The sequence below is a fragment of the Glycine soja genome, chromosome 10 (genome assembly GCF_004193775.1).
Source record: "Glycine soja cultivar W05 chromosome 10, ASM419377v2, whole genome shotgun sequence".
NCBI lineage: Eukaryota > Viridiplantae > Streptophyta > Magnoliopsida > Fabales > Fabaceae > Glycine > Glycine soja.
Window position 1 is genome coordinate 33,380,736 of NC_041011.1, and position 72,089 is coordinate 33,452,824.

Below are 72,089 nucleotides of genomic sequence, written 5' to 3' on the forward strand. Positions count from 1 at the left end.
GTAGCAAATTTGATTTTTGTCAAAACTTTAAACGACCATAACTTTTGCTCCGGGTATCAGAATGACTATTATTATATATTTGGGGTAGAAAAAAATTTCCCATGCCGTAGCAGCCAGCCAGTAGGACGGCTGAGGTCTCCTTCTTCCAAAAATTGCAATTCTGTCAAAAGTTTTTTATTTTCCAAGTATTATTCTCTTATTTTTCTTAACTTATCATTTTTAGCTTATATAGTTAGACTTCGAATTTTCATTTGAAATATTTTGTGCTATCTTCTCATCATTTTATAAGGTTGCTCACAAAATTTCAAGTCATTTGGATATCATTTAATGGTAGCTGTAGTTCAAACCTACATTGTTACTTGCAGAAGAAGGTAACTAGTTTTGCATGCTGAATGTAGTGTATGACTAGAGGGAATCCATCTGACTTACAACCCTTTGATCCTGAGATAGATAGGACATTTCATAGATTAGTTAGACAACATTTAGTACCTTTTGAGCATCCTGAGCATTTTGTTATTGGTGATTTTGAACATTATAGTTTTGAACATTCTGATTTTGCACATTCTGAGAACATGGCACAACCTCCACCTCGTGAGAGGACTCTAAGGGAAATGGCTGCACCTGATTTCACCTACGAAAGCTTGTGCATCCAATACCCTGATGAGGATGTCCCATATGTTCTTAAAACTGGACTGATCCATTTGCTTCCAAAGTTTCAGGGCCTTGCAGGTGAAGACCCACGCAAGCATTTGAAAGAATTCCATATTGTTTGCTCCACCATGAAACCACCAGATGTCCAGGAGGATCACATATTTCTGAAGGTCTTTCCTCATTCTTTAGAGGGAGTGGCAAAGAACTCGCTATATTACCTTGCTCCAAGGTCCATCACGAGCTGGGATGACCTCAAGAGAGTATTCTTAGAAAAAATTTTCCCTGCTTCTAGGACCACGACCATCAGAAAAGATATTTCAGGCATTAGACAACTCAGTGGAGAGAGCCTATACGAATACTAGGAGAGATTTAAAAAATTATGTGCTAGTTGCCCTCACCACCAGATTTCTGAGCAGCTTCTTCTCTAATATTTTTATGAAGGACTCAACAACATGGAGAGAAGTATGATAGATACTGCCAGTGGTGGAGCCCTTGGAGACATGACCCCTGCTGAAGCCAGAAATTTAATTGAGAAGATGGCTTTCAACTCCCAGCAATTTAGTGCCAGAAATGATGCTATTTTCATTAGAGGAGTGCATGAAGTAGCCACGAATTCATCTTCATCAGGTGAGACTAAGAAGCTTGAAGGTAAACAAGATGCCTTGGTTAACCTGGTAACCCAACTGGTCATGAATCAAAGTCTGCACCTGTCACCAGACTCTGTGGTTTATGCTCCTTTGCCGACCACCACACAGACCTTTGCCCTTCTATGCAACAATCTGAAGCAATTGAACAGCCTGAAGCTTATGCTACAAACATCTACAACAGACCTCCTCAACCTCAACAGCAAAATCAGCCACAACAGAACAGTTATGACCTCTCCAGCAATAGGTACAATCCCGGGTGGAGGAATCATCCCAACCTTAGATGGTCAAATCCTTCACAACAGCAGCAACAACAACCTTATTTTCAAAATGTTGCTAGCCCAAGTAGACCATACGTTCCTCCACCAATCCAGCAACAACAACAGCAACAACCCCAGAAACAGCAAACAGTTGAGGCCCCTCCGCAACCTTCCCTTGAAGAACTTGTGAGGCAAATGACTATGCAAAACATGCAGTTTCAACAAGAGACCAGAGCCTCCATTCAGAGCTTAACTAATTAGATAGGACAATTGGCTACACAGTTAAATCAACAACAGTCCCAGAATTCTGATAGATTACCTTCTCAATCTGTCCAGAATCCCAAAAATGTGAGTGTCATTACATTGAGGTCAGGAAAACAGTGTCAAGGACCTTAACCAGTAGCATCTTCCTCATCCGCTAATGAACCTGCCCAACCTCACTCTACTCCAGAAAAAGATGATGACAAAAATTTAAAGAGTAAGTTACCTAACAATTTCTATGTAGGTGAATCTAAAGAGAAGCAGCATATCCCTCTTCCATTCCCTCCAAGAGCAATTTCCAACAAAAAATGGAAGAGGCAGAGAAGGAGATCTTGGAAACATTTAGGAAAGTAGAGGTAAACATACCTCTGCTGGATGCAATAAAGCAAATTCCAAGATATGCTAAATTCTTGAAGGAGTTGTGCACTAATAAGCGGAAGCTTAAAGGAAGTGAAAGAATTAGTATGGGCAGAAATGTCTCCACATTGATTGGTAAATCTGTTCCCCAAATCCCTGAAAAATGTAAAGATCAAGGTACATTCAACATACCTTGTATTATTGGGAATAATAAGTTTGACAATGCCATGCTAGATTTAGGAGCTTTTGTTAGTGTTATGCCTCTGTCTATTTTTAATTCTCTATCTCTAGGTCCTTTGCAGTCAACTGATGTGGTAATTCATTTAGCTAATAGAAGTGTTGCCTATCCTGCTAGTTTCATAGAGGATGTCTTAGTTAAAGTTGGTGAGTTGATTTTCCCTGTTGATTTTTATATTTTAAATATGGAGGAGGGATTTTCTAAAGGATCAGTTCCCATCATTCTAGGCAGACCTTTTATGAAAACTGCTAGAACTAAGATAGATGTATATGTAGGCACACTATCTATGGAGTTTGGTGATATAACTGTTCATTTTAATATTCTTGATGCTATGAAAACACCCATCTGAAGATCTTTCTGTATTTCGTGTTGAAATAATAGACCATATTGTTGATGAATACATGACTGATCTTCATTCTAATCTGCATGCCTGTCACTCTTCATGCATTGAATCTAAATTTGCACTTGATCATATGTCTGAATTTGATGCTGAGAGTGAACCTGAATTTGATATTGATTACATGTCTGGTGATGTTTTACCTCGTGAGATTGATTTTATAGAGTCAGATAGAACTTACCATGTTTCAGGAAGTACACATACCTCTAACTTTCCAAAACATCAAAGCCAATTGCATCTACAGTAATCGATTACCAAATAAGTGTAATCGATTACACAAAACTTTTGAGTGAAACAATGTGACTCTTCACTTTTAAATTTGAATTTCAACGTTCAAGGACACTGGTAATCGATTACCAAAACATTGCAATCGATTACAGCCTTTTGAAAATATTGGAACGTTGTAAATTCCAGTGAAAAACTTTTTCAAACTCATTTTGCTACTGATAATCGATTACAACAATATGGTAATCGATTACCAGAGAGTAAAAACTCTTTGGTAAAGGTTTTGTCAAAAAACTCATGTGCTATTCAAAGTTTTGAAAAAACTTTTAATACTTATCTTGATTGAGTCTTTTCTTCATTCTTGAATCTTGAGTCTTGAATCTTGATCTTGATTCTTGAGATCTTGAATCTTGAATCTTGATTGTAGACTTTCTTCTTGAGTCTTGAATTCTTCTTGATTCTTGAAACTCTTGACTTGTTCTTGATTCACTTGAGTTGTTCTTTGATCTTTTGAGCTTTTTGGTCATCACCTTTGTCATCATCTTTTTGTTGTCATTATTGTTATCATTCAAAACACCTTTGAATCATTGTTGATTCATCATGAAGCTTTGCTTCCACAACTGCCCCACAAATGAATCATGGCCAGAGAAGAATGAGAAAGAAAAGCCATGAAGAAAGAAGATCCAAGAAGGCATCTATTGTTTGGGATGACAATGACTCATCCGATGGTTCGAAGAAGGAGATCAACCTTCTATCCAAGGACTATGAGAGCGATGAGAACATCTTCTCAAGAAGATTAAGCGAAAAGCAAAAGTCTGACTTCCATCTTTGAAGATCTAAGCACTTAAATCATGAAAAAGGTAATGCCAAAACCATTCTCTTTTAAATTAAGATGGTTGAAAATTTTCTTCTAATTAACTTGATATATGATGCTAACAAATTCTATTTGTTTGTCTTGATTGTTTTGCTATTGTGAATATTTGCTTATATGTTTGATTGAGTTATTTTTTCAAAGCATGAAGTTTTTTTTTTAAAAAACAAATATTTGATGATGTCTATGATTCTTACAATGATTTTTTTTCTTTTTATGATATGTGAATTACTTGCTTAAAAAGTCATTCATAAAGTTTTTCAAATTTATTATGTTATATATATTTATTTTCATATAAGAGTTTTTAGATGTAAAGTATTTTGACCCTCTTTCAAATCCTTTCACCCTAAGAATTCATTCACACTTTAATTCTGCTAAAATGCTCTCTGGTAATCGATTACCACAATGTGTAATCAGTTGCAGCAAGGCAGGCTAAGTGTAATCGATTACCAAAAAGATGTAATCGATTACAACGCGTCCTTAGTGCTTATAAATTCAATTTTAGAATTCACGAAACAGCAACTTTGTCTCTCTCGCGAAACCCTTATTCCCAAATTTTTCTTTTTGCATAACTTACTCATTTCTTATCCAAATCACGTCCCACAAGCCCAAAATTCATCTTTTTTCATCCTTTTTTCATTTCAACTGATTGGAATTTTGAATAAGTCTCTCACATGCATAAGGCATTGCGATTAAATGCTCTTTTGCCCTATCCTCACTTAGTTATTTGTTCCTTCAACATTTTAATATCCCTCTTGATTTTGAACCCTATGTTCCAATCAAGAGATCTTTCTTAATCGGTGCTGATGTGGTTGCCTCCTTTGGTTACCGCAAAAAGCGTGATGGCTCTTGGGTAAAAGGGTGCTCAACCAAATGATGATGAAGGACACTTACTGGTTGAAGGGACTCTTCTCTCTCCTTCAGAGTAATTTGGATAGGTTTGATGGACTTCAAACCTGTGTTGGTGAGAGGTTTGACTCTTTGGAAAGTCAAGTGACACACTGATTCGAGGAGATGAACTCGATTGCAAAGGTTGAAGAAGATGTCACCATTATTCGCGGACTGTTTGATTTACCTCCACCACCACCATAAATTTAGACATTATTATTATTATTATTAGTATTTTGATTTCTAGCAGTGTATTTGGCTATGTTTTGAAACACTTATTAGTATGTTACTTTCTAATTTAGTTGTTTTAATTTGGTTATCTTGGATGACTCTCTAAAGTATCTGAAATTATATTATAGTTTATGAATGAATTATTATACTCCTTGCTTAGTTTTTATGTATGCTTATTGTCTTCCTTGCTTGATGATTATGAGTGAATGTATTATTTTTATGTCTCTATACGCACTTTGGCTTTTTGTTGATGCCAAAGGGGGAGAGAAATTGGGATTAAATCAAGAACTCATATAATTAAATAACTTATTTTCAAGTAAAGCTTAAACTCAAAAACAAAGGGGGAGAATTATGTGAGTGATCGATTAAAAGATAGAGCTTATATGCATTTTTTGATTTCAGGTTTGTCATCATAAAAAAAGGGGAGATTGTAGAAGCAAGTTTCATGATGATAACCAAGCATTTTTTGATGATGCCAAAAGCCCAAGTGATTGATTCAAGACTTCAAGATCAAACATCAAGAATACAATCCAAGATTCAAGATTCAAGAGAAGAAATTCAAGAAAGCAACAAGTCAAGCCTTCATATAGGATAAGTATTAAAAGATTTTTTTTTCAAAAACCAAATAGCACAGTTTTGTTTTACAAAAGAAATTTTCTCTAATTTTCTAAGTTACCGGAGTGATTACTCTCTGGTAATCAATTACCAATTATCAGTAATCGATTACCAATGACCAGTTTGGTTTTCAAAATGTTTTCAAATGATTTTTTAACGTTCCTAAATGTTTTTCAAATAGTGTAATCGATTTACTAATGTAATCGATTACAAGTGAATCTGAACGTTGGAATTCATCCAATTGTGAAGAGTCACAACTTTTCATAAAATGCAATTGTGTAATCGATTACACCTTTTGTGGTAATCGATTACCAGTGAACAGTTTTGAAGATAAAGTTAAGAGTTATAAACTCTTGACATGGTTTTCTCTAAAGTCACAACTTTTCCAATGGTTTCTTTGACCAGACATGAAGAGTCTATAAAAGCATGACTTTGGCCACATTCATTCAAGACATATATGATATCCTTCCAAACAATCCTTTTTTCAAAACTTTCTCTAACCATTGCCCATTGCTTTTTCTTTGCCAAAAAGCTTTCTAAACTTTGTTTTTTCTGCAAGTGGAAATTTTGCAAGAAAAAAAGGGTGCTATCTTTTTCTACCTTCTCCCTCTTGCCAAAAGATTCAAAGACTAACGCCTGAGAATTCTTTTGATTCATTCCTTTTTCCTCTTGACAAAAGATTTCAAAGGACTAACCGCCTGAGAATTCTTTTGATTCTCCTTCCCCCTCTTTGACAAAAGATTCAAAGGACTAACCGCTTGAGAATTCTTTTGATTCTTCCCTTTCCCTTTAAACAAAGATTTCAAAGGACTAACCGCCAGAGATATCTTTTGTTTCCGCTTACAAAGATTCAAGGGACTAATTGATGTGCCATTATTTTCTCCTATTTCTTAACCCTTTTTGCACCATTTTAATTACTGATTAGTCTTAATTGTCAAATTAATTAGGCAGTTTTATTATTTGGGCCAATTCAGCTAATTTGATGCTTTTAATCTAATTTCAAAAATTAATGAAGCATTGGGCTTGAATCCAGAATTAGGCTAGGACATGAAGAGGGCAAACTATTTTATTCTACAAAATTAGATCTTATCTTATCTAGATATTATTTAGATTTGATCTCATCTAGATATTATTTCATCTAGATCTTATCTTATCTTATCTAGATTTTATTTTATTTTATTTTATAGGCTTAGATTTAAAATAGATTTGTAAGCTTTGGGGGCTGGAAAACTATATAACAGCACCAAGGTTCTAGTTTTAGGCCCTCTCTTCTCTCTCCCCTATTTTCATTTCCTAGTTTTAGGCTTTTTCTTTGAGACATTTTTTTTTTGTTTTGCAATTCAGTAGCAATAAAATTTCGTTCTCCCAATTTATAAGTTCGTTATCTATTGATTAATGGAAAGCTAAGTCCCCAGCGTTGCTTTCTCTTGAGGATCAAGCGCAGTTCTCTTTGGAGGTTCTATTATTACTGTTAAATTCTATTCAGTTTTTGCTCTTCACTAATTACTCTAAATTTTGTTGCTATTAATTCATGCATGCTTAGTGCTTGATTAATTGTCTTTGCGCTTAATTTATGTTCATGCTTAATGATCGTTTATGAGTAATTGGTGTATGTGTTGCTTAATTACATAATGAATGCCTTATGTTAAATTTCGCTTAGTAATTTAATTTAGGCTTGGAATAAGTGGTTGAACTGATAAAGGATAAACTCCCGTAACCTAGGATAAGAGACTTGCTTGTGAATCAAGGGGAAGCAACATGTTTTAATTCTGATATTTTTCTAATTCAATTTTACTCGCATTTAATTATACAAAAGCTAACAACCCCCCCCCCCCAAATTTTGTGTGTTTTGTTTTAGTTTTGCTGTTCAACGCTTCCCCTGTTTCAGTTTTGGTGTTTGCTGTGAATAGTGCTTTGCGACGGATTTAGCGACCACTTTTTTGTTTTGATAGCTAGAGTTGTTATTTTTGGCTGAATTTTTTGTGGTCACTTCTTTTGATCCATATTTTGTGGGAAAATAGATGGAGCCCTTAGTTTGGTCAGATTTGAAAGTTCCAAAAAAGTAGCAAATTTGATTTTTGTCAAAACTTTAAACGACCATAACTTTTGCTCCGGGTATCAGAATGACTATTATTATATATTTGGGGTAGAAAAAAATTTCCCATGCCGTAGCAGCCAGCCAGTAGGACGGCTGAGGTCTCCTTCTTCCAAAAATTGCAATTCTGTCAAAAGTTTTTTATTTTCCAAGTATTATTCTCTTATTTTTTCTTAACTTATCATTTTTAGCTTATATAGTTAGACTTCGAATTTTCATTTGAAATATTTTGTGCTATCTTCCTCATCATTTTATAAGGTTGCTTCACAAAATTTCAAGTCATTTGGATATCATTTAATGGTAGCTGTAGTTCAAACCTACATTGTTACTTGCAGAAGAAGGTAACTAGTTTGCATGCTGAATGTAGTGTATGACTAGAGGGAATCCATCTGACTTACACCTTTGATCCTGAGATAGATAGGACATTTCATAGATTAGTTAGACAACATTTAGTCCTTTTGAGCATCCTGAGCATTTTTTGTTATTGGTGATTTTTGAACAATTATAGTTTTTGCCATATTTATCACAACAACTACAAAGAATCTGTTATTTTCTTGTCATAATAGTGGAGATATTAACTTTTTCATTTGTTTTAGAGATTGAGACTTCATTTCTAAGAAGATCTAATTCTTTGTTTAATTTTGAAATTTCATTTTCTAAATTTGAAATTGTTTTCTTTGATGATGAAACTAATTTTGCAAGTTTAATTGATTCTTTATGCAAATAAGCAAATGCATCTTGCAACTCATCAAAAGAAATAGATAAGTTGTTTGAAGATGTTACCTCTTCATCACTTTCGTAACTTTTTGCCATAAGGCAAAGATTTATCTCTCATTTTCAGAATCATCAGAGGATTCCAAATCATTTTCATCCCATGTGATGTATGCTTTCTTAGTTTCTTCTCACTATGATTTTCTTTTCAGATTTTTCCATCTTTTTCTTGAAGATGGGACAATCAACCCTCAGATGTCCAGGTTGATTGCATTCAAAGCATTTTAGAGTAGAGGATGAATTTTCTGTCCTTCTCTTTGATTTAAAATTTGGTCGCCTCTGATTTCCTCTTACTTTAAGAAATTTGTTGAATCTTTTTACAAAGAGACTTAGATCATCATCATCATCTGCATCATTATCCTGATCACTTTCTTCTTGAATTGAAGATGATGCTTTAAGAGCAATTCCTTTCTTTTTCTTGTCATTTTCTTCATTTTGGTGCAATCTCAATAGTTCCATCTCGTGTTCCTGCAACTTACCAAATAAAGTGGCAAGAGACATGTTAGACAAATCTCTTGATTCAGAAATAGCCGTTACTTTGGGTTGCCATTCTCTACTTAAACATCTTAGCACCTTGTTTATAAGATCTTCATTTTGAAATTCTTTGCCTAAGGCTGCTAGATGATTTACTATATGTGTAAATCTCTTTTGCATACTCTGAATATTTTCATTTGCATTCATTCTAAATAATTCATACTCATGAGTTAGTGCATTTATCCTAGATCTTTTAACATCTGTAGTTCCTTCATGTGTTAATCGAAGAGTGTCCCACATTTCCTTAGCACTCTTACAATTTGAAACTCTAAAATATTCATCCATTCCTAGGGCAGATGTTATTATGTTTTTGGCTTTTAGGTTGTATTGTACTCGTTTTCTATCCTCTTCAGACCATCTATCTCTAGGTTTTTCTATGGTTATGCTTTCACTTGATGAACTACCATCTATTGAAACTCTTTCTACTGTGGTGGGTATATAAGGCCCTATTTCTATGGCTTCCCAGATACTTAGATCTATTGCCTCGATAAAAATTTGCATTCGGGTTTTCCAGTAGTGGTAACCCTCTCCATTAAAGATTGGAGGTCTATTGATAGAATTCCCTTCTGGAAATAAGGAATTTGCTGAGGCCATCTTTTTCTTGAAGCTTCTAAACTTTGTACAAGAATGAAGCTCTGATACCACTTGTTAGACAAGTGGCCTCAGATATCTTAAGAAGGGGGGGGGGGTTGAATTAAGATATTCCAAACTGTTTCCCCTAATTAAAAATCTATTTCACTTTTTACTCAAGTTATGAATTCCCTTAATGACAATCTTCTTAAATATTAATTCAAATGAAGCAACTTGAATATGAATATAAAGCAATAATAAATAAAGGAGATTAAGGGAAGAGAAAATGCAAACTCAGTTTTATACTGGTTCGGCCACACCCTTGTGCCTACGTCCAGTCCCCAAGCAACCCGCTTGAGAGTTCCACTATCTTGTAAATTCCTTTTACAAGTTCTAAACATACAAGGACAATCCTTCCTTTGTGTTTAGAGATCCTTTACTACAAGAGACTCACAGTCTCTTAATCCCTTAGAGAATGAGAAGAAGAAGAGGAACAAATCTCTCTAGAAAGAGATGGATTTTACAGATTGAGCACTCAATTAATTCCTTAATGAATTGCAATTGAATTGGCCAAGGAATTCTTAAGAGGATAAAATGAATTTGCTCTTTGAGAGGATAAACACTTTGTTGTTCTGAAAAAATCTCTGAGCAATTTCGTGTTTAAGTCACATATATATAGACCATTGGTGGTCATGAGTAAAGCCTTTGAAAAGTTGTGACTCTTGAAATTATTTTTCTGAAATTCCTGTCTGGTAATCGATTACAGTAATTGTGTAATCGATTACAGCTTTTAAAATTTGAATTAAAACGTTTACTAACTGCTGGTAATCGATTACCAAAATTGTGTAATCGATTACACAGTCTAAAATTTCGAATTCAAATTTTTATAGCTGTTATAAAACGTATTTGGCCACTGGTAATCGATTACATCCTCTGGTAATCGATTACCAGAGAGTAAAACCTTTGAAAAACACTTTTTATTTTAAATCACTTGGCCAAACCTTTGCTAATTCAATTAGGAATTCCCTTCCTAATATTCTAGTGATCATCTTGATGTTGTGCCTTGTAATCTTGAAGTATTGTCTTGAATTTTAATCTTGAAAAGCCCATTTGCATCAATTGCAACACATCATCATGATCATCATCAAAACATCAAAGCCAATTGCATCTACAGTAATCGATTACCAAATAAGTGTAATCGATTACACAAAACTTTTGAGTGAAACAATGTGACTCTTCACTTTTAAATTTGAATTTCAACGTTCAAGGACACTGGTAATCGATTACCAAAACATTGCAATCGATTACAGCCTTTTGAAAATATTTGGAACGTTGTAAATTCAGTTAGAAAACTTTTTCAAACTCATTTTGCTACTGATAATCGATTACAACAATATGGTAATCGATTACCAGAGAGTAAAAACTCTTTGGTAAAGGTTTTGTCAAAAAACTCATGTGCTATTCAAAGTTTTGAAAAAACTTTTTAATACTTATCTTGATTGAGTCTTTTCTTCATTCTTGAATCTTGAGTCTTGAATCTTGATCTTGATTCTTGAGATCTTGAATCTTGAATCTTGATTGTAGACTTTCTTCTTGAGTCTTGAATTCTTCTTGATTCTTGAACTCTTGACTTGTTCTTGATTCACTTGAGTTGTTCTTTGATCTTTTGAGCTTTTTGGTCATCACCTTTGTCATCATCTTTTGTTGTCATTATTGTTATCATCAAAACACCTTTGAATCATTGTTGATTCATCATGAAGCTTTGCTTCCACAACTGCCCCACAAATGAATCATGGCCAGAGAAGAATGAGAAGAAAAGCCATGAAGAAAGAAGATCCAAGAAGGCATCTATTGCTTGGGATGACAATGACTCATCCGATGGTTCGAAGAAGGAGATCAACCTTCTATCCAAGGACTATGAGAGCGATGAGAACATCTCTCAAGAAGATTAAGCGAAAAGCAAAAGTCTGACTTCCATCTTTGAAGATCTAAGCACTTAAATCATGAAAAAGGTAATGCCAAAACCATTCTCTTTTAAATTAAGTGGGTTGAAAATTTTCTTCTAAATTAACTTGATATATGATGACTAACAAAATTCTATTTGTTTGTCTTGATTGTTTGCTATTGTGAATATTTGCTTATATGTTTGATTGAGTTATTTTTTCAAAGCATGAAGTTTTTTTTTTAAAAAACAAATATTTGATGATGTCTATGATTCTTACATGATTTTTTTTCTTTTTATGATATGTGAATTACTTGCTTAAAAAGTCATTCATAAAGTTTTTCAAAAATTTATTATGTTATATATATTTATTTTCATATAAGAGTTTTTAGATGTAAAGTATTTTGACCCTCTTTCAAATCCTTTCACCCTAAGAATTCATTCAGCACTTAATTCTGCTAAAATGCTCTCTGGTAATCGATTACCACAATGTGTAATCAGTTGCAGCAAGGCAGGCTAAGTGTAATCGATTACCAAAAAGATGTAATCGATTACAACGCGTCCTTAGTGCTTATAAATTCAAATTTTAGAATTCACGAAACAGCAACTTTGTCTCTCTCGCGAAACCCTTATTCCCAAATTTTCTTTTTGCCATAACTTACTCATTTCTTATCCAAATCACGTCCCACAAAGCCCAAAATTCATCTTTTTTCATCCTTTTTCATTTCAACTGATTGGAATTTTGAATAAGTCTCTCACATGCATAAGGCATTGCGATTAAATGCTCTTTTGCCCTATCCTCACTTAGTTACTTTGTTCCTTCAACATTTTAATATCCCTCTTGATTTTGAACCCTATGTTCCAATCAAGAGATCTTTCTTAATCGGTGCTGATGTGGTTGCCTCCTTTGGTTACCGCAAAAAGCGTGATGGCTCTTGGGTAAAAAAGGGTGCTCAACCAAATGATGATGAAGGACACTTACTGGTTGAAGGGGACTCTTCTCTCCTTCAGAGTAATTTGGATAGGTTTGATGGACTTCAAACCTGTGTTGGTGAGAGGTTTGACTCTTTGGAAAGTCAAGTGAACACATGATTCGAGGAGATGAACTCAGATTGCAAAGGTTGAAGAAGATGTCACCATTATTCGCGACTGCTTTGATTTACCTCCACCACCACCATAAATTTAGACATTATTATTATTATTATTAGTATTTTGATTTCTAGCAGTGTATTTGGCTATGTTTTGAAACACTTATTAGTATGTTACTTTCTAATTTAGTTGTTTTAATTTGGTTATCTTGGATGACTCTCTAAAGTATCTGAAATTATATTATAGTTTATGAATGAATTATTATCATCCTTGCTTAGTTTATGTATGCATTATTGTCTTCCTTGCTTGAATGATTATGAGTGAATGTATTATTTTATGTCTCTATACGCACTTTGGCTTTTTGTTGATGCCAAAGGGGGAGAGAAATTGGGATTAAATCAAGAACTCATATAATTAAATAACTTATTTTCAAGTAAAGCTTAAACTCAAAAACAAAGGGGGAGAATTATGTGAGTGATCGATTAAAAGATAGAGCTTATATGCATTTCTTGATTTCAGGTTTGTCATCATAAAAAAAGGGGAGATTGTAGAAGCAAGTTTCATGATGATAAACCAAGCAATTTTGATGATGCCAAAAGCCCAAGTGATTGATTCAAGACTTCAAGATCAAACATCAAGAATACAATCCAAGATTCAAGATTCAAGAGAAGAAATCAAGAAGCAACAAGTCAAGCCTTCATATAGGATAAGTATTAAAAGATTTTTTTTCAAAAACCAAATAGCACAGTTTTGTTTTACAAAAGAATTTTCTCTAATTTTCTAAGTTACCGGAGTGATTACTCTCTGGTAATCAATTACCAATTATCAGTAATCGATTACCAATGACCAGTTTGGTTTTCAAAATGTTTTCAAATGATTTTTAACGTTCCTAAATGTTTTTCAAATAGTGTAATCGATTACTAATGTAATCGATTACAAGTGAATCTGAACGTTGGAATTCAAATCCAATTGTGAAGAGTCACAACTTTTCATAAAATGCATTGTGTAATCGATTACACCTTTGTGGTAATCGATTACCAGTGAACAGTTTTGAAGATAAAGTTAAGAGTTATAACTCTTGACATGGTTTTCTCTAAAGTCACAACTTTTCCAATGGTTTCTTTGACCAGACATGAAGAGTCTATAAAAGCATGACTTTGGCACACATTCAAAAGACATATATGATATCCTTCCAAACAATCCTTTTTCAAAATCTTTCTCTAACCATTGCCCATTGCTTTTTCTTTGCCAAAAAGCTTTCTAAACTTTGTTTTTTCTGCAAGTGGAAATTTTGCAGAAAAAAAAGGGTGCTATCTTTTTCTACCTTCTCCCTCTTGCCAAAAGATTCAAAGGACTAACCGCCTGAGAATTCTTTTGATTCATCCCTTTTTCCTCTTGACAAAAGATTTCAAAGGACTAACCGCCTGAGAATTCTTTTGATTCTCCCTTCCCCCTCTTGACAAAAGATTCAAAGGACTAACCGCTTGAGAATTCTTTTGATTCTTCCCTTTCCCTTTAAACAAAAGATTTCAAAGGACTAACCGCCAGAGATATCTTTTGTTTCCGCTTACAAAGATTCAAGGGACTAATTGATGTGCCATTATTTTCTCCTATTTCTTAACCCTTTTTGCACCATTTTAATTACTGATTAGTCTTAATTGTCAAATTAATTAGGCAGTTTTATTATTTGGGCCAATTCAGCTAATTTGATGCTTTTAATCTAATTTCAAAAATTAATGAAGCATTGGGCTTGAATCCAGAATTAGGCTAGGACATGAAGAGGGCAAACTATTTTATTCTACAAAATTAGATCTTATCTTATCTAGATATTATTTAGATTTGATCTCATCTAGATATTATTTCATCTAGATCTTATCTTATCTTATCTAGATTTTATTTTATTTTATTTATAGGCTTAGATTTAAAATAGATTTGTAAGCTTTGGGGGCTGGAAAACTATATAACAGCACCAAGGTTCTAGTTTAGGCCCTCTCTTCTCTCTCCCCTATTTTCATTTCCTAGTTTTAGGCTTTTTCTTTGAGACATTTTTTTTGTTTTGCAATTCCAGTAGCAATAAAATTTCGTTCTCCAATTTATAAGTTCGTTATCTATTGATTAATGGAAAGCTAAGTCCCCAGCGTTGCTTTCTCTTGAGGATCAAGCGCAGTTCTCTTTGAGGTTCTATTATTACTGTTAAATTCTATTCAGTTTTTGCTCTTCACTAATTACTCTAAATTTGTTGCTATTAATTCATGCATGCTTAGTGCTTGATTAATTGTCTTTGCGCTTAATTTATGTTCATGCTTAATGATCGTTTATGAGTAATTGGTGTATGTGTTGCTTAATTACATAATGAATGCCTTATGTTAAATTTCGCTTAGTAATTTAATTTAGGCTTGGAATAAGTGGTTGAACTGATAAAGGATAAACTCCCGTAACCTAGGATAAGAGACTTGCTTGTGAATCAAGGGGAAGCAACATGTTTTAATTCTGATATTTTTCTAATTCAATTTTACTCGCTATTTAATTTACAAAAGCTAACAACCCCCCCCCCCCCCAAATTTGTGTGTTTTGTTTTAGTTTTGCTGTTCAACGCTTCCCCTGTTTCAGTTTTGGTGTTTGCTGTGAATAGTGCTTTGCGACGGATTTAGCGACCACTTTTTTGTTTTGATAGCTAGAGTTGTTATTTTTGGCTGAATTTTTTTGTGGTCACTTCTTTTGATCCATATTTTGTGGGGAAAATAGATGGAGCCCTTAGTTTGGTCAGATTTGAAAGTTCCAAAAAAGTAGCAAATTTGATTTTTGTCAAAACTTTAAACGACCATAACTTTTGCTCCGGGTATCAGAATGACTATTATTATATATTTGGGGTAGAAAAAAATTTCCCATGCCGTAGCAGCCAGCCAGTAGGACGGCTGAGGTCTCCTTCTTCCAAAAATTGCAATTCTGTCAAAAGTTTTTTATTTTCCAAGTATTATTCTCTTATTTTTCTTAACTTATCATTTTTAGCTTATATAGTTAGACTTCGAATTTTCATTTGAAATATTTTGTGCTATCTTCTCATCATTTTATAAGGTTGCTCACAAAATTTCAAGTCATTTGGATATCATTTAATGGTAGCTGTAGTTCAAACCTACATTGTTACTTGCAGAAGAAGGTAACTAGTTTTGCATGCTGAATGTAGTGTATGACTAGAGGGAATCCATCTGACTTACAACCCTTTGATCCTGAGATAGATAGGACATTTCATAGATTAGTTAGACAACATTTAGTACCTTTTGAGCATCCTGAGCATTTTGTTATTGGTGATTTTGAACATTATAGTTTTGAACATTCTGATTTTGCACATTCTGAGAACATGGCACAACCTCCACCTCGTGAGAGGACTCTAAGGGAAATGGCTGCACCTGATTTCACCTACGAAAGCTTGTGCATCCAATACCCTGATGAGGATGTCCCATATGTTCTTAAAACTGGACTGATCCATTTGCTTCCAAAGTTTCAGGGCCTTGCAGGTGAAGACCCACGCAAGCATTTGAAAGAATTCCATATTGTTTGCTCCACCATGAAACCACCAGATGTCCAGGAGGATCACATATTTCTGAAGGTCTTTCCTCATTCTTTAGAGGGAGTGGCAAAGAACTCGCTATATTACCTTGCTCCAAGGTCCATCACGAGCTGGGATGACCTCAAGAGAGTATTCTTAGAAAAAATTTTCCCTGCTTCTAGGACCACGACCATCAGAAAAGATATTTCAGGCATTAGACAACTCAGTGGAGAGAGCCTATACGAATACTAGGAGAGATTTAAAAAATTATGTGCTAGTTGCCCTCACCACCAGATTTCTGAGCAGCTTCTTCTCTAATATTTTTATGAAGGACTCAACAACATGGAGAGAAGTATGATAGATACTGCCAGTGGTGGAGCCCTTGGAGACATGACCCCTGCTGAAGCCAGAAATTTAATTGAGAAGATGGCTTTCAACTCCCAGCAATTTAGTGCCAGAAATGATGCTATTTTCATTAGAGGAGTGCATGAAGTAGCCACGAATTCATCTTCATCAGGTGAGACTAAGAAGCTTGAAGGTAAACAAGATGCCTTGGTTAACCTGGTAACCCAACTGGTCATGAATCAAAAGTCTGCACCTGTCACCAGACTCTGTGGTTTATGCTCCTTTGCCGACCACCACACAGACCTTTGCCCTTCTATGCAACAATCTGAAGCAATTGAACAGCCTGAAGCTTATGCTACAAACATCTACAACAGACCTCCTCAACCTCAACAGCAAAATCAGCCACAACAGAACAGTTATGACCTCTCCAGCAATAGGTACAATCCCGGGTGGAGGAATCATCCCAACCTTAGATGGTCAAATCCTTCACAACAGCAGCAACAACAACCTTATTTTCAAAATGTTGCTAGCCCAAGTAGACCATACGTTCCTCCACCAATCCAGCAACAACAACAGCAACAACCCCAGAAACAGCAAACAGTTGAGGCCCCTCCGCAACCTTCCCTTGAAGAACTTGTGAGGCAAATGACTATGCAAAACATGCAGTTTCAACAAGAGACCAGAGCCTCCATTCAGAGCTTAACTAATTAGATAGGACAATTGGCTACACAGTTAAATCAACAACAGTCCCAGAATTCTGATAGATTACCTTCTCAATCTGTCCAGAATCCCAAAAATGTGAGTGTCATTACATTGAGGTCAGGAAAACAGTGTCAAGGACCTTAACCAGTAGCATCTTCCTCATCCGCTAATGAACCTGCCCAACCTCACTCTACTCCAGAAAAAGATGATGACAAAAATTTAAAGAGTAAGTTACCTAACAATTTCTATGTAGGTGAATCTAAAGAGAAGCAGCATATCCCTCTTCCATTCCCTCCAAGAGCAATTTCCAACAAAAAAATGGAAGAGGCAGAGAAGGAGATCTTGGAAACATTTAGGAAAGTAGAGGTAAACATACCTCTGCTGGATGCAATAAAGCAAATTCCAAGATATGCTAAATTCTTGAAGGAGTTGTGCACTAATAAGCGGAAGCTTAAAGGAAGTGAAAGAATTAGTATGGGCAGAAATGTCTCCACATTGATTGGTAAATCTGTTCCCCAAATCCCTGAAAAATGTAAAGATCAAGGTACATTCAACATACCTTGTATTATTGGGAATAATAAGTTTGACAATGCCATGCTAGATTTAGGAGCTTTTGTTAGTGTTATGCCTCTGTCTATTTTTAATTCTCTATCTCTAGGTCCTTTGCAGTCAACTGATGTGGTAATTCATTTAGCTAATAGAAGTGTTGCCTATCCTGCTAGTTTCATAGAGGATGTCTTAGTTAAAGTTGGTGAGTTGATTTTCCCTGTTGATTTTTATATTTTAAATATGGAGGAGGGATTTTCTAAAGGATCAGTTCCCATCATTCTAGGCAGACCTTTTATGAAAACTGCTAGAACTAAGATAGATGTATATGTAGGCACACTATCTATGGAGTTTGGTGATATAACTGTTCATTTTAATATTCTTGATGCTATGAAACACCCATCTGAAGATCTTTCTGTATTTCGTGTTGAAATAATAGACCATATTGTTGATGAATACATGACTGATCTTCATTCTAATCTGCATGCCTGTCACTCTTCATGCATTGAATCTAAATTTGCACTTGATCATATGTCTGAATTTGATGCTGAGAGTGAACCTGAATTTGATATTGATTACATGTCTGGTGATGTTTTACCTCGTGAGATTGATTTTATAGAGTCAGATAGAACTTACCATGTTTCAGGAAGTACACATACCTCTAACTTTCTTTATGAGGTACAGGTTGAGAAACCATCTCTTTCTACCACTATCCAGCTGCCCACATCAGAATTGAAGCCTTTGCCATCAAATTTAAAATATGCTTACTTGGATGATAGCAAAAGTTTTCCAGTAATTATATCTGCCTCCCTTGTTGATGAGCAAGAGGAGAAGCTGTTATCAGTTCTCAAGAAGCATAAGAAGGCTATAGGCTAGACCCTGGCAGACATTCCTGGTATTAGCCTATCCACATGTATGCATCGAATAAATTTAGAAGATGGGGCTAAACCAGTAAGACATCCACAAAGAAGACTCAACCCGGTGATTCTTGATGTAGTGAAGAAGGAGGTAACCAAGATTTTGCAAGCTGGAATCATTTATCCTATCTCTGACAGCCAATGGGTGAGTCCCGTCCAGGTAGTCCCGAAGAAAACCAACCTCACCGTGATAAAAAATGAGAAGGGGGAGCTAATTCCTACTCGGGTGCAGAACAGTTGGAGAGTCTGCATTGACTATAGGAGGCTAAACCAGGTTACCAAAAATGACCATTTTCCACTGCCATTCATTGACCAGATGCTTGAACGCCTGGCAAGTAAATCTCACTATTGTTTCCTTGATGGTTTTTCTGGTTATATGCAAATCACTATTGCTCTTGAGGATCAGGAAAAGACCACATTCACCTGCCCCTTTGACACTTTTGCCTATAGGAGGATGCCTTTCGGCCTATGCAATGCCCCTGGTACCTTCCAGTGGTGCATGATTAGTATTTTTAGTGATTTTTTAGAAAATTGCATTGAGGTGTTTATGGATGATTTCACTGTATATGGATCCTCTTTTGATGTTTGTTTGGATAGTCTGGAAAAAGTTTTGCATAGATGCATCGAAACTAACCTTGTTCTAAATTTTGAAAAATGTCATTTTATGGTTGAGCAAGGTATAGTTTTAGGCCACATTATTTCCAATAAGGGCATTGAAGTAGATCCTGCAAAAATTTCTGTTATTTAACAATTGCCTTACCCCTCTTACGTGCGAGAGGTGCGATCTTTTCTTGGTCATGCAGGATTCTACATGCAGGATCCAACTTGTTGCAAAAAGAGGTGGAGTTTGACTTTAATGATAAATGCAAAGAGGCTTTTCATTGCTTCAAAAGAGCACTGACTACCACCCTTATCATTCAGGCACCTGATTGGACAGCCCCATTTGAGCTAATGTGCGATGCATCCAATTACACATTGGGGGTTGTCCTTGCTCAAAAGATCTCCTTACTTCAGCTTCTTTTCCACCATGACTTAGGGAGTTTTTCTTTTCCTATCTCCTCCTTTACTTTTATTACATTTGTCCGATTCTATTTGATGGTTTAATTGCTTTTAATCTTTTAATTGTGCTACATTGAGGACAATGTGTTGTTTAAGTATGGGGGGAGTGTTCTTTGGTTTTGGTTTTGCTAGTTTTGTTAGTTTTGTTTGCGTTAAATTTTTTAGTTTTGTTAGTTTTGTTGGGTTTCTAGTTTAATATTTTAGGTCAATTCTGTTTGCATGTACAACTTTGCATATTTTTCTTTGAATTATAGGATATGTTCAAGAAATGGGTAATTGTTCTGAAAATAAAAGTCTCTTGACATTTTGTGATTTGAAATCCTTGTTTTTCCTCTACATGTCATGATAGTTTTGAAAGCTCAATTTGAAAGTGATAAGTTTACCTTTGTGAGAATTTGAGCCATCCATCATCATAATCTTTTGGTGTGTTTTTCCCTATTGATTGCTTGCACAATAGCCTTGGCTTGATTCTTGTTGATGCATCCTAATTCACATGCATATTTGGAAATGATTTAGGCAATTTTGTTCATATAAGCTTCTAGCCAAGTGGACTTACCTTGAATTAATTCCTTTGATAGCCCCTTTGAGCCTATGTTCCCCTTTCTTTGTTTTGAAGCTCATTACAAGCCTTAAGTGAAAAACCATGATATCACCTTACCCTTAAGGAATTTTGGAGCTTTGGAATTGTTTTGGGAATAAGTGTGGGGGGGAGGGGGGGTATGTTTCATTGGAAGATATGATTTTTGGCCATGCTTAATGTTCTATTTTGGCCATGCTTGATGTATATATATATTGCCTAGTTCTTTCTTTAATCTTCAATTTCGTACTGTTCAATCTAAAAAATATCAAAAAAAAATTTCAATTTCTACAAATTCTTCAATTTCGTAGTGTTCAATAAAAAAAAAAGAAGAAAAGAAGTGAAGTTGAATAAATGAGGTCTTGTTATGAGGACTTGATTTGGGAGCCTTGGTTGATTTTGTTGATATTAGAAGGTTTGAGTTTACTACTTGTGCTTAATTTCCACTTATTCCCCATTGCTCCTCTATTCCTTTGGGATTTAACTACTTATTCCATATTTTTCCCTACCTTGTCCTTGGCCCCATTACAACCTTAAAAGACCTTTTGATCCTCATGTGCTTGTGTTTATGGGTTGATTGTCAATTTTAGAATCTTGCCAAGTCTATGTGGTGTTTGTTTTCATGGGTGCTTCAAGAGTAAACAATAGCCTAGACACTTGAGAGATAGAGTGTATATCTTGTGAGGCTTTATCACTTTTCAATATTCAGCAGATTTACTACTTTGCCATGATTGGGTTGCTTGGATGATTTTCACGAATGTCTTGACTCTTTGGATCTCTTCATGTTAGATGTTACCCATTCCTTTCATTCCTTGATGTTCATTGAGAAATATGTAAATGTTTTTGTTTGTCTCTCTTTGATATCCTTGGATTTTGTTCTTTATTTCATTTTGCCCAGGAGTGCAAAAGGCTAAGTATGGGGGGGTTTTGATGTGCCATTATTTTCTCCTATTTCTTAACCCTTTTTACACCATTTTAATTACTGATTAGTCTTAATTGTCAAATTAATTAGGCAGTTTTATTATTTGGGCCCATTCAGCTAATTTGATGTTTTTAATCTAATTTCAGGAATTAATGAAGCATTGAGCTTGAATCCAGAATTGGGCTTGGACTTGAAGAGGGCAGACTATTTTATTCTACAAAATTAGATCTTATCTTATCTTATCTAGATATTATTTAGATTTGATCTCATCTAGATATTATTTCATCTAGATCTTATCTTATCTTATCTAGATTTTATTTTATTTTATTTTTGGGCTTGGATTTAAAATAGATTTGTAAGCTTTGGGGGCTGGAAAACTATATAACAGTACCAAGGTTCTAGTTTAGGCCCTCTCTTCTCTCTCTCTCTCTCTCTCTCTCTCTTCTCTCTCCCCTATTTTCGTTTCCTAGTTTTAGGCTTTTTCTTTGAGACATTTTTTTTTCGTTTTGCAATTCCAATAGCAATAACATTTCGTTCTTCAATTTATAAGTTCGTTATCTATTGATTAATGGAAGGCTAAGTTCCCAGCGTTGCTTTCTCTTAAGGATCAAGCACAGTTCTCTTTGAGGTTCTATTATTACTGTTAAATTTTGTTCAGTTTTTCCTCTTCACTAATTACTCTAAATTTGTTGCTATTAATTCATGCATGCTTAGTGCTTGATTAATTGTCTCTGCGCTTAATTTACGTTCATGCTTAATGATTGTTTATGAGTAATTGGTGTATGTGTTGCTTAATCACATAATGAATGCCTTATGTTAAATTTCGCTTAGTAATTTAATTTAGGGTTGGAATAAGTGGTTGAACTGATAAAGGATAAACTCTCGTAACCTAGGATAAGAGACTTGCTTGTGAATCAAGGGGAAGCAACGTGTTTTAATTCTGATATTTTTCTAATTCAATTTTACTCGCTATTTAATTTACAAAAGCAAACAATCCCCCCCCCCCCAATTTGTTACTATTTCCTACTATCTGTTATGAACGTTTGGTTTATCATTGCTCATTGGGAAACGACCTAGGATCACTTCCTAGTTACTACATTTTAATGTTTATTTGATTCAGGTAAGGCCTCAATCACTAACCGCCTAAGAATTCTTTTGATTCTCCCTTGCCCCTCTTGACAAAAGATTCAAAGGACTAATCGCCTGAGAATTCTTTTGATTTTTCCCTTTCCCTTTAAACAAATGATTTCAAAGGACTAACCGCCTGAGATATCTTTTGTTTCCCCTTACAAAGATTCAAGGGACTAACCACCTAAGAATTCTTTGTCTTAACACATTGGAGCGTGCATCCTTTGTGGTACAAGTAGAGCGTACATCTACTTGGGTTGTGATATTGAGAACAAGAGAGGGTACTTCTCTTGTGGATCAGTTCAGGTGTAGCGTATATCCACTTGGTTGTTCAAAGAGAACAAGGGAAGGTACATCCCTTGTGGATCTTTGCTTGTAAAGGATTTTACAAGGTTATTAGAAATCTCAAGAACCGGTGGTTGCTTGGGGACTAGATGTAGGTACGGGTTGTTTCTGAACCAGTATAAATCTTGTGTTTGTCTTTTTCTTCCCTACACTCTTTAATTTCCGTTGTGTACTTTTTATTTCCAGTTTTCTTTTGTCTAAATTATTGTTTTTTATTCTTTACTTTCTCATAACTTAGTAGTAAAGCCTAATTGAATCTAGTAACATTAAGAAGGATAAATTTTTAATTAGTCAAGACACGTTCATAATTAATTCAACCCCTCTTTCTTAATTATTTCGAGACCACTTGATCCAACAAGCACAAAGGAAAGTTGCATTGATCCCTCGGGGCAGGACCGAAACACGGACGACTCAAAGAAATATGGGTTTTATGTCAATCAAAATCCTCCCCGACTAGTTGCCCTTGGAAAAGTTTATGAGGGGTCGATGATCATCCACAATGTTCCTTTGACCAATGGTTAAGTGAAGATCGATGCTAAGGAAGTTCAAGATGCTGATGCTCACGTTCTTGTACCTACTCAAGAGGTTCAGTTAGTGGGGCAAGCACTTAAAACTTTCCTTGCTTGACTGACACATCTTGTAAAGTCTGTTTTAGAACAGGTATTTCATTTTTTTTGTTTTTAAGAATTATTAAAAAATGATTTGTTACAAATAAAGTTTTGATTGTCATTCACTTATGTTTATTAACTGTGTAGGATAAACAGGGAGCTGAGGGACCAATGAAACCTGTAGATAGGTTGGATCCTAATGTCGATCCCCTATACCTGATGGCATTGACTATCCCACAGCTTTTCCTCAAGCTGTTGTAGGTGTCGTGGGATGCTACCGTGTTTGGGGTGAAAAATGATAACTTCCCCTTCTACATAAAGCATGAAGTTTTGTCTGAAATAGCACATGGTGATCAATGTTTGAGCATCTCTGTTATACAATTGTGGATTCTAAAAACCGATGTTGGTTTGTACATATTTTACATTTTTTTGTTATTTCTTACTATACAACATCAATTTTTTAGAAAACCGATGTTGTGTAGTTTAGTTTAACATCTATTTTCTAAATCTGATGTTAACGTTAATACTTTAAACATCGATAGTTTTAACCTCAATTAGTAACTAATGTTGAAAGTCCTTAATAATCGATGTTAAAAGCTTATTTTCTAGTAGCGAGACGTTTACTTAAGAATATCAAGTAACACTCTCATTTTCATATAATTACAAAAAAAAAGTTTCTGAAATATATTTCTTTATCAAATCCAAAATTCTAATATTGGTTACAATATCTTCATTCAAGATCAAGAAATCTAGAAACTAGAATGGAATAACAAAGATAATGAACTGCATGTTACTATATCAACAACAATCGAGAAATACTAAATACAATATGTTGGCAAAAATTTTAAAACCTTCTTAACAAGAAGCATGAAGCCACCCTTCACTTACTCTTTTTCTAAGATATACAATATTTTTTATCTAACCTTTAGTATTTGATACACCACAAACTCTTTCATAGTGTGTTCTCTTTAATCTCTTTGAATCATGTTCTTTAGTCGCTTGCAGTTCATTTCGTACATCTGCCACTGCTTCATTAACCTATTAAAGAAGTGTAACACACACAACCAGTGTGAATAAGTTAGGACAAAATTCAAAAGGAAACAAATTTTAATTACTCTTAATAATGCAAACAAGTTAAGACAAAAAGACATAAAATAAAAATTCAAATCATAAAAAGGGAAACACATCAATCTAACTGGGTTATCACCTTCACTTCAGACTTGTCATTTTTAGCAAATAACTTCTTTGGAGCTTCCTGATCACTACTCTGCAAAGATAAAATAAGACCATACAAAAGACTAAAGAATCACCTTAAAAGCTTCAAATTACATTAAAAACATTAAACAAATTACTTGCCTACTAGTTAATGGTTATAATACTAATTCAATGTGAATATGGTTCACTAAAACCATATTAACAAGTTTACTTTTATTTGTTTAATCTAATTAAACAAACTTCAATGCCAATTGATGATATAAAAGAACACCATACCTTGAATAAGTTTAAGATATGTAGAGATAATTAAAATGGTAGTTATGTCCTCAAATACTACATCTAATGATTGTAATGGAGATCCCAAGTCATGACAAGAAATGATTATTATGGCCCGAGAATCAACAAAAATTTCAAATTTATAAATTATCTATCATAAGAAGTAGAAATTTGTAAATTATCAGCACCATATTTTTTAGTAAACTGGAAGGGATAGAATAAAAAAGCTCCATGTTCAATAAAAGCATCTAAAAACTTTAGAGCTTCTTCATCATCCTTTTCAAATGAGAACCGAGAAAAAATTTCACTCACATCTCTCCAAATCGAAGAACTTACTTGTAAGCTGCTAGTAGTTTTACTCAGGCTATCATTCTACATTGTCAAACAACAAAGAGTGAAAAAAATAGAGTTGCAACAAAATTTCTCTCTGCTTATGCAGTTCAGTCCTTTAGTCCTAAGGATATGTGAAACAGAAGAGTGGCATGTAATAAATTTTATAAAGTTGGTTTGTACATTTTGGAAGGTCAAGTGCTCCATCAGTTTTGGAGTTGAAAAGCCTAATATTGAATGACTACTAATAGGTGGTAATGACTACTAATGGGTGGTAATGACAATTAATTGGCGGTAATGACTACTAAATGCATTCTTGATGCTAGAATGCCTATATATAGAGCATGTGTTTGGTCCCTAAGCTTACATCTTTCATTTTCATTTGATACACCATCTATAGAGAGAGAGTGAGAGCTTGGAAGAACCAAAACAAAGCAGCTCTTTCATGGCAATGGCTAGAGGTATATTTTGATTTTCTTTTCCATATTTGTTAGTGACCTGTGTTTCGTTTTGTTGTTTGTTACATCATAGGTTTCATAGTTTGGTCATACATTTGGTATCAGAGCCTCAATTGTCGTTGCCTTGTCCATTTTCAATTTTTGGTATTTTTTTATCTAATTTCATTTTTGGTGTTTCGAGCCTTGTTTGTTAAAATTAAGATTAGAAATCATTATTTTTGTTGATTTCCTTGTTTTTTGGCTTTTCAAACATGCAAAACGATGCCCAAATGAGTGAGAACCGACCGGTTATGTATATGGGTTGGATTGACCCGCTACTGGACGTCAGATGAGCCATTGAACCATTTATGGTTCTTTGATATATATTTTTTCATATGTTATATGCTTATGTGTTTTTGTTTGTTTTTTCAATTTCTATAGTTTTGATTTGTTTTATGCATGAATATATTTTGGAAAAGTTTATTATACGCATATATATATATATATATATATATATATATATATATATATATATATATATATATATATATATATGAAATCAAATGTATAATATTATGTTTCAATTCTGCAATTATATAAGAGAATTTTATTCATCATTGTATTATATCTTGATTTTTAAGTACACAATATGATTTAGTCTCATATGATTATGTTTTATGTCTAAGTGATCTTTATAATTTTGATTAATTATGGATTAGCCACAACATCTATAATTTGATTAAAATTAAATATTAAGTTGTTTAAAGATCATATAAGGAAATAGGCATAATATTGTGATTAATTGTACTTTATATAATAAATTTCATCCCACAGGAATTTTTATTATATTTGTATAATTAATTGGGATAGAATGCATATTTTTTTCATGGTTTACCTACATGGATCATGAGGTATGTATAATTTGCTAGTTTTATCATAAAGTAAATATTTGCGATAGAAAAATGAATTATTTTCATGTTGTACCCATAAAGCATGAATTTGAGTATGTAATTTTATTATTATATCATAAACTATAATTGTATCTAATTGAATTAAAAATTTAGCCCACATGCAATTTTTACGTCACAAGATTCAATTTCCAAGTACGTTTACACTGGTAAAACATACAATTAAGATTAATATGCCTCAAATTTTGGCATAAGCCTTGGGATTTTTGCATCTTCTCAAACTATTAGTTTTTCTAATATTCAATGTGATGTTCTCGAACTCAAAGGAGATAACTATAAGATATGGAAGGAGATAATTCTTTTGCAATTGGGGTGGATGAACATAGACTATGCTATAAGGAAAGACAAACCACCTGCAATCACTGATGAAAGTATAGCCAAGTTGTTGTTACACTATATGAGTGGTGGGAGCGATCCAACCGACTCAGCGTGATGTTCATTAAGACCAAAATTTGTGCTGGGGTACGTGGTTCTGTCAACCAGCATGAAAAGGTCCAAGACTTACTTAAGGCTATTGATGACCAGTTCATCACTTCAGATAAGGCTTTAGCAACTACCCTGATCATCAAGTTCTCCTCTCTCCGGCTCACCAGTGTGAAAGGTATGCGTGAATACATAATGCAAATGTGAGATATTTCAGCTCAACTTAAGAAACTAGAGGTTGATATGTTTGAGTCTTTCCTGGTGCACCTGAACACCCTTCCACCAGAATATGGGTCGTTTAAGATTTCCTACAACACACATAAGGACAAATGGTCTATCAATGAATTAATGACCATGTGTGTTCAAGAAGAAGAAATGCTTATAATGGATATGGGTGAGTGTGCATTGCTGACAGCTGCTTGTGGGGAGAACAAAACAACTAAATCTCAAACTAATCTAAAGGGGAATGGTAAAATACCAACTTTAGCTAATATTAAGAAGTTGACAAAGTGTTTTTTTTTGTAAGAAGGGACACATGAAGAAGAATTGCCCCAAATTCCAGAAATGGCTTGAGAAGAAAAGTAATTCAATCTCATTAGTATGTTATGAATCTAATATGGCTAGTGTTAATATTAACACCTGGTGGATTAATTCTGGATCTATAATCCATATTGCAAATTCTTTACAAGGTATGCAAAACCTAAGGAAACCAATAGGAAGTGAGCAAAGCATTTTATCAAGCAATAAGCTAGGCTCACCTGTGGAGGCTATTAGAACTTGTATTTTTACTTTAAGTAATGGCTTTATTTTGAAATTAGAAATGACCTTTTATGTGCCAAGTTTTTCTTGAAACTTGATTTTTGTTTCTAGACTCATACCTTTTGGATATTCCTTTAATTTTAAAGACACATCGTTTGACTTATTTTATAATTTTGAATGTGTTGTGAATGATATCTTGTCTGATGGTCTTTATCTTCTTGGTTTACAAAATTATGCCACTTATACTTCAATGCATGTTCAAACTTGTATTAAAAGGTGTAATATTAATGAGAATTCCTCTATGTTATGGCACCAGAGATTAGGACATATCTCCATTGAGAGGATTAAAAGATTAGTGAAAGATGTGGTACTCAATACTCTAGATTTGGTTGACTTTAAGACTTGCATGGACTGCATTAAGGGTAAGCAGACCAACATGTCTAAGAAAGGTGCTAATAGGAGTTCAAGCATATTAGAAATAATTCATATTAATATTTATTGTTCAAGTATGGATGCACATGGTCAAAAATATTTTATCACCTTTATAGATGATTATACACGATATATGAATTTGCTTCATAACAAAAATGAAGCATTGGATGCCTTCAAAGTCTTTAAGGTTGAAGTTGAGAACCAATGTGGCAAGCAAATAAAAATAATAAGATCAGATACAGGTGGAGAATATTATGACAGATATACTCAGAATGGACAAGCACTTGGTCCCTTTGCAAAGTTTCTTTAAGAACATGGGATTGTTGCCCAATACACTATGCCTGGTTCTCCAAATCAAAATGGTGTTGTAGAAAGAAGAAACCAAACATTATTTGACATGGTACGGAGTATGCTTAGCAACTCCAATCTTCCTAAATTCTTGTAGGCCGAAGTAATAAAGATGGCAATGTATATTTTAAACCGTGTTCCAACCAAGGTTGTCCCAAAGACACCTTTTCAGTTGTTTAAAGGTTGGAAATCAAGTTTGAAACATATGCGCGTTTGGGGTTGTTTATCTGAGGTGAGAATATATAACCCACAAGAAAAGAAACTTGACCTGAGGACTATTAGTGGGTATTTCATTGGATATGCCAAAAGGTCTAAAGGTTATAGGTTTTACCGTCCATATCATATTGTTAGGATTGTGGAATCAAGAAATGTCAAGTTTCTTGAAAATGAATTGATCAGTGGGAGTGATCAATTGAGAGACTTAGGTTCTGAAATTGATCATATAGAGTCTCAACCTTCCACATCAACTGAAACATTGGTTGTAATTCATACCCCTTAAGTTCAAAGGGACGATGAACAACAAATGACTGACATTCCATAACCCATTGTTGATAATCCAGTAGATCAAGTTGATCATCGAATTCCTGAAATGATGAACAACCAACTGAACAACATGATCCACAAGAAAACATTAATGCAAAATTAAAGAGGTCTACTAGAGTAAGAAAATTAGCTATTCTTAGTGATTATACTGTATATTTGTAAGAACCTGACTATAATATTGGAACTGAAAATGAGCCTGAAACTTTTGATCAAGCCATGAGTTGTAAAAAGTCAAATTTATGGTATGATGCCATGAAGGATTAAATGAATTTCATGCAAAGTAACTGAGTTTTGAACCTTGTAGAGTTGCCTAATGAGGCAAAGGCCATTGACTGTAAATTGGTCTTTAAGACCAAAAGGGATTCATTAGGCAACATTGAGAGATACAAGACAAGACTTGTTCCTAAGGGATTTACTCAAAAAGAATGAATCAATTACATAGAGATTTTTTTCCTGTATCTAAGAAAGATTTTCTTCATAATATCTTGGCATTAGTTGCTCATTTTGATCGTGAGTTGCAACAAATGGATGTGAAAACAGTCTTTTTTAATGGTGATTTAGAGGAGGTGGTTTATATTAAACAACCTGAAGGTTCTCCTCTAGCAGTGATGAACATTTGGTTTGCAAGCTTAATAAATCTATATATTGTTTAAAGCAAGCCTTCCGTCAGTGGTACCTTAAGTTTCATGGGACAATTTCTTCATTTGGTTTTGATGAAAACCCTATGGATCAATACATATACCACAAGGTCAGTGGGAGTAAAATATGTTTCCTTGTTTTATATGTAAATGATATTTTACTTGCAGCTAATGATTGGGGTTTGCTACATTAGGTGAAACAATTTCTCTCTAAGAATTTTGACATGAAGGATATAGGTGATGTATCTTATGTCATTGTCATTAAGATTCATAGAGATAGACCTTAAGGTATTTTAGGTCTATCACAAGAAACCTGCATTAACAAAATTTTAGAGAGATTTCTAATGAAAGATTGTTCACCAAGTGTCGCTCCCATTGTGAAGGGTGATAGGTTTAATTTGAACCAATGCTCAAAGAATGACTTTGAAAGGGAACAGATGAAAAACATTTCTTATGCTTCAGTTGTTGGAAGTCTCATGTATGCCTAAGTATGCACAAGGTCTGGCATTGCTTTTGCAGTTGGAGTGTTAGGAAGATATCATAGTAATTCAGGTATTGACCACTGGAGAGCTGCAAAGAAAGTGATAAGGCACCTTCAAGGGACCAAAGATTACATGCTTATGTATAGACAGACAGACAGAAAATCTAGATGTGATTGGTTATTCAGACTTAGACTTTGCTGGTTGTGTTGATTCTCACAAATCAACATCTAGGTACATTTTCATGATGGTTGGTGGAGCTATTTTGTGGAGGTGTATTAAGAAGACTTTGACTGCTACTTCTACCATGGAAGCTGAGTTTGTCTCTTACTTTGAGGCTACAAAGTCCAATCCTTTTCATTATCAAAGTAACACATCCAAAATATAATTATGAATACTACAAAAAATATATACACCAATTATATACATAACAAGCATGCTTTTAATTAGGAGAAGAACTAATGGAAGAACTACACCACTGCAAAGAACCAATGCAAAAAGTGTATGCAAGAACTACGCAATTAATTTTTCAAAATCCAGCAGACAGTTCAAATTTCAAATATCAAAACACCACTATATTGTAAAATTATCTCTCAATCGTAACAAAAGAAAAAATACAGCAAAAATAGTGGCAGAAACTTATGAATCATGAAATCACTTTCATCACCATCAATACCAGTTAACCGATGAAATTTGAGAGTAGGCACTATTGACACCTGTCACACCACTATACACTACGCTAGATGTAACTTGACATATAATGAATAACAAAATAATGCTTCTAAAGAATTAAGCATGAATAAGAGTGAGTTACCTATTTGTTGAGTTCCCAAGCCATGGTAATCCTTCTGACAACGAATGCACAATAAGCATCAAAGGCCACATAAGCAACTTGATCGTAGCTAAGAGAATTTTCTTTCTAATCGTTCTCGTTTAGCTCTCTATTATGCTCCACTTTGAAGCTAAGGCATGCCTCTATGATCTCATCCACCAATGCTTCAGCTAGGTTTCTAGCACGGTTAACTGACCTCCTCGAACCCGAAATTGAATTTCCTCTCTTCGAATTTGACTTTAAACCCCTAATAATCAACCTCGAAACCCTAATTTCAATTGAGAAGAAGCCTTAATTGAATCAGAAATTGTCGCTGCAAATTGTTGTTCCAAAGAAGACCAAGTGGATCCAATTTCAAAACTTGGAGGTGGTGACACCAGAGAACCAACCAGAGAAAAAGCACTATCGAGGTGTCAGGCAATGGCCGTGGGGCAAGTTCGTTGTTGAGATCCATGACCCGAACAAGTGCGGGTCTAGGGTTTGGCTCAGAACCTTAGACACCACCATAAAAGCCAATAAGGCCTACAACCAAGTCATCTTTAGGCTCCATGGCTCCAAGGCCAACCTCAACTTCCCCCTTGAAGTTAATGTCGTTGTGGAGACCGTCTTCGTCATCACCGCCGACAGCGAGAGGAAGCATCATCGTGAGGAGGAGGAAGTGGTGGTGGAGGAAGAAAAGGTGGTGGTGAAAAAAGAAAAATAATGGAGCATGATGTGAGTTTTTTTAGGGAGATTTGTGATTTATGAGGTGTGAGAGAGGGAAATAGAATTAGGACTTTTAATTTGGGAAATAGTACAACATCGATTTTTATAGAAACTGATGTTAACAATTGATCAAACAACATCGGTTTTTATAAAAATCGATATTAATATTGGTAGACAACATTGGTTTTTTAAAAATTCATGTTAACAAGCTCAACTTATTTACAATTATCCCACCGCGTTATTTTTAACATCAGTTTTTATAAAACTGATGTTAAAATGACAACATTAAAAGCTTATTTTCTAATAGTGTACCTTTAATTCAATCCACTAAGGTGCAAGTTTATCATATTTACTCTAGAAGGAATTACCTTTAATTTGTCAAGGAGTTTTACTACCTTCAAATTTTGAACTTCTAGATCAAGGACATGTATAAATTTATGATACTTAAGTTCACTGATATCTCAACTATAGGAAAATAGGATGAAACTTTGTAAATATTACATAACTACTTTTTTCTATTTTTTTCCTTTTGTTTGTGTGTAAAACTTGTTTAGTTACTTATATCAAAATCTTTACTCCTTCTCGATTTGACAAACATATCTAGCAAATATATCCTAAACACAAATACTAATAACAAGGCCAGGCAGTGCTCTCTAAATCACAAAACCATTCTTATAGAGCTATTTTCATGGAAGATCACAATTCCTTCCAGCTTTCCTATGTATTCCGTAAACATGTATAGTTGAGTAGATAATGATATAATTGATTGTTTACATGTTATAAACAAATGGTAAACACTAGCATTTAGCAATAATGATACACAGAGAATTTAATTACATGTTTTTTAAGCAGTGTCCTTAGAATAGTTGGCAAGACTCTAAAAAATGTATCAGCCACATGTCGTTTAGTAGTATATATACACAATCCATCAACTCAACAAATTGGCATGAAGTTTGGAACTTACATTGTGTTTTATTAAACAAAGCATTGAAATCACTAACCACATATTTTCCATTAGTAAATGGTTCATTTTCTTATTATTAATATAGAAGCCAGCCATAAAAGTAATTTAGCAATGGCAAAACAAGAAGTGTTCTGCTATGTACTCATAATTCACAAACATCTATATCCTTGAAACTATAATAAAATAAAGGGGAACACAACACATGTATGAAGGAAATTGCATTGTATGAACAACTACAAATGAGCACCTGAACAACACAATACACCATTTATTAAATTAAAAATATTGTACCCACATGCAATATAGAGGATTGTTTTCATGCACCTGATAGTAAGAATTTTCGTAAATTTGCAACGAATACAATGAAATTGAATTCAATTCTAAATCTCAAATTCAAATTGCAGTTGCAAATCATGATTTTTTAAGAAGCAAAGATAAAGTATTAATAATAATATATGTGATGAAGCGCAAGATGCCTACCACAAACCTAAAGAGATACAAAAGTTTACACTAGAATAATCATTATTTTGAGTTGTTGCAATTAAGACCGAGCCCCCCTACCCCTAACCCACTAGGATCTCAGTTCTAATCACAGCTCATTTTGGTTGGACTATATCTAGACTTAGGTGTCCTCACATCAAATGGTTGGACTACAACTATTAACAATTTCAAGCAGATAAACAAAGAAAGGGCGTAGTGCAGAGATACAAAACAAATAGGGCAGAGAAAAATAGCGAAAGAAAGAAACAAGCCTACCTAAACAACTCTGAGAGCTTCAAGTTCAAAATTGGTGGCAAGGGATTCCCAAACATGACGGCAAAGGCAAGTGCAACAATGAGGATGAGGGAACATGATAGTGATGGCATGCGACGGTGAGGGAGAAACCACAACAACACCATACAACAATGAGGGCAATCCAAGAAGATCAACGGAGATGGCACAAACACAAGAGGTGTTAGGGTTCAAAGTAAGAATGAGTGAGTAAGTGAGGAAGATGACCACGGGTGAGTTGAAAAATATTATGTACCATGATGGTTTTTAAAAAGGATTCATTGAACTCACTCTTCCATGATGATTTTTAAAATAACCGTTATTGAGGGCACTCTTCCATGACAATTTTTATAAAATCGTCATTGCTCATACACACCTATTTATAAAATTGTCACCATGTTTTCTCTTTAACAATAGCTTTTTGAAATCATCGTTGATGGAGTGTCATAAAAGACACTTTTTGCAGTAGTGTTTGTCCTTGGAAGACAAAACAAAAATGAAAACCATAAAGTGTCAAATCTACAATCAACAACATTGAGCAATGTTTGAGTTGAATGCGACTCCAATACCAACTTCAATAAGAAAACCTTAGAAATTAAGAATTGAGAACCACACAGCCAAATTTGAGAATGAAACATCGAAGAAGACCAATATAAAGGCAATAATTATGGACATTGTAGGAGCATTTGCACAATTAAGAGAAAAAAGAACAAATTAAAAATCAACAAATGGGAGTTAGAGTCCATCTCCATGCATAAGAGTCAATGGCTAGGAACACTTTAAAAAATGATTATTTAGCCATTGATAATTTGAATTACTATAGGATAAAATTTTCTCACTAAAGAATTTAGCAACTGAATTGGCAACTAAAACATGGTGGTTGCAGCAAATGTAGTTGCTAACCAATTTAGTGACCGAGTTAATACTCGATTACAATTAGTGATCATTAATATTGTTGGTTGCAAAGTGTCATATGCCATGTTGGTAACATTTTGGTCACCTATTAATAGGAGTCCAAATTAGCGACTAATAACACCAACAAGTAGTTAAATATAAGTATTTAAAAAAAAATCCTTTTGAGATAGAATCTTTGGTGGCAAGGTCTATTGCTAATAATTTTCATTAATTAAAATATAATATTAAACCATAGAAATCATTTTTAGTTTATTATTCGTCTAAATAACTACTATTAAAAACTTTGAAAATGAAACTCAGTGTAGCAATCACACATTCAATCACAACAAGGGATGATAACTAGGCAGGGTAAGCACATATGGTAGCCTCCCATTACCGACTCTTATTTGCACAGATATCCATGATAATGAGTATTAATACATATCCTTGCATATTTGTGGATATTTGTTAAAATTAAAATTTTCAAAAAGTAAAATGTTAAATTACAATAATAATAAATAATTTTGAAACATGATACCAACATCCCTAATTACAAGACTTTTTTTAAGGACCCTAAATAAAAGACTTGTTTAACTAATTCACACCTATCAATAAAGATATTTAATTTATTTAGTAGCATTGAATATGATAACAATTTGTATTATTCTTTTCAAATTAACTACCCTTCAAATTATTAGGCGTCATCATCTCTCTTTTTTCACCTAATTAATTATTATAAATTATTCATATTAACCAATCCTCATAAAAGAGATAATGAATTTATCTTAATAATTCATAATGTTTATTGTGAAGTAATTAAGGGTATTTTACATTAAAAAAATATCATTGCAAAAGAAAATTTTAAAAAAGTTATAAAAAGAGACAAACATTCTTTTAAGAAAAAAAACATGGATATAAGGGTGAAGGTAGTATATTCAATAAAAAAATAATTTTGGAAGATATATTTTGTAACACCCCATATTTTCGATATTAGAAGGACCCTAATATTATATTATTTAATTGGAAATACCTTAGCAACCCCTTAATAATATTAGGACGCTAAGATTATGTTGTTGTTCATGGTCGTGTTGCAATTAGCATGGTCATGGTTGAAGATGAAGCATTCAGGTTTGTAAATAAGCACAACTATATGCTTAGGTTAGCATGGTCATGGTCGACCACCTGATGTCATGTATGAAAACTTAGCTCGACCATGTTGGATTTAGCACGACAATGCTAAAAGGTGAAAAATAGACAACACAAAGCACACAAAAAGAACCTAAGTTATCTAAGAAACTAAAGATACAATTCCTAACAAACTAAACACCAAAAAGGATATAATTGGTTGTGTATAGCCAATGAGTCCGTAGGTTGCCTCTTGGGAAGTGTTTGTTTGACATTGTGAGGCTAACGCAACCTAAAGAAGATAGTAAACCCTTTAACAAGGTGATATACTTCATTTGTAGCAGCCCTTCTTCATAGTGCTTCCCCTTGTGGCCATTGATTTTAAAGGTGGTGTCATCTTCTTAAGACAATTCAAGTACCCCATGAAGGAGGAAATGAGTTACAGTATATGGGCTATAACACCTTCGGTGAAACTTTCTTAAAATAAAATGCATGCATATAAGAGTTATCTATTGATGAGAACTTTTTCACCCACATAGAATTTCATGTGCTTGATGCACTTGTCATGCCCCATTTTGGTCTTCTCCTTATACAACTTAGCATTTTCATAAGCTTCAAAGCAAAGGTCATCCAATTCATTTAGTTGTTGCAACCTATTACAACCTGTAGACTTAGGATCAAAGCTTAGAAATTTCATAGCCTAAAGCGTTGTGTTCCAACTCAATAGGAGAATGATAGTTTTTTCCCCAAAAACTAGCCTATATGGAGACATCCCAATGAGAGTTTTAAAAGTCATTGTAACCCCATGTTGAGACAAAATATCCCTCTAGAAACACAAGTTTTAATGATGACAAACATTCAAGAAGAAAACATTAAAATATGTAAACTTAACTACTATTGGTTGCTTTGAGTGTGGTTTAGAAGACAAGGCTAAATTCAGAAGCATGGAGAAGGTGTGAAGCATTAGCCTATGATGGAAGTTTTTCAACATAGATTCTAGATAATCAAAAGTAGAACTACCAAAAAGAGAATTGATCAAAAGCTGAAAATGCAATCATGCTTTTTGAGTTAAAGTGCATATACCCAAGTTGTGTATGATTAGAAGCATAATATTGTGGTAGCTTCAAGCTGTAGAATAGGAAACATCTACATTGGTTGTTCGCTAACCTAATGTAGAAAATGACCTTCTGCATTAAAAAAAACTATCATTTTCTAAATCAGCTTGTAGAGGAACCAATGTAGAAACACAGTAAATTCTTCATTGATTCTAAAATTGACGTAGAATGTGTCTTATATTTATCGTTGTGTTTTACTACATCAGTTCTTTAAATGTCTTCCAAAATCGATGTTAAATGTGTTTATTTAGTGAAACGTAAAAACAAAACTCACATTAAAGGTTTAAAGTTGGCTAGGGGTATTTTTTCTCTAAATATATATTTTAAAATATATGTAATTGTATATATATTTTTTACAATTTAACTATAAATATATAATATTAAGATTGATATAAATGGGGTTAACCTATGTCCTATATATACTATCATGTCTTATTTTGGAATTTAAATAATTAACTATAAAAAATTTTAATTAAGTTCACATTAAGTTATCTCAACTTACCCTACGAAGACTCCTAACTAGTCGCGGTGAAATTGAGAGAGAGGGCGCACGGTTCCAAAGCTTCTAATTACAGGAACTTGGTTGCAAATAAAATTTTAAATAGACTCAATCATTAAACTTGTCAAGGACTATAAAAAGATATAAATAACTTGTAGTGAGTTAATTCTTTGTATTCGGTTAAATTTAGACAAATAATTTTAATCCTGACTAAGTTTAGCTTTAATCATTTTAATCTTTTTATTATTATTTATAATCCTTAAAATCTTAAAACTTTTAAAAGTAATTTTTGTCAACATTTATTAATGGCTTAATATAATTGAAATATATTATTTTATTATTAAGTAATATTATAAGATGTACATATATATTATTTTGAAAGAATAAAAGCATATATAAGATGTACATATATATTATTTTGTACGTAAACAAACCAGCATCTTATTCATAATATTTTTTTTCTTAATATTTTGCTTTCTCATTGAAATTGTAGTTGCTGCATATCTGTATAAAAATATTCCGATGTGTAAATATCTCGTCTTTATACGTCATATCATCAACAATTGCTACTTACTTATCCCCATTTGTCACCACCAAATATCTGAATCCGGTAATCCCTTTTTCCATTCAGTGCTCACAGCGATAAATAGTGGCTAGGGACATTGTAAGAAACTTCCTAAATTGCTATTGTTGACAAAACATGTTTTCACTGTGCATGATATTATCATTTCATCGAAGGAGATCATTGCTATTAATTATTACATCCGTCAACATGATAATGGTCGGCGCTTTTTGAGCAGGAAAGCTTAAAATAAAATATTAGAGATTGAAATATTTTAGAATGTCAACATATTTTTAAAGGAGTATATATATATATATATATATATTTATTAGTAAATTATAATTTGGGTTTATTTTAAAATGCATTCGAAAGTATAGGTTGTTAATATTCTTGTTAATATTCGAAAGTATATATATATATATAATTACTTATTTATTTTTAAGAAAAAAAATATGTGAGCAAGTTATGATTTTATTTATTCAAAACATCCTGAAATATAACATATGAAAATATTTTTTTATAAAAAATAAATGTATGTACGGTAATAAAGATACTCACTATATATGTATTGACATATATCTAATACGAATGCTTATTTTATGTAAGAAAAAATCATAAATATTAAATATTAGATCTTATTATATGAATGATTAATATTAAAATATAAAGTTACTTGAATTTTTTAAAAGTCATGTAACTCTTTTAAGTAATAGTATGATTTTGAATCTTAAGCATTAACAATTTATGTATTGTTGTGATTTAAATTTACACTTTTCGTTGTCATATAAATATGGCATTCTCATTAGATATGTCTCTAATTAATGTGTGTCTACTGCATTTTACTCTTAATTATACGATAAATGTAATTTACATGAAAATTACATATATATTTTTAAAAAATAAAAAGGGAAAATAAAAGATGAATAAAATATTCATTTAAAGTAAATATTTTCTAATAATTTTTAAAAAAATTTAAATAATAAATTAGTACAATTTTATAATATTAATATTTTATTTTTATTATATTATATACATATGTATCTCTTCATTTAAAAATTAAAAAATATTTTAAGATATTCACAAATGTAATTTTTGTAATCAAATCTTAAGGAGTTTTGATATATATAATGCTACATTTGGATGGGAAAAGAAATAGAAAAATACAAGGGAAGGTAAAATAAATTAATTATTAAATTAATTATTTTAATTCGATCTGCTTGATCAGTTATGTTTCTTATTCTTTTTGCCAAAATACAGTTATTTTTACGCTAAATTTTTAGATTTCTTTTTTAAGAATTGTAGAGTTCTTTATAGTGCTTGAAGAAGATATTAATCCTTATGCCTAAGTGGAGATCTTATCAACCAAAAGGTTCTGGGGACAAAATGTGTAAACCTCCTTTTCTGACCACATAATTTGATTTATTTGTCTTTCAAAGTTAATTAATATTTTTAAGGGAGCGTCGCCAACAACCTGTGCCGGGCAAACTATAGATTGGTGGTGGCCGCAAACACACTGAATTCATTCCCATTTCTTGTCAACTAAATTAGAAATTAGTGGGCCTCATAAGCAAAACCAGTATGAAAAACCAAATCCATTAAATTTTGGAGATAACAAGAGAAACAAAAGCGAACCCCTAGTAATTAGAAGCAATCATTGTTTTCATATATACAAGAGATAATGTTTGGTTCGCATACATATTATATATTATATTATATTATATTCTTTAATATACTAAAAGAAAATATATTGTCGTATACGACAAAGTTGTATAATTTTTTTTAATCATGAGAAAAAAAAAACAAAAGAGAGGTGTAAGATAATTAATGAATAATGTAATGAAAAGAAAAAAAAAGAAATATATTAATTGTCAAAATTATATCACTTTTGGAGTAAAAAAGAGTGTACTTGATGCCTTAAGGAAAATCTTGCAATTACCTAATTGAAATTTAAAACTTCTATACCATAATTTCTCTTGCTATTAATTAAATCCCCAAGCGATCTAATTAATTGGAAGAAAGGAAAATCCAAAAAACAAAGGACGTGAGAAGAATATTAAGAGCACAGAAAAAACTTGATTTATTCAATAGCAAATTGATTCATTCCAACTGAGTGAATCAAAATCATATATATACATATATACAATCATACAGCATATGATGATGAGAAACAAACTTTTATATGCGAAAGTGATGTCCCTAGCTTCCTCTCTCTCTCTCTCTCTCTCTCTCTCTCTCTCTCTCTCTCTCTCTCTCTCTCTCTCTCTCTCTCTCTCTATATATATATATATATATATATATATATATATATATATATAAGTATATTTTCCTTTTCAAAGGTCAACTCCTGAATCTTGCCAGCAAACAAGCATTGCAACGCATTTTCTGAAGATATAGAACCTTGCCCTTTGCTCCTTAACAAGCTTACTGCATCTCTGTCCAAAGGACCTGAAGGGGTCAAAGACTTGACCATTGCAGCAGTTGGTGACTACTTTGTTCTTCATCTCTCTCCTAATAGTACTTCTAATTCCTTGTGGTGGTTTGATTTTGTTGTACCTCTCTCTGAACACTCTTGAGTGTTGATTTTGCCAGAGTTTGGGCCTATAAAAAATTATTGGTGATATTGAAGGACAAATGAATAAGAAGAAGGTGGAGTCTTATAGGTGGAGGTTGCAACTAGTTTGGTGGTGGTGGTGATTTATAGGAAGGTTTATAATATGTGGTGATTTATAAGCACCACGTACGAGTGAATCTGAATTATTTTGGGCTACAGTAATGTAACCTACATTTTGTACTCGTACGTGTCTTATCTTATAAAGGTAGGTATTATTATTGATATTATTATTAGTTAAATTGGTATATATTTAAGAAACACTATAATCTATCTTTTTTTTAAAAAAAAAGACTAAACCTGTTTATGATCTCTTATAACCTTATTACTTATACTTAATATTGAATTTATTTTTCAAAGTTATGGTATATTAAATAATTTTTTGAATATTAACGAAAACATTTTCATATCTTTTAATAATTTTAAAAACTTATATAATATTATAAATACATTTTTAACAAGTTAATATATATTGACTTATTAATTTAAAAAAAAATTTGAAAGATTAAATTAAGAGTTTAATAACTAGTTTTACATTCTCGGTACATATTCTTTTTTTTTTCTCTTCAATTAATAATTCATTCTTAAAGGATTATAATTTTTTCTCTTAAGAAATATATACTTAATACAATGACCATATACATTATATACAAGACAGAACCTCTCGAATATAAGGAAATTAGAAAGCAACTAAACTATTTAAGGAAATAATAGCAAATCATAAAAGAGAGAATAGCTAATTACAAGTGGTGTATGACAAAGAGCGTGTTCAATAAGGTATTTTAGTTACTTTTTAATTATTTTTATTAGTTAAAAAAATTTATTTGATTATTTGGTAAAACAAGAATTTTTTAGTAGTCTTTAGTGTTTTGTAAGACTTCTAATTTTTTTTATATTTTTTCCCTTTTGTTCTTAAATATTTGTTATATATTTTTTTAATCTTTTCCATTTAAGATAAAATTTTATTATTTTTATCAATTTTTTTTGCATATGATAGGGTTTTCTCATTTTTACTTTTTTATTATATATGATATTGATAATGATATATAATAAGTTTATGTAGGAATTTTTATTTTTTTGAATATTTTATAAATAAAAAGTTACAAGTTGTGGAAGCAAAGCTTCATGATGAATCAACAATGATTCAAAGGTGTTTTGATGATAACAATGATGACAACAAAAGATGATGACAAAGGTGATGAACAAAAAGCTCAAAAGATCAAAGAACAACTCAAGTGAATCAAAGAACATCTCAAGTATATCAAGAACAAGTCAAGAGTTCAAGAATCAAGGAGAATTCAAGACTCAAGAAGAAAGCCTAGAATCAAGAATCAAGACTCAAGATCTCAAGAATCAAGATCAAGATTCAAGAATGAAGAAAAGACTCAATCAAGATAAGTATTAAAAAGTTTTTTCAAAACTTTGAATAGCACATGAGTTTTTGACAAAACCTTTACCAAAGAGTTTTTACTCTCTGGTAATCGATTACCATATTGTTGTAATCGATTATCAGTAGCAAAATGAGTTTGAAAAAGTTTTCAAACTAAATTTACAACGTTCCAAATATTTTCAAAAGGCTGTAATTGATTACAATGTTTTGGTAATCGATTACCAGTGTCCTTGAACGTTGAAATTCAAATTTAAAAGTGAAGAGTCACATTGTTTCACTCAAAAGCTTTGTGTAATCGATTACACTTATTTGGTAATTGATTACCAGTGTTTGTTTCTGAAAAATCTAAAGATGTAACTCTTCAAAAAGGTTTTGACTTTTTCAAATGGGTTTTAAGTTTTTCTAAAAGTTATAACTCTTCTAAATGGCCTTTTTGACCAGACATGAAGAGTCTATAAAAGCAAGGCTTTGTTCTTCATTTTCAATCAATCTTTCTAACAACAATCTTGAATACTTTTCCAATCATTTCATTACAATCCTTTACAAGCCTTGAATCTCTTTGAACTTCTTCTTCTTCTTTGTACCAAAAGTTTTCTAAAGTTTTCTGGTTTTTCAAACCTTGAAAACTTGTGCTATTCATCCTTTTCATTCTCTTCTCCCTTTGCCAAAAAGAATTCGCCAAGGACTAACCGCCTGAATTCTTTTTTGTGTCTCTCTTCTCCCTTTTCCAAAAGAACAAAGGACTAACCGCCTGAATTCTTTTGTGTCTCCCTTCTTCCTTGTCAAAGAATTCAAAACGATACAGTCTGATAATTCTTTTGATTTTTCCCATTCCCTAATACAAAAGCGTTCAAAGGTTTAACCGCCTGAGAATTCTTTTGTATCCTCATTCACAAAGTATCAAAGGTTTAACAGCCTGAGATCTTTGTCTTAACACATTGAAGGGTACATCCTTTGTGGTACAAGTAGAGGGTACATCTACTTGGGTTTGACTGAGAACAAAAGAGGGTACATCTCTTGTGGATCAGTTCTAGTGGAGGGTACATCCACTAGGTTCAAAGAGAACAAGGGAGGGTACATCCCTTGTGGATCTTTGCTTGTAAATGGATTTTTACAAGGTTGAAAGAAATCTCAAGGACCGCAGGTCGCTTGGGGACTGGAGGTAGGCACGGGTTGTTGCCGAACCAGTATAAAAACTCTTGTGTGTTTCTTTCCTTCTTCCCTACTCTTTTACTTTTCGCTGTGCATTTAATTTTCGCTTTTACTTTCTGTTAAGTTTCTCTTCTACTCCTCATTCTCTTAACAATTTAGTAAAAGCCTTAAAAGAGTAATTTTTTAATTAGTAAAGGTTTAGGAATAATTAATTCAACCCCCCTTCTTAATTATTCTGAGGCCACTCGATCCAACAAGTGGTATCAGAGCCAGGTTTCTTGTAGGATGGCCTCCTCAAATCCCTTGTTTCCTGAAGGAAATTCTATTCACAGACCACCCATTTTCAATGGTGAGGGTTACCATTATTGGAAAACCTGTATGCTAATATTCATTGAAGCCATAGATCTAAATATATGGGAAGCAATAGAATTAGGACCACATATACCCACTATAGTAGATGTAAGCACAAGTACTGCAACCCAAAAACCTAGAGATCAGTGGACAGAAGAAGATAGGAGAAAAATCCAGTACGATCTCAAAGCCAAAAATATCATCACTTCATCCCTAGGGATAGATGAGTACTTTAGAGTGTCAAATTGTACTAATGCCAACACAAGTGTTTAAAATTAATTTAATACTAAAATTATAAATACTAGAAGTATGTTTTTATCAAGAAAATCAAATTAAAAGTTGTATAAAACAATAAGTAAATATGTTTATTTATGTAATTTTAAGTTATTTTAATAAATAACTTTATGAAACATTTATGATTTAATAAGATATTTTTTCACATTTTTAGTTACCTTTTAACTATCAACTAACTTTTCAGCTTCCAACTAATTTTTTAGTTAGTTTTGTCAAACATAGCCGAAGAGTGTGTTTGACAAGACATTTTAGCCAACTTCTAGTTTTGTTTCTACCTGAAAAGTTTGTTTGACTGTTTGTTAAATGATTTTTTTAGTAATTTCTAGCATTTTTTTAAAATGCTACATGAAGTAGATTTCTTTAAAATGCTAGCTTCTAACTTTTTAATATTTATTTCCTTTTTGTACTTGAATATTTATTAGAATTTCCTTTTTAATCTTTTTATTTAAGGTAACATTTTATTATTTTTATCTTTTATGTAATTTTTCGAATTGGCAAACAAGGACTTTTGTTTGCCAAAGCGAATAAACCATTTAAGGAAATAAAAGTTTGACAAAACTAACTAAAAATGGTTTGGCAAAACTAGTTAGTTTTTTAGCTTCCACCTAATTTTCAACCTAACTTTCTAGCTTAAGTGACTACTTCAAAAGCTACAAAGATTTTTGTATCCTGCAAACAAGATCTGACTTTCCTTGAGCAAATGCTCTATATATCCTGATTTACATGTTGTGGAAAAAATGTATTGTCCTATTGTATTATTGTCCACAGAATTTTCATGATGTTGGATGAACCATGTACACTATTTTGGATGTATAAAAATATTATTTTTGTTGCACTTTAAGATTTATTTTGATTGTTTGCATTGTTGGGTACTTATGGTGTATATATAAAACACTAACAACACTAAAGAGATTCAAGATTTTGATCACAATAAATTTTTGGTTAGAGAAGACCCCTTGATATTGGAAGCTAGACTAAGAGCCTATTTTTGATAGGCAACGACTACACTTGGACAAAAGTTTGAAGATTTGTGCTTAGATAGCAATTAAGAGCCCCAAAATCCTAAATAACACTAAATTTAATCTTAATTTAAAGGACTAATTAATTTTAAGTCTCTAATTTGTTTAAGATTTTTTGTTTTGAGTCCCTGAACATTTTATTGTTATTTTTAGTCCTTAATTTTATTTCATCCTTAACTTTAGTTTGATTCTTAATTTTTTTTCATCCATACTTTTAGTCATTTAGTCATTTTTAAAGACTAAAAGTAAGAATGAAAAAAAGTTAAAAGACTAAAAGTAAAAATAAAAAACAAATTAAATGACAAAAAATAAAATAAAATTTCATGGAGTAAAAATAAAATTCTAAAAAGTTAAGGATTAAAAAGATAATATATCCTTAATGTTAAACTTAATAATAGTGGGTTTAAGTATCTTTTAAGCTCTAAAAATATTTAGAGAAGTTTTAAAAGATTTTACAAAACAATTTCCCAAAAATTAGGGTAATCTAAAATAGTTTCAAAACAAAAATTTCAAATAAATTAATAAAAGGGTATTTTACACTACTAGAAAAAAACTTTTCAATGTCATTTCCCAAGCACATTTCATAATAGTTTCGAAGCCGTCTTTGAAGTCATCGTCGTTGAAAGTGTTAACTTCCACAACGATTTTCCAATCGTCTTCGTATGTCGCTTTCTAAGACGGTTTTGAGTCAAAAATCATTTTAGAATGCCTTTTTATAAAACAATTAAAAATAATTGAGGATTCTAAGACATTTTTTCCAAAAATCATCTTAGAATATATTTTAAGACAGGTTTTTCAAAGAATCATTTTAGAATGTGTTTTTTTTAAAAAAAAATTAACAAAAAATCAAGGATTCTAATACGATCATCTTAGAATGTATTCTAAGACGATTTTTCAAAAAACCATTTTAGGATGTCTCTGTGTGAAAAAAATTAAGGATTCTAAGACGATTTTCTCAAAAAATTGTCTTAGAATGTATTCAAAGATGATTTTTCAAAGAATCATCTTAAAATGTCTTTTTTTTTAAAAAAAAAATATGAGGATTCTGAGATGGTTTTCCCAAAAACCATCTTAGAACACATTCTAAGATGGTTTTTCAAAGAACCGTCTTAGAATATCTTTTATTAAAAAAAATTAAAATTTGACTAGAAATTTACTACAACTACCCAAGCATATTTGCATGTACATTTATGCTTATTTCTTTATTTAAATAATATAAATAATATAATTCTACTAAAAATGAGTAATAATAAATTATATATACCACTCCAATATATCCCCCCAAGATTTGCATTTTGTACCTTTTTATTCATTCATACCTTTTTAATGGTACCGCTGACACATACTCAAAGGCAAAATGAATATTACTTTTGCAAGACATTAATGGATGCATGTCTATTAACTTAAAAAAAAAAAACTTAAGTAGTTAAGCAAAAGTCAAGAAACTATTTTATAATCCTTAAAATGATCAAACTTTGTATTAGCATTAAAGAACATCATAAATCACTCTTTAGTAAGCATTTGCCAACATCATGTCACTGTTTCTTTTGAAGAGAGAGAGGTGGGAGTGGAATGCAAAACAGTTGCTAGAAGTACAAGATTTCAAGCTATGTTTGTCTCTTAACCTAGTAGTTTAAATGGGCTTCCTCATCCAAATGGGCTTTTGCTTGTTCACCAAGGACCATCCATGTCACACTTCCTTAATCTGAACAAGAAGAAAAAACAAATCATCTTCCAATTAAATCAACACCTCCAACACAATCCTTAATGTTACAGGGAATTACGGACAAATGAAATCACAATTATGGGATATTGATCTCATAATATATTATGTCTTTTGTAACTTTCCTACATCTCATGATCTGATCCAAGTTATTTTTGAAAACAGAAGCTAGAATACAAATAAATGTTCAAGAAACAACATCTCAACATTAGTCGAAAAAAAGGGCAGCAATACAATTGTTGAAATATTGATTCTTACCTACATTCATAAATCAAAGAAAGATTTCAAAAAGAGCTTTTGTTTTATGTTTAAGGAAAACTCCAATCCCTATAATTTTGACTCATTAACATCAATGAAGCAAAGCTTTTTTAATAAAGGAAGATGACTACAAAGAGACGAGACTTAGAAGGGTAAGAGATCATTCGAGAGTAAAAAGAAAAATAAGGGAAGCAAAGCTACAAAATTGAGTTTTGTAATAGCAACTAAAAAAAATATGTAGTAAACAAAATAAACAAAATTGAAACATAAATCTTGCCAGATATGACTACTATTCCACCGCAATTTTATATGCAATACCAAGATAAACTTCATACTATCACAATATTATTCATTATAATCCTATAATATACATATATGTATGTATGATAAAACAAATATTATTAATTACCAGTACTAAACCTTTCTACAAATTGCAAATTTTCTTTTATAGCTCTTTCACCACAGATTATTTCAAAAATAGTGTCGCAACATACTAGGTGAGAGACTACAAGCAACAAAAGATGGAGTTACAGGAGATGCACATTTTGAGAATCCTAAAAGTTTTGGGCTTTTATCAACTAAGTTAGGACTAAGGAGATTACAAGGTTTTGTGTTGCTAGTAGACAAGACAGGACCTTCTTTGTTTGCATCAGGCACCTTGACTTTCTTCTTCTCATAATTTGCAAGTCCCTCGCCCCAACCCTGTAACAGCCATAACTTTTAATAAATAAATAAAATTAATAAATTAATAAATAAATAAAAGTAAATAGGTCATAATTTCCCACTATATAAGCCAAATGTTAACCTAGAACAGTTTTTACAAAACACTTTTGTTCTTTTTTTTTTTCTGACGCACAAGAACCCTGACAGAGTAACCGAAGGATGAGCCCTAGAGAGCACCAGAAACGCCACAATTACTAACGGAGAACGTTTGAGTGACTACATCGAGGTAAGTGATGAGTTACTCATGCTTGGGGATTAGAAGGAAAATGTATAGGGATCTCTAGAGGATCAATTTTGGGGTATTTTGGATTGTTTTTATAAAATGTTAATTCATGACCCTTTCAAATTGAATAATTCTTACGCTAAATTGAGTGTAATATCTATTATTATGAAATTCTATGATCCTGTTAATGTATATTGATATGATATTTTCTTGGTGTATATCAGATTTTTTTTTAAAATTTTCAATTGTTATTACTTGATTTCTTTTTGTATACTAACGCATATGTTTTTCGTTGTTTTGCACTTGGGATTTATTCTTTTCGGAATGTATCAGTGAATTGTTATCATTGGAATGAAAAATTTGATCCAAATAATTGTGTTCCCTCTTGTTTGTGATCAAATTTTATGAACCACACATACTGTATGAGTTTGTTGAAAATAATATATATATATATATATATATATATATATATATATATATATATAATAAATTAAATACTGTGTAAACTTATTCCATAATAATAATTATTTTTGTTACATCTCAAATTAATTATTGTAGAGGTTCTTTTTAATTGAAAATAATATATTTGATTTAAATTACACTATTTTGTGCCATATAAGCATTATTACTAAGGACATAATTGCTTTCTCTCGAATGTTTTAATAGTATAACAAAACTGCAGCAATTAAAAAAAAGAATTTGATACGTTAAAGTGAAGCACATGTTAATGTTTTTTTGCATATTGAAATGTTAATATTTTTTTCTGCATATTAAATTAATAACGGATTACGGCAGGTATACATTTAATTTAAGGTGCAGAGAATATACTTAATACCTTAATGTTTTTCTTCATATTAAATTGATAAACGGTTAAGAATTATTTGGAAGTATACAAAATGGGTTGGTCCTGTGACTATTTTTATCCTAGAGTATTTCAAGTATGCATCTTCAGTGTGATGTGTAATAATGATAATAAGAATAAGAATAAGAATAAATAAAATAAGGCTGTTATAAAAATTATTGTTTCATAGTGATTATTTTTGTTACTTTATAAATTAATTGTTGTAGAAGTTTTTTTTTATTTTTTATTTTGTTGAATTAATATATTTCAATTTAACTTATATTTTTGTTGTGTCAAGTAAATGTTACTATTGAATGATATGTGTAGGATGCATGTGATGCGATAAATTATTTTATTATAAAATTGTGATTGGGATTGTGTGTAAGTGATAATCATTTGGTACGTAATGGATTGTGAATTACATTATTATTGAGATGTTGTATGTTTTGAGTTGTGAGTCATGAATTATGTAATCACACAACTGTAAGACTCTTTAAGGGCAACGAATTAATGCGCGATGAGTTGTGATGAGATCCACTGTAGAAACCCGACGAATTAATCACTTGAGGCGCGATGAGTTCAAAATTATATTTTTAAAAAGAATAATAATATAATTGAGATTTTGAAAACAATTGAGTAGTTGTGTGCATTCCATAATTCATAGGTACAGTCTGTGTGTTCAAATGTTTTTTTTGTTGTTGGACCTGAATCAGGAGGGAGAGGCCCTGACGGACTCTTCGCAGTGTAGGCCTTGGGGGTCATTCGATTTGAGTGCTCCTTTAAGCCTGTGCCGATCCTACATGGTTGGAGCATTCTCGCAAAACATCGTGACCCCGACTGGTCTCCCTATGATTTCACTTAGTGAGAGTGACCTGACTTACCCATTGTGAGGCATGTCCTGTCATGTACTCCTAGGCGTCCGACGAGGTTTTTCACTAAAAAATGATACCACATTGCATGTAGGCTTGAGTCTAGTATATTTGTCGCATAACGTTTGTGTTTGACTTTCATTGAGTTAACAATTGTGGTTTGCTATTATTTTCTGGAGTGTGTGAACTCGAATGGGTGTGAATAACATGTGTGATTTTGTGAAGTGATGTTATTTATATAAATTCAGCTTTAAGTATTATATGTTTTACATGCTCTACTATTTTATTATATACGAATGTGATAACTCACTCCCAGTGGGTGTTTGTGTTTGGGTTGATTGCCATTTTGTTTCAGGTGAGCCATCATATGATGAATTCCAAGATAGAGTCGGAGATACTTAGTTTGTGATAGAGACATGCTTTGATAAGTGTGACATTGGGGCATAGAATTTTACTTCGCATGTTATAATTTCCGTAAACGATATAATTGTGTTATGTTTTCTGTTTTAGTTTTTTTTATTCAACATGGACAACCTTGTTTTGAGCCGGGATAACTTTATTTTTATTCGAACAATTTCTACAATGTTTTCATTAAGTGAGTGTGAACCTTTTATCTTTTGAAATTAATTTAAAGTCAATGTGTTTAAAAAAAAATTATGCATGATTTTATTTCCTTTTATTCGTTATTTGTGAGGGTAGAGGGTGTCACAAACCCAGCCTAGGCTTTTTTCTGGAAGTTGTATCCTCGAATGGCACAGAAGATGTTTCACAAACAGCAGCTTCCCCTGAATGTGACTCATTAGCAGCCACACTTTTAGGTAGCAACTTGGCCTTCACTTCACGGGAATCTGCTCCTTCCATGCTCCTTTAGCTACTTAAGTGGCTAAAACTTGAGCCACGAGATGACAAGCTTCCAAAGCGGGTCCATTTAAGTGGCTTCCAGTCATCCAGAGAGTTCTCTCTATCACTTCTTGGGTCTATTCTGAACCCATTGACACCATCCATCTTATTGTGCTGGTCTTTCAAGTGGTGTTGATCCCAAGCGTTCCCGAAATCAGAATGTGGATGAGAGGAATATGCTAGGGCATCATCTACTAACCTCTAGTCATTGTTCACATCCTGCTGCCTCCTGGGAAAATTCATTGAACCATTGTTGGGTTCCCACAAATGCCTTCGCCATTCTCTCTAACCAAAGGGTCCTCCACTATTTTCCCTACTGCTTCTGCCATACTTTCCATCACCCCACAAGATCGACAACTGACTATCATCTTCTAGTATCTTGTCACTATTGGACCGAGAAATCGCATACCCATGACCAAATTCCTCGAAAAACAGGTGTCATCCATCCTGCTTACCATGACCTTCAGAAAATATTCAAACCAAAAAAGAAATATAAAAAAATCAACACAAGCAAAGGATATATTCGCGCATCTAGGAAAGAAAATAACATTTAGACCAAAAAATAAGGCACACAAAAAACTTGCAAAAAAGAAAAATAAAAAACCCTCATCTCGGTAGAAATTTAAAATATTCCAATAACAACAACAGAAGCCACGAACTTCAAAAACAACCTAGGTCCACCCTCAAAAACATATCGAGCACGCAAAGGAGAATCAGCCAAATCATTAACCACTGAAAAACTTTTTTCTAGTAAAGAAAATAAAAAAACTAAATAAATAAACAAATAATTGATGAGTGAGTTTTCCGACATGTTAAGCCAAACAAAAAAGTGATTTGGAATGACAACTCACCTGGCAGTCTGTGAAACTCGACAGATCCCCAGCGGTTGAAGTCACAATAGTGCAAGGAATCCCTCCATCTGGCAACACAACCAAGCGAATGGTTCAGATAACATCAAAACCAACCCAATAGCAAGAGGGCAGCCACAGAAAAAAAAATACATAAGGTTCACCACCATGCCCGCCGTCGCCTCTACACGCAGAATTCCAACCTCCAGATCCAATAAAAAAACAAAACATAAGGTTCACAAAATTGAACCACACGATGCCATTTTGCAAAAGTCCCCCGCCCAAAGATCAAACACGTGACAACCGAATCATTGAAAATATCATTGAGAGAGAGAGAGACAAAAGACCACAACGATTTGCTGCTAAAAATGTCATTGAAAATACACAACTACGACGGTTTTGTTAAAACCGACTTCGTTCATTTCATTTTAATTACAATATTGTCACCGCATTATCTGTGAAGATAATTTTTTTGGAACCGACATAGATAGATTGTCGTGGAATGTTATTATTTTAGTAGTGCTAGTAGCTTATCTTTTAAAAATTAATTAATATTACATTATTTATAGTCTTATGTCACTGAAAATAATTTATTAAATAATTACTTTAATCTTACCAATGATAGATATATATTGTTATGGTTTTTGAAATGCAAAAAATTTACCTTTATTTTCACAAATAAATTAATTGAAGTTTTATTTAAAATTGAGCGTTCTATCATTTAAGATAATTAGCTTCATGTACCGCTAGCAGAGCGTTATACTCTGAGCCCACTTTAATAGCAAAGACCCACTAACAACTTGAAAGTAGGTCAGTTGATCACTAAAAAGGGAGGTTAAACTCTGGCACACAAACTTATCAACTTTGGCCTTTTTCTACATAAACAAATCTAGCTTTTAATTTAATTGGTCTTCTCAGGCTAATAATTGGAAACCAGAAGTTTGGTTAGGGGAAAGAATTTCCAAATCACAAGTTCTGTTGTAAATAGATTATGATTTTTCTTTTCTAGTGTATAAGAAATTATCAGAGTTATGCTTATGAAAAATCTTAAATAAGATTTTTCATAACTTAAAATGTGTATGCAGCAAAGGTAAATCTAGAAAAACAATAAAGAAGGATAAAAAAAAAATTATATTGATTTATTTCAACCTTGAGTTAAACAGTACCTACACCGGTAGAATTTTAATTTCCACTAAGACCAAGGTTACTTGCACCAGGTATTCTTTCTTCTAAAGTATCCTTAGGCTCATTACACCACACAATATTCTTTCATAGCCTTTGCAAGATTCTTCTCAACACTATTCTAAACATTTACAGGTCCTTCTTAGTATTCTCTTAGCCTTTATAAGTCCGACACCATACTCTTTAAGCCTCTATAGGCTTCAACTACCTAAGTATTCTTATACAAGCATGTCTAGGAACCCCCTTTGCTAGAGGAGCACACTCATGCTTCCGCCTCAGCACGCCCTTCGTGAAGAAGCACGTAGTGGTAAACCTTAGCACAGTTGTGCTAAATTCAAATTTTGAATATACTACACTTTTAATACAACGTCATTGACCTAAGCACCCCCCAAGCCAGAAACTCTGTTATAAATGGAAAAGGGGAAACGATAAGAGTTAACAAGTCTTTTACTCTATAGGAAATTTGAAATTTCTGACTGAGTCAGTATAATGAGAAAAGCTAGTGGACTAGGAAGAGCGTGAAGAGCATCACGAGGGTCGATACATGTAAAAGTATTTTATCCCTTTTTACTCTTTATATATTTCATTGTGATTTCTTCTCTTCTGTGCCTATGACTAGCTAGAATCTTAGAGTTAGGGTTATGTAAATTGTGCTTGTAAACCCTACTTTCTCATTTTAGTTGAATTGCTATTGTTGTTTAGCCAATTGGATTGCCTCACTACTTCTAAATATTTTAGGATTGATCGCTATGAATATCTTAATCAATGATCTATTAGTGATTATTACTACTTATAATTGACGGAACTGCGAAGTAATTGAATTTATATAACATTGTATGATCAATTATATATGTTGTATGAATTTCTGATCAAATTGATGATTTAATAATCTTCTTTGTGAAATGTCCTCTACCCTAATTTAAACCCTAAATTAACAAATAGAAACTCAATTAGAGTACAGATTGTTTCATGGTCAATACATGTCAGTAAATTTAAGAGGGATGATTAGCAATATATAGAAGTTTAACTTTTCCAAATGAAATAGGAATTTGGGGTAATTAAAAGTACATTTGAAAATCATAACTCTAGGCCTTCTTAATTGTTAAATCTCTTAATTCTTAATGTTTGCTAGTTGCAATTTTATTTTCCTATAAACTAATTGATAATCCTCTTTCAAAATTCGATTCACTTAGACTGCTTGTAAAATTTATTGGTTTGGAATCATCCTAATCCTTTGGGTACATATTTGAACTTTAAGGATTCATGTTACTGTTACGTACGATATTTGGAAGTACCTATAACAACATAGAAGTACATGGTCATTACAATTTCATAAGGGACCAAAGAGAATTCCACTCAACTACGTGCCTCTTGCATCATGAAAGATTAACAGTATTCGTAGATGGGTTTGCAAGTTTGCAATATAGCCACCATATTAGCCTTCCACGGAATCATAGTAACCAGGTTTACATGCAAAATCTACAACGCTAATTAATGAAGTTCCCTGACACCTTCTTAATTTTCTTCCACTCGAATGAATTAGCGACAATGTTGTCTCCCTACATCCAATTGATCATGAATTTGTTCATAAATTAAGATTGACATATATTTGAGCTAGTTTCTTCAATCAAATCTTATATCTGCCAAAACTATCCAAAAAATTTATGGACCTGTAGGGTATTGAACTTATTCGGATTCAAGAAAGACGATGATTCTTTTTTATATGCCAATTAGCCAATGATATACCTTAGACAATAATCGAATTTTAAAAAAAAAACTACGTTTTTTACTTTATTTCAAACTCATGAATATAATCAAGATTTTATTTGATGTAAGTCTAAAAACTAAATTATGGAGACTGCAACCCGTTACCCTACCTCCAAAGATATTATTAGATATTTTTGTGAAGTGAATTAACACTATTTCATTAACTATGGTTCGAAAGTAAGAACCGGTTGATAATAATTGATCTCTTGACTCTCTTTCTACAACACACATGCAGGTTGTTGCTCAACCTTGTCATACCCGTTCCATGATTAAAACAGACGTCTTGGTTATTGACAATAGAAATATAAACCGCATTTGTGCAACTTTTTGGGAAGAAAACATTCAATTTGTCCACATACATTTTGTACCGGCATATATCATAATAGCGGGCGAATGCTACAAGCTTCGTGTGTTCCTTTAGCACCACCCATCTGCACCATCAAAACAAGCAATATTTAAGTTTTTCAATTTGTGATAGAGGATTGATAAAAAGAGAAAATAGGTTTTGTATTAATAGTGCATGTAAAAGACTTCTACATTGTAATTTAATCCCAAATTACTATATATGATAAATTTATTGACTTTTACGAAAACAATCTTAAAAAATATATTAATGATGAATTTTAATTTTTTAACACTATAAAAGATTTTACTTTGATAATACATTATTATTAAACTTGAAATAAAAATCAATTGCAAATCATGCCCAGATTAATTACTGGAGATCATGATAATCCCAAACCAACTATAATTTCTTTAGGTTCACATATACTACTCCGGATCTAAATATAAGTAAATTTAACTAACTTAGACATGAAGACTAAATTAATTAATTGCATCTAATTCTTCTAATGACATTTAAAAAGTACTCCCTCCATTCTTAAATATGTGTTGCATTTGAGAAAAAAAATTATTCCAAAAAAATGATGCATTTGACTTTTCAATGTAACAGTAATTTCTCTTTTCCACCAATATTTTTAATAAATGTCACTTTAGTTTTTGGATCTATTATTAATCCTATTCTCTTTCATCTATTTAATAAGGTTAGTTTTATAAAGCTACTGTTTTTTCATCTATTTATTAATTTTTTAATCTGTATAAAACAACCTAGGACAATATTTATTTTAGGACAAAGGGAGTAAATTTTTTTTTTTCCTGAAGTTCCCTTGTTGGAACTTGATATTTAGAATAATAAGAAATCATTGAAATTATAATTATAATTAATTAAAGATATTTTTGGAATGATATCATTAAATAAGATCAAAATAAGTATTCTCTTCATTTTATATATAAGACTTAATTATCTAATTCATCAAAATTAAGAAAAATGATTAATTTAGTTGATAACAATAAATTTATCTTAAATTTATAAATTTTTCCAAAATTATCTTTGTCATAAATATTTTTCTCTTCTAATGATTTATTAATACATTTTCTTTTTTCTTTTAATAAGGGGTGTTTCTAATATAAAAATAATTAATGAAAAAAATATTATAAATTAAATCTTATAAAAAGAAACACATTATTTCAAACTTGAGTCAAATAAATAAAAACGAAGGAAATAGTTAAAAATTATTTATATTTGAATCTAATTTTTTTATATATATATTTAGGTCGCGAGGGGGTATTCCACGTGCCTATATAAAAGTTGCATGCCTAAAACAGTAACTATATTAATTAGCACAACTAAATTCAAAGATATATATATATATATATATATATATATATATATATATATATATATATATATATCAAAATAATAACAAAATGGTTAATAAAGATAGTCAACTGAATGCATTCATTTAATAAGAAAAACTTAATTATATCAATTTCAATTCTTTACATCATTACCCATTAAATTCACAAATTAAATCATAACAGGTGAGTATTTATTTAAAATTTACAATACATATATTTCTTTGTAGAATTTTTAGGGTATTTGATATAATAGTTATTTATTATATAGAATATTCATGTGTTATCATATGATTAAATAGAGAGTTTGATGATTAGAACTTAGGGTTGGTTTGGTAGGAAGGAGAGAAAGGGGAGGAGGAGGGAAGAAATTTCAAAAGCTTGGTGATTTGGTATAAGAGATTAGGAAGGGAATTTTCATAAAAAAAAATGGTGAGTTCCATGATAAAAACCTTTCACCCTAATATGAGAAGATTTGAGAAGAATTGTACGTAAATAAGCTTCTCTCTTCTTATTTAATATTTATTTCTCTTTTCTTCCTTCCTTTTTTATACCAATCAAATCATTTTAATTTAAATGTTTTTCTTCTCTTTCTCTCTATTTCTCTTCATCCAAATCACTACCATTTTCACTTTTTTTTCTCACTTATTTCTCTTCTTATATTTTCTTTCTCATTCTTTCCTTCCCTTAAGGAATTTTACCTAAGTTTTTTTTTCCATTATCTTAAGAGTCATATCTATATATGTTTATGTTAGAATTGTTTACAATAATTAAGATTGTGTAATATGATTGATAGATAATTAATCTTGTCTCTTAAATATATGATTAGAGGTTTGATTCCTAATCCGCATGTATGAAAAAACATTTGTCGGAGAAGGTTAACTCCATAAATGGATTAATAATTAGCTTTCGACGGAAAGATACCAGGTTTATAAAAAAAATGCTCACAACAGCATATGTGGAAAAGGTGAAATTAATACTGAACAAATTACAGAGTCACAATCTACTATATTCATGTAGAAACTATTATATAGTCTTGGACTATCATATATATGGTCGTAGTAGTTTGGTATAGTCCCTATAAATATTCGCATGCATGGCACATAATTGAGTTTTTCAGTTTTAAAAAAAGAGTTAACAGAGCACATGATCTGAACAAACAAGCAAGAAATATTCAAATAGAGCACATTCAGGTGCATGCATGAAGGCCATAGTTAATGTTCAAGCCCAAAAACGAGCACCTTGGAAGTAGTGCTAGCTCTATTCTCAATTTGATATCGCAAAAACGTGTCAATTGGATATTTTCTGGTCATGTTGTCTAGATTTGGTGTTTGGATGTGAATAGAATGTCAACTGTGTTTGGGCAGCAAGTATATATGGAAGGCTATTCACAATGTTTGATATTTAGGGACCTTTTTCTGATTTTTGTAGACAAATTAAGATATGGCTGGCTATATGCTTGCAATTGCTGGTGCAGGGAAATGGATAATACCCCTTTACTTTTCACAACCATTGGTGTTAGTTTTTCACTTGTGTGTGAGTGTGATGCAGTTGGGATGGATAGAGGTACAAGGTTTCATTTTCAATTATTAAAGGTCTACAAAGGTGTGCAATCATGTGGGACAAAGGATTGGTATGCTTGGTCTCTTAAGGTGGATTAATGAAGTTGGCATCTGATGGATTTTTCTGTCAGATTTTTTCTGCCTTTTGGTTGGTTTATATGTATTGGCTCAACTGTGCTAATCTTTGGTGCTTCTTGTGCCAAAAGCTTATCCCTTTTATTTTTTAATAAAAATTTTCCCATAAAAAAATGATAATATATATATATATATATATATATATATATATATATCCAAATATATATATCCAAACACTTCATTAATATTTTCTTTTCTTATCATATTTATAAGTTTCTCTCTTCTCTTTCTTTAATTTCCATCCTTAGGTGTTAAATGTCATTTGGTATTCATTATTTTTCTCCTTGAAGAAAAAGGTGTTAGGAATTTTATAATTCTTAATTAATTAATATTGATTAGATATATTATATTATAATATTTATATTTAGATGAGTTCAATATAAAGTGATCTATTTAAGTGAGTCTATTAGACTGTCAGAAAATTGATATGGACTTAATGAGCGGAAACTAGTTTGAACCATTAGGGGATAATGAGAACCCTAATAGGTTTAAAACCTAAGGCATGGTTATGGTCCCCAATACACCAAATCAATAAACAGTTTATCCTCTCCCAATTTGAAGAGAAAACGAAAGTCCCATAAGGAAGAAAGTGATTTGGTTGAGGAAGGTCATTAAACCAATTGTTCGTGATCACTATCAGATTTCGTTGCATGTTGATCAAGCTCTCTATGGATCCAGATATTTTTTAAAACCTCTTGATAATCTGACGTAATGTGTTTTGATGCTCATTTGATATTTTATAAAATTTATTAAAAAAATAAGCAACAAAAGGAGCTCGTTCTGTACGGATGACCATAGAGGACAAGCTGTGCAGACTCATTTTATGAGCAAAACATCACGCTTTACCTTTTGAAGCAAGCCATTTCATCCTTAGGTGTTTTAAGGAGCTCGTTCTATTAAACTGTATGTATTTTGCGAATGTCTAAACAAAGAGTGGAGTAACTGCAAAAGGAACATTGATGTTAAAGCAAAATAATATTGAGACAAGGAGGAAAGAACACTTCCATACCCTCTTGCTCATATATATGGTAACTAACAAAGTATAATTGAAACTTTGTCACTCTTTTTTTCTACATATAAATAAGAGGATTAAAGGATTTTATATTTATTTTCATAACTATCGTAATTTGAGTCTTTAACTTATTGGTGAAATCTTAAGATATTCTTTAAGAAATTATGAGACTAATTTTCATGTTTCTCATCCTTCTTTAAGAATATATTAAACAGGAATCCAACCCAATTTTTTTTCTCATAGCTAGACTCAGCAATACCAACTGAGTTATTGATATTTTATGCAATGAAGAGATCACACTGATGATGTTCTAATTCAGGAAATTAATAATGTCTCTGTCCTTTCTCATGAGCATTGGATAAATGCTAGGAAATTAGAAAGTATACGATGAGCATTGGATAAATGCTAGGAATACTAGAATGCATATGATGGCCGAGTCACCCAGCTATCATATGATTTCTAAAAATCTTACCCAAATATAGCCATTTTATTAATGTTATTGTTAATATATAGCAGTTTCTGTTTTCAATCTTTGCCTCTTAAGTGAGAAACAAAGTAAGTGACAAAGGATACTGTAAAGATAAAAAATATTCTAAGCAACATTACAAGTATACCACATTCACTAATAGATATTGAAAAGATAAAAATTCTAAAGAAAAATGCTATATTTACAAATACGTGAAATATATTTAAACCTCTATTTCCCTAAGTGGGGATGGGGGAGGGGCAGCATTACAAAGAAGAGTGTTGCTAGGTGCATCCAGCCTTATTGCTGGTGCATCCGGTATTCTTAAAAAATGATAAAATTGTCCTTATTTGGTTTTCCTCCTACGGATCAACTTGATCCGTTCGAAAGTCTCTTACAGATCAACTTGATCTGTAAGAGGAAAAATAATTATAATATACTTTAAAGATACAACATATTTATTTATAATATAATTAAATATATTTTTATTTTATTAATTATAATATATTTATAAATATTGATTTATTATAAATAATTAATTTTTTAATATATTTTTTTAGAATAAATTTGTTTAGAAGATGATATTAAAATACTTACTCATTCCCATTATAATTATTGTTTAAGGTTATTTTATACATATTAATAAAAATCAATAAATACATAAAAGATAATATTATAAAGAATATAAAAAAATAATTAGTATTATATTAAAAATTAAAATACTAACTAGTTTATAATACATTTTTTTACATGATCATTAGTATAGATGGAAAAATAGTAATTATAAGATAATTTAAAAATATTAGTACGTTATATAAAATAAGGATCTTAGATAATGAATGATGTCCATTTTTTGTTTAATTTTTTTTACACCCTTTTCAACTTCTTTATTTCAATTATATTTAAAGTCATATTTCAAATTATTTTTTATTAGTTGGTAAACTAAGTTAACTAGACCATTTATAATAATTTACATATACTATAACAAAGTTAACTAGACCATTTTAATAACACGCGTGTATATAGACACAAATGGAATGCACAATCAATGAAAATAAATAAAACTAACATTACTAATGAAAATAAATAAAACCAACAATACTCATGAAATGAGTTCATGTACAATATCTGTATATACATGGAATATCAATATAAAATATGTACATAAACTACGCCTGATCCGTGTGCCGTCTGCGTCTAGACCTAGCATATAGAAGATGGTCCTGTGTCACACTCCTGACCAACCTGAGGCATTCTTCGATCACCTCATGTGTCGATGAGCCAGGCATGACCACCCCTAAACTCAGATGGCGCTCCAACCTCTCAGCAATGTCATCACAAACTTCCTGTTACATACAAAACAAACTAATTACACAAATTATTATGCAAATATTGAGGTAAATGACGTAAATTATTAGTATTACTTACCACTGTATGTCTAGGCTCCTCCGCAGATGTCGACGATGCTCCTGGCTCCGACACGCGAGAGATATCCATTTGCGGGGCCTGAGGGACGACTCGAGGCTGCGAGACGTGACCATGAGGCAGAGGATCTAATGTGTGGCCTAGTGTCATGAAAGGATGGGAGATGCGGAAGAACCAGTCCATGTAGTCACTAGAACACGCCCCTGGCACAACGCACACCTCACCTGCTGGAACGATATGATCCTCGTAGTGCATTCACGTGTCATGTATATCATCATACGAAACCCATGAATCGACAGGAGGAGCATGAATGGTCTACGTGTTGCCAAACTGCCGCACGACCCTCTCCGGTCGGTAATAAACAACAACAGACCCCCAGCACAAGAGACCGGAATAGCATGATCTGACGTGGAAGTCCCGGACCTCTCGGTGCTCCCCATAAGGGATCCAACAGACATCTGGAATCCGGAGTCGGTCCAGGCGCTCCCTGTACGCCGACGTACGAATTCTCTTCACGGTCTTCTTGGTCGCAATCCACCTACACGCACGCGGAGAATCCTCGTCGTACTCCTGATCAGCAGTGGAGTCCGCGACCGACGAAAAGTGCTCGTAAATCCAGCACTACAGATGTAACATCAAAATTATAAACATTAATAATGAAAGTGTAACAAAATTTAAAGTTGAACATTGTTGAGGCTAAACGAATAAAAAACATATTTGTTACCTGTAGCAGTGTGATGTAACTGCCGAGCTATCGGTTGTGGCTCATAGATGCATCGTTCAGCTGGTCATACATATGCACCAAATCAGCCACTCCCCAAGCGTACCTCTCCGTCATACTGAGGTCACGAAGGGCCTCCAAGTAGACAACATGGACATTGGTTGCACTCTTGTTAGCAAACAGAGTGCAACCCAGAAGGTGAAGAAGATATGCGCGAGCCGCAGCTGTCCAATGACCTGCCTAGCATCGGCGCTCATATATATCACGTACCCATTACAGGCGTACATACAGTTCGCGACACTAGACTGTCTCAGCCCTAGCAGACTCTGGAGAGACCATCAACAAGTCCACCAACATCTGAACCGCATCGTCCATGTGCAAGGGCTCAAAAGCGTGTAAGTCGCCAATAACGGGAAGATGGAGAAGAGAGGAGACGTTGTCCAATGTGATGGTGAGCTCTCCCACTGGGAGATGGAAACTAGACGTCTCCCGGTACCACCACTCCATAAACACGGACAAAAGTCCCCGATCGCCGGTGTCTACCGAACACGCGATCAGAGGACTTAGTCCTGTACCAGCAACAAGTCCCTCAATGGCAGGGACAGGCTTGCCTAAACTGTGGACCTTCCTCCCATGAGAGGATAACTTCAATTCAGGACGCTCCTGAATTGAAGTATAAAGGAACGCAAAATTCGTTAAAATCATCATTTAAAGGAAAACTAATTACAAGTAACTAAAATTAAATAGTATAAATACCTCTCCCGTCTATACGCTGCAAGCAACGTGATCCGCATATAGGGTCAACACGGATGGGTCGCTCGGACCACCCAGAAATCCCTCATGCGCGTCCTCAACAGGCTCTGCGCCTGTGTTCGCAGGAATGTCCTCTACAGCAGCTGGTGCCTCCATCGGGTCATCCTAAACATCTGGCGCAGGGATGACTGGCTCATCGATGTGATCCGCAGTCACAGCGACTCGCTGCCTCCGTGCGGATGCAGTAGGCCGTCGACGCTGCGGAGCATCATCGGAATCATCACGATCTCCTCTGCCCACACCTCTGCCAGTAACTTGACCTAAGGCACGACCTAATCCTCTGGTCCTAACCATGATCTGCAAATGAGTGACGCAAATTCAATCACCCATTTCATTCACTCAAATTTCATTGGTCTAACACAAATTTCATTGACTGAAAGTCGCACAAGCTGTCAGGCTTTCAAGAAAGGCATGTCAAGAAAGGCTACACATGTTAGGCTTTTATCGGGTTAGTTTTTATTCAGTACACTATATGATTGAATGGAAATTGATTATGGATCCTAATATTATTGATATAAGATGATCAAAGCCAAAGAAAGAAGAAATCAATCTTCTTGATATTAGATGAACAAAGCCAAAGAAAGAAGAAATCAACCTTATGTGGACTGGTCAAGCTGTATGCTTATTCATTTGGTTCAACCTATTAAGGAAGTACATGGTCATAACTTAGTTAAAGGATACTCTATCCTTTATGAGCTATTTCTTTTCTAAGGATACTCTATCCTTTATGGTCATAACTTAGTTAAAGGAAGAAATGGAAGCAACTACTCATTTGGTTCAACCTATACTGGCAGTGAAGTGCATTTCTATGAGCCCCAAGCAATATTAATTGAAATATTAACTACTAAGTAGTTTACCAAGTGTTTTTATGATTCATTCTAATATCTCATGCAAGTTGTGATAAAATAATGTTTAGTGTAGCCCAAAGTCAATTCAAGGATCTCGAGGTTGTGATTAAATTTAAAATCCCTTTTATTAATTGAGAATTTGTGTTTTGTTTCTCTACCTTTTATGTTTTCAGTTTTTGAAATTTAATTGATGATTATGATAGGGTTTTGGGAATTGAATTAGTATTAGCATTAGGTGATAGAATGGCTGCTTAATTGATGACCAAAATGCTTATTTCTCTAAAGTTTGATATAAAACCATTTGTATGGAATAGTTGGTTCATCATTTGTGATATTATATTATAGCCGACCATGTGGCTTAGAGTTCTAAATAACTTAAGGTTTTGGGATAGTTGGTTTCATGATTCCAAATGCATTTCTTCACATACAGGCTCAGAGGTTCTAAGCAAACTACCATCATGCCAAATTCCTAGTTCTATCATGTCAAATTCCTATTTCCTAGTTTAATCCATTAATTGCAAGTATTTGCATCTATCTAAGTTATTTAGGTACAAGAAGTTGCAGATTGCTATTCATTGTTGTTCTCCTCTAATTTGGATTTTCTATTTCTATTCATTGTTGTTCTCCTCTAATTAAATTGTTAGATATGAATTTAGGTACAAGAAGCTGCAGATTGCTTGGGTGCTGACTGTGTGCCTCGATATGTTGAGATGAAGCACATGGAAGTTGGCTTATAGGAATATCAATCATATTGGTCATAACTTAGTTAAAGGACGTACATGGAAGTTGGCTTATATGAAGCACATGGAAGTTGGCTTATAGGGATATCAATCATATTGGTCATAACTTAGTTAAAGGAAGTACATGGAAGTTGGCTTATATGGAAGCACATGGAAGTTAGCTTATAGGGATATCAATCATATTAGTCATAACTTAGTTAAAGGAATGAATTTGGATGTAATCACATAAAAGGCAATTACATATTCACATTAAATCAAATAAAGTATTTAGCAAATAACTAGCATACATTCATGGCAATTTGTATGAAACAGTAGATATTCATGACACTATTTATCAAATATTTAGCATACATTCAGAGGTATCAAATAATATTTGGCAATTTTTCAATTAAAATCAAACTGTGAGTTTTACGGATCAGGTGATCCGTAAAGTATGTTGAGTATTTTACGGATCAAGTGATTCGTAAACTACTCAACATACTTTACGGATCACTTGATCCGTAAAGCTCCCAGCAATTTTCGACAGCGGTTTCCGCCATCGTCGGCAACACTGGACCATAAAAAGCTACGCTTCACGGTGTTTACCTCGATGGTGGACGCGCTAACCTCCTCAACGACCGTTGCTCTTCGCGGATGCTTCCTCACAGCACCACCGCAAGCTACCTCGGCAACCTCCTCAACGAAGAAGAAGAAGAGGCACAAAGAAGACGCGCAAGCAATGAAGAAGAAGACGCAAGAAGAAGAAGCAGGAAGAAGAAGAAGTAGGAAGAAGAAGAAGCAGGAAGGTGATCCAAAAGAAGAAGAAGCAGAAGCGCAAACACAAGGGAGAGAGAGAGGTTTCATTTTTTTAAAAAAAATTAGTGAGGAACATTATGACCTTTTCACAGCAATTGCTAGGTGCACCTAGCAGCACTCACAAAGAAACACAGGCCACTAAGGACCCAAAGACAAGAACAAAGACTTCTAAATAGGACAGTATTTGTTGGTAAAGTAGAAGAAAAAGACAAAACAACTTTAGTCATATAGATTTCTCTCCCTTAAAGCGTGGCCCTGTCTGCCGAGATGGGGAGTACAGCTAGCAAGACACTTTTTTAAAAATTTCATAATATATTTTTTCCTGATGGTGAAAATTTAGGAATCATGTTAATTTCAGAATGAGACTAATCAAATAAGAAATGTATTTCGTGCATGTGTAAATTCGTAAACATCAACATTTTTCTTTTTACCTAATTGGAGAGGATGTGTCAGAAGAGTATTAGAAACTGATTTAGCAACATTTCTCTGAGCAGCTTTGCTTATCACTTTTCTCATAGCAAATTACTCTAATAAATGCAATTTTACTATCATAACTAAAATCAATAATATTTATTCTCTTTTTATTTCGACTACCTAGTCCTACTCTTCTAGTTTTATCCTAATATTTATCAAGATTTTACCATTCTAAATTAACATGGCCGCTAAAGAACAGAGAAGAAACGTGACAACCCATTTATTTATCAAGAAAAATAAACTGGTCAAACTAAAACTACACATACCTTCATCAAGTGTTTAACTCAATTAATTAAGAAAAAATATATGAATTATTATACATCTCTAATATTTATCTTCAATTCCACGGACAAAGATGCTTTTAGAATTGTCAAACGGTAACATGGAAAGAAAAGTTTTTTGTATCATTTATGATAAAAAAAATATATAAATAATTATTGTCTTTCTTTAATCAATAACACTATCACTTAATCGCCACAATGCAACTCGGGATGTTCAGTTTCCCTATTCACGTACCAACGACTGGTGCATGGGAAAATATAACCAACAGGTGCAACTAATTCGGATTGGCTGTTCTGGAAGAGTGAATTTTGGTATAGGTTGCAGATTGGAAAATCCGGAATACGTACAAAATTTTCATTACAAAGGTTAATCCGGAATGAATTTTTTTTATATTCTAGATTTACTTAATCTAAATTTTATTGTGCACTTCGGATCAACTAATCCGAACCATAGACCACCACAATACAGATCACAGATCTAGAATAGGCACAAAAAACATTATGGATCCTCTAATCCAAATAATAATAAAGACAATTACGGATTACGCCAATCAACAAAAAAGGGAAAAAGAATATCCATGTGCTTCTAATGTTGTCGGCTATGGAAAGGGGGCAATTACTTCATGTACCTCCATAATTTTTCTTTCACCTAATTCAAAATGTAAAATTACATTATCGAAAAACTATCTTGGAATGTAAATTTTTATATTCTTGAAAGACACCGGATTGAGTGTTCTATAAGCTAAAAAAGGTAGAGGAAGCAAAATTGGAGGTGCAAGAACTATTAGGAATTTTATAATTGGTAATTAATTAATATGTGTTACATATTATATTAGTTATTTACATAATCATTAAAAAAATATTAGTTATTTAGATTTAGGTGGACTTAATATAAGTGATCTAATTTAGTGAATTCATTAGACTGTCAACAAAAAGTAATAAGAGCTTAGTGAATAGAAATCATTTGATTCATTAGAAAATAATGAGAATTCAAACATTTAAAAAATCATTTTAAACCAATTTTTTGGTAGGAACTTTGATATAATTTAAAAAAATTATACTAATTCATAACAATATATCTTTTCATTTAATATTTTTTAAAAAATTAGTATTAAGGACAAACTCATTTACTTTTTTAAAAAAGGAAGGTTGGTATGATTTATTTATTTAAACCTATGATGATATATTAATTAATTTAAGAAATTAATATGTTAAATGAGTAATTAAGGTTTTTTTTTTGTGAAAAAAGAGAAATTAAGGTAATGTAATTAATATATTCAAGTAGTTAATTAAGGTAATTAACAAGTAGGTAATTAATATCACGATTTGAAGATTTAATTCATTTTTTAAAACATCGAATATATATTATAAATAATCTATTGAATGAAGATTAACCCTCTAAACATCAAACCTTGCAAGAATTTAATTTCTTCTTTTATTCTTTTCTAAACATTACTATTATCAGTTTTTACCTTACAATAACTTCTTTTTCTTCTTCTATTCTTTTATGAACACCACTATATTATTTTTATTGTTATTGAATTCATTTTTTTGTATTTTTTTTCTTTGGGATAAGTTTCTAATATTGTCATGTGGAGTATGTGGTAGGTCAATGAGAGTTGTATATTTTGTTCATGTTTTTTCTTTATTATTTTTAAGAATTTTTGTATAACTAGCTAATTGTATTTATTGTTGGACAAACATGAGCTATTACGAGGTTTTGTATGGTGGTCGGGTCTTCCTATCATATCTTATACTTAAAAATCACATATTTCAATAATAATAATCATTTGCTTTAAAAAGACATTTAATATTAGCAAGTTAATAGTTTTTTCTTTCATTATTTCTATGTAAGAAATAAAAAAATAGTACTTTTTAGTCAATTTCATTCATATCAAATTTATTTTAATTTTTACACAAAAAAATTAATTAGTTATAAAATTAAAAAACCAAATAATTATATGTACCGTAAAAAAATAATATAGATTACATAAATAAAATTATGTAATATATTAATATTATTTTCAATAATGATATTTTATCTTTTAAATAAATACATTTATATTTATCGTTACCATATTTATTTTCTTCCTCTAAAAACAATTTATTTTATTATTTTCACAATGATTAATAAAAGGACGCTTTAATAAAAAAAATTATTTTTTATCATTAAACATTAAATATCATAACAATACATTATGCAATGGTAACAATTTTTTTATTAGTTTAAGTTTTATAAATGAAATTAATCATAAATTATTTCTATAAATGTGAAAAAAAATCAGTAAATTTTTTTTATTGGTATTTTGTTTTATTAATGTATATATTCACACGTTTATAAAATTAATAATTTATAAAAAAATGTTTTTATATAAAACATTAAATAGTGTAAGACATTAAAATTTTAGTATCATGGTTAAAAAAAATGGAAAAAGTCATATTTAAAAAATATTATCATTAAGAATTTAGTATTATAAATACGTAAATGAATTTTGGTATTAGTATTGTAAAAATAAAAATTTTCATATTTAAAGAAAGTTAGAATCTTTTGCTAAGGTGAATATTTGAAAACTATTTTTTGTATATTTTTCTTGAAAGGTAAAAGATTTTAATTTAATTTGTAAAAAGATTAATCAAGCATAATATATCATTTCAAAATACTGTGATAAAAATATTTAAATAAGAAAAAATCATTTTTTATTATTCTACTATTTTAAATTAAATTAGGACAATAAATTTTGACAAGACTCTAATCCATTCAACTTGAATTACACTTGCATCAAAAGATTAAAAGAGCTTTTATTGGTTTGTAATCTATGACTTAGGTAAGGGTGGATATGAGAAGAATATTTAGGCTAAAACTGAGAGGGACAATGGAGAGTAAGCCAACAAGTAAAAAGAGGGTTATAAACAAAGAAACAAAGTGGAGAACAACAAAATTAAAATAAAAAGAACTTACAAGAATGAAAATGAACCACAACACACTTTCATTGCATTTTTTCTTCTTTTTTTTTCTTTGTTTGTACACTTTTTTTTCTTTTTCTTTTTATACTCCCTTTTTTCCTTTCCATTTTTTTTGCTTTTTTTTTTCAATAAGTCACAAGAAAATGAAATGAAAAACATAAAGGAACTTTCATAAAAACAAAATACAAATCTCCCACATTTTTCTTGTTACAATTGTAACAATAGTCTAATAGTGTGTCATGACAAAATTGAAGAATAAACTGAATCTAATGGTTTGGCACACACCTATGGATAACTTGGTCACTACCAAATCTCCACAAATAAGGTTCATCCCACACATAATATTTAACATCACTCCTAAGTTTATCTATTTGAGACCAAGATGCATGAGGTGGAACAACAAATGCAACAATGAAATTCATATGTCAACAAACCAAGGTGTAACATGTGATGAATGCAAATGCATCAAATGCTCATCAGGGAGATTATCCCTAATAGGAAAGGAATCAACATGCCCCTCAATCTTGCTCTAATGATCAGCAACCAAGCTTTTCGCACCACTTCTGTCCTTAATCTTAATATCAAACTCCTGAAGAAGAAGCATCAACCTAATCAATCTAGGTTTAACATCAGACTTCTTCAACAAGTACCTCAATGCTAGAAGGTCAATAAAGACAATTATATGGGAGCAAAGCAAATAAGATCTGAATTTATCTAAAGAAAAAAAAATAGCTAAAATCTCTTTCTCAGTGCTGGTGTAGTTAACTTGGGATGCATCTAAAGTGCGTGAAGCATAAGCAATGATGTGGGATAGTTTATCAACTCTCTATGACAAAACAACCCCCATTGCATAGTTAGAGGCATCACACATGAGCTCAAAGGGAAGCTCCCAATTTGGTGGCTGCATGATGGGAGAGGTGGTAAGCCTCTTCCCTAACTCCTCAAATGCCTCTTTGGAAGGCTGGTCAAGCACAAAGTCTATGTCCTTTTGAAGAAGCTTGGACAATGGCAGTGCATTCTTGTTGAAATCCGTGATAGATCTCTTATAAAAACCTACATGTCCAAGAAAAGAACGAACTTCCAGCACATAAGCGGGGTAAGGAGGAGAATTAATAACATCAATCTTGGCCTTATCGACCTCAATACCTCTACTAGAGACCAAATTCCCCAAGACTATACCCTCACGTACCATAAAATGACATTTCTCAAAGTTAAGAACAAGGTTAGTCTCAAAAGAGGAACCATAAATAGTGAAATCATCCATAAACACCTCCATGCAACTCTCGAATAAATAAAAAAATATGCTCACCATGCACCTTTGAAAGGTGCCAAAAGTGTTGTATAGGCCAAAGGGCATCCTAGTGTAGGCAAATGTGCCAAATATGTTTTGGCATTATCATCAATTTTGGCATTAGCATTTGTTGGCTTTGGAAGCTCTCTACCATTCCTCAAGGTAATAACACTGACATTCCCTTTGGATTGATAATGGGTTGTGCAGGAATATTGCCAGAACCTTGTTTCTGCAATTGGTTGACAATTGTAGCTAATTGTCCAATCTGAGTCTGCGGGTCTTGAATGGTGTCACTCACATTCTATTGAAACTGAATGTTATTGGTTTCCATTTGCTTCATCAGCTCCTCCAAGGAAGGTCTAAAACTACTGTTCTACACAGGTCATACAGGTGTAGGTGTAGATTGTTGGAATTGTTGTTGTCTGTATGGGGGAACTTGGTACTTGTTTGTGGAGGGTTGATATTGTTATTGTCTGAATGGCTTTTGTTGTTGTGTCTGCTACTGCTGTTGTGGACCAGGACCATACCTTAGGTTCAGATGATCTCTCCAACCAATATTATAAGTGTTGGAGTAAGGATTATATTGCTGTTGTTGAGGCTTGAATGGTTGTCTATATTGCATGACATAAACTTTAGTAGCCTATTCTATTTCTTGAAGAGTGGAGCATGATTTTGTTGGATGATTAGGTGCACGAAAAATACCACACAACCTTGGTTGATTTGCTGCCATCATATTCTGTTGTTGACCAATGGCTAGCTATCTCCCAAGGGATTTTAATTCTGTAAGTTTATTCTCTAGCCTTTGGTTATTAGCAATCATAAAAACAAAAACTTCAGTTGTAGAAGCCTTGGATGTTGCAACCACTCTAGTACTAAATTGCTGGTCATTTATTGCCATGTTGGAAATCAATTGTCTTGCAACAACAGGAATTTTGTCCATTAAAGCACCTTCACCAGCTACATCAATCATACTCCTGTCCATTAACATCAACCCTTCATAAAAATACTAGATCAATAATGTCTTTGATGGTGAGGACAGGTAGCACACAACTTGTTAATTCTCTCCCAATACTCATATAATGTCTTTCTAGGTTGTTGCCTTATACCATAAATTTCTTTCCGGATGGATGCAAGGAAGAATTTCTCTAAAAGTCTTCTCTTCATATCTGTCCAAATGTTGATAGAATCTGTTTGAAGGTATAACCAATCCTTAGCCACACCATCCAAAGAGAATGAAAATGCTTTCATCTTCACATAATCCTTATGAATATCAAGTGGTCGCATGGTGGAACACACTACATGAAACTCTTTAAGATGCTTGTGTGGATCTTCACCTTCAAGACCATGAAACTTTGGCAGAAAATGGATTAGTCCAGACTTTAGCTCATAACTAACCTCAGTCTCAGGATATTGACTACACCAAGATTGATACACAACATTAGGTGTAGCCAATTCCTTAAAAGTTTGATTTTTATTAGCTCAACACTAGTTCCAGACTCAAAAGCACTAACAGTAGGCTCAAAGACAAAATTAGGAATGAAATCACTAGTGAAATTAGTATGCACTATACTACTATCTAGAACTACACTATCATGCACAACTACACTCCTATTATTTCTACTCAACCTATGAAATGTCCTGCCTACCTCAGGATCATATGGATGCAAGTCACCTAGTTTGGACCTAGTCATAGACAACTCAACTCATCACTAACAAAAATGGCATGAATAACAGAAATAATAGTCAATTACCCTACCAGAACATTATTCACAATATTTGCCGAAATGATACAGAAAATGGAAAAATGCCCCAATTTTTTTAAAAAAATTCAAAAACATCACAGTAAATGTATAAAAATCATTTTTGATTTTTGGTGATTTTTAAAAATCATGAAAATAAAATAAAAATCCAAAAGTGGCCTAGATCATCGACTTTGGCAAAAATGACCCCCAATGCCTGTGTTTGTTCCTTACAGGGGCACCATAATGTATGATTTTTTTTCTACATTCTAGCCAAATTTCAATCCATTATGAGGTAGTCACATGTGAAATGATCCAAAAGTCCCTACCACTTGAACTCATATTTAGAGGCTGAATTTGCAAATTTTGACCCAAACCCAACCCTAAAAGAGTTACTTTTGATCAGAATGTGGGATAAACTTTGGACACCAAGTTGCACAACAAAACTCCACAAGTCAATTTACTTTTGCGACACACAATGCAACTACACAATGCACAACACTACTACTTTGCACTGCTACTCAATGTAAAACACTCTACTACTCACACAGACTCTACATAACAACATTAACAAAACCAATGCAATATATCAAGCAGTTAGTGGTATGAAAAGGAGAATGCAGAAAGCTACAAAATGCAAAACATGTAGCATATGTGTATCTTTTTTCTTTTTCAATGTACATATGCAAACCTACTATACTAATACTACTATCTAGTTATGAGTGAACTAAGATTGACACACAATGAATCTTATCCCTGGAAACGACACTAGTTTCAAAATAAATAAAACTAGGATTAATTTTGTAGTATAGGAATAACCTAGGTCGACTCAGAGATACAATTCAATTTGGTTCCCACTTTAATTCACTTATAAACAGTGGTGGAAAATTCAACAAAAAGTTTGTAGGCAATGGAAAGAAATACAAAAACACAAAAACATAAGTGCCAAATCTAAAATGAAATAGAGTTTTGGAAGTATAATATGAAAAAAATTTAATAGCATCAATCCAATTCACCAAACCAAACAATTCAAATTACCACAGTTGCTACAAATGATGTTCAGATTGTGAAAGTTCACTCAATGTCATTGGACATAGTTCTATAGAATTAATTCCTAGATTTATTGAGATCACAAATCAGATTGAAACATCATCCAAAAAATTTGTGATTAAATTTGAAATTAGGAAATGAATTCATAACCTAATTTGTTTCTAATCCTAAGCACATTCATAATCATGAAAATCGAAAGTAGGATTCAACAAGAAGATGAACATTCACACATAAATTGAAATACTAAATCAGAACTCAAATTCAGCCTTGCTTAGATTGG

The 72,089-nt window shown here is 32.5% G+C and overlaps 1 protein-coding gene, 2 non-coding genes and 1 pseudogene across 3 annotated transcripts; 1 reads left to right on the forward strand and 3 right to left on the reverse strand.

The window, feature by feature from the left end:
* Positions 1-950: 950 nt before the first annotated feature.
* LOC114372739 lies at positions 951-1,057 on the reverse strand. The gene has a single exon (XR_003658306.1). It is a non-coding gene; the product is annotated as a small nucleolar RNA R71 (small nucleolar RNA).
* Positions 1,058-16,375: 15,318 nt separating this feature from the next.
* LOC114372740 lies at positions 16,376-16,482 on the reverse strand. Its single transcript, XR_003658307.1, has one exon. It is a non-coding gene; the product is annotated as a small nucleolar RNA R71 (small nucleolar RNA).
* A 14,678-nt stretch (positions 16,483-31,160) lies between these two features.
* LOC114371653 lies at positions 31,161-31,718 on the forward strand (annotated as a pseudogene).
* A 28,690-nt stretch (positions 31,719-60,408) lies between these two features.
* LOC114371654 (protein MAIN-LIKE 1-like) lies at positions 60,409-61,723 on the reverse strand. Its single transcript, XM_028329024.1, has 4 exons — positions 61,586-61,723; positions 61,151-61,477; positions 60,896-61,054; positions 60,409-60,714 (listed from the first exon to the last, which is right to left on the reverse strand). The coding sequence occupies exons 1-4, from the start codon at positions 61,721-61,723 to the stop codon at positions 60,409-60,411; spliced, it is 930 nt and encodes a 309-aa protein (XP_028184825.1).
* Positions 61,724-72,089: the final 10,366 nt, after the last annotated feature.

Coding starts and splice junctions, on each gene's coding strand:
- LOC114371654 (XM_028329024.1), bottom strand. CDS start 61,723: ATGGAGGCACCAGCTGCTGTAGAGGACATTCCTGCGAACACAGGCGCA. Junction 61,478..61,585: donor CGGATCACGTTGCTTGCAGC/GTATAGACGGGA, acceptor ACTTCAATTCAG/GAGCGTCCTGAATTGAAGTT. Junction 61,055..61,150: donor TGTTGGTGGACTTGTTGATG/GTCTCTCCAGAG, acceptor CGCCGATGCTAG/GCAGGTCATTGGACAGCTGC.